This window comes from Podarcis melisellensis, assembly GCF_964234715.1.
Source record: "Podarcis melisellensis genome assembly, chromosome: 12".
Lineage (NCBI taxonomy): Eukaryota > Metazoa > Chordata > Lepidosauria > Squamata > Lacertidae > Podarcis > Podarcis melisellensis.
In genome coordinates, this window is record NC_138544.1 from 25,339,581 (window position 1) to 25,411,669 (window position 72,089).

Sequence of the window (72,089 nt, forward strand, 5' to 3'; positions counted from 1 at the left end):
AAGCAAATGGGCTTAATCAAATTTAAATTATGGGTATGGCATGTTACTGTAGACTGTCCTCGTGAAGAGGACTGGAAAACGTATCAGGAGTTGTGCTCCTAGGACTCTTCCCTTCCCAATCATGCTTTGATGGGAAAAGAAATATCATCTTTTTATACAATTTGGCTTCCAAGAAATGCATGCAAATCAGGGGCAAGCTGTGAGATTTCTGAATAAAATATACTGGATAGGGAGAGGGCTTTACTAGAGAAATGTAAGGGGTGGGGGGAGATTGGAACCCAGGGCTGAGGAGAATGGCAACGAATCACTCAGCTGAAATCTGTGAGTGTTTTTGTTTTTCAAGATTGATTGCTGAAATATTGCTGCAATTAAGTATACTTAAGGTCCCTCCTTCCTGAGAAATGTATTGTACCCATCTGTTGAATATTACTGCGAGTCTACAATCTGGGGATATTTATTGTTTAGAAACCTTCCCCCCTGCCATGAGGTGGAAATAAGATTTTTTTTGGGGGGGAAGGGGGTGGAGGGGTACCCATCTAGTCCTTTGTACATTGTCTACTATTGTGGATTTTTTTCTCCCCCTTTGGCATAGCGATGGCTGATTATGGGCATCCATGGAGTGAGTTGCTAAATTGGTTTGTCAGCCAATGCAATATGGTTTGGTGGCATAAATGTGTGTGTCCGTGCACTTGCGTGTACCCATAAATGCACACCACAGCAGCATGCAATATTGCTACTTTAAAATAAACATTACATTTGACTATGTTCACACAGTGAGGAGGAATTAAAGAACCTTTTAATGAGGGTGAAAGAGGAGAGCGCAAAATATGGTCTGAAGCTCAACATCAAAAAAACGAAGATCATGGCCACTGGTCCCATCACCTCCTGGCAAATAGAAGGGGAAGAAATGGAGGCAGTGAGAGATTTTACTTTCTTGGGCTCCATGGTCACTGCAGATGGTGACAGCAGTCACGAAATTAAAAGACGCCTGCTCCTCAGGAGAAAGGCAATGGCAAACCTAGACAGCATCTTGAAAAGCAGAGACATCACCATGCCAACAAAGGTCCGTATAGTTAAAGCCATGGTTTTCCCAGTAGTGATGTATGGAAGTGAGAGCTGGACCATAAAGAAGGCTGATCACCAAAGAATTGATGCTTTTGAATTATGGTGCTGGAGGAGACTCTTGAGAGTCCCATGGACTGCAAGAAGATCAAACCGATCCATTCTTAAGGAAATCAGCCCTGAGTGCTCACAGGAAGGACAGATCGTGAAGCTGAGGCTCCAGTATTTTGGCCACTTCATGAGAAGAGAAGACTCCCTGGAAAAGACCCTGATGTTGGGAAAGATGGAGGGCACAAGGAGAAGGGGACAACAGAGGATGAGATGGTTGGACAGTGTTCTCGAAGCTACCAGCATGAGTTTGACCAAACTGCGGGAGGCAGTGAAAGACAGGAGTGCCTGGCGTGCTCTGGTCCATGGGGTCATGAAGAGTCGGAAACGACTAAATGACTAAACAAAAACAACATGTTCACACATACAACATAACCTCTTAAAGCCACCCAAAATGGGATTTGATGCTCAGTGACCCCTAGTTCTTGTGGAAAACCAAATCTACCATTTCCCTTTGCCCAGTAAACATGTCTACAAATTTCACAGAAAAGAGCATAACCGTTCTGTAAAATTCACATCTGCTGATTTTTTTTCACTGGCTCAAATCCAAATAGGGTTTCTCAGATTTTTCAAGGAAAATTTGCAAGAGACCAGATGAATGGAAGATCCAAACAACGAAGCTGAAAATAAAGAAGAATATATTCTGATACCCCAGTTCTGATATGTCTACTCAGTTGAGTAGGACTAACACCCTGGCAAGAGTCTATAGAATTATAGCCTCAGACAGATTATGATTCAATGGAATTGGACTGAAAATATCAGGGACCTGTGTGCAAGTGCCAACTGTACTATAAATGATCTAATACATCAGTTGGGAAAAATATTTCCTCCTCTAACATTGGGGAGTTTCAATGAATTTTTTAAAAAAACAAACGAACACCCCCACCCACCAAAATCTACCCCAAATTTATTGATATCAAATAACAATTTACCTAGATTTGAGGGCCCGTGTGTGTGTGTCAGTGTGTGTGAGCGAGAGAGAGAGAGAGAGAAAGAGAGAGAAGGAAATGGACTATCCAAAATTTAAAATCAACTGACCTAAGGTCACCTAGTGATCTTCATGGCTCAGTGGGGACTTCTCTGGCTTCATCCCAAGTTTTAGTACAGTGCTCTAACCACTACACCACACTAGCTCCCATCTATCAATGGGATGGAGACTTGTTGTCCTCCAGGTTCCATCAGTTCCTGTCAGTTCCAGCCAGCATGGTAGAAGCTGGAGTCCAATCACAAATGGAGGGCCACAGTTTTCTGTCCATATTATATATATTATATAATATTATATATATATATGTGTGTGTGTGTGTGTGTGTGTGTGTGTTACATAAAGTCATGCCACGATTGATCATTTTGAGAGAATGTGTTTCAGGGTGCCCTGGGGAAGGTCAAAAGCAGGTGAGTCCTGTCAAGATTCCATTAGGTTTTTTCTTCCCCTGAAGGGCCATTTCCAGTGTGATCGTTTCTTTCCTTGCAGGAGTATAGCCCCCAATTTTCTTGCCATATAACGATCGTAACACCTACAGCAGTGACAACTATGGGTGTAAATATAACCAAAGATGAGCACAGTGTGGAAGTCTTTGCCCACAATTCCCCTTTCAAGTACCACCTGAATTCGTCTTTATAAATGCTTAACCTCTCTTTCTTTCTTTCTTTCTTTCTTTCTTTCTTTCTTTCTTTCTTTCTTTCTTTCTTTCTTTCTTTCTTCCCACCCACACCCATACTCGAAAGGGACAGAATTCTTTCCTTAATTATACACTGTTACATTTAAAAACAAAAACAAACCATGGTTCCTTATTTAATTAAGTAGAAAGTATATGAACTATCTGCCAGTGTCAGTATTCAGAGCTCAACGCATGAAATTACACCAGGAACAGAAGACTCTTGTCTGGGAGGAAAAAAATCCATTTTCTTGTCATTTTTATGGCTATGAGAGATAATAAAATCAGGAGAGATATGACTGGAATAACAACAATATCTCTTCCCAGAAAGAGAAGGAGAGGAGAGAGGAGTGAGGAGATTGATGCATGAAAGCTCTTGTCTAAGTAAACAATCTGCATACATTTGCATTTGTATGGGGGCCATTGTGATAAAGTTGTCTTCATTAACATTAGAAGCTGAAGACATATGTTATTTCCCAATCTCTGGTTCAAAACAGCAGATACTGAGGATGAGAAGGTTCTGCTCCTGTAGCTGTGTGATTAGATCAGGAGATGGAGAACAATTAATAGAGAGGTGACAGTGAGCCTGACATTCATGAGAGCCAAACACTCACATCAAGGGCACGGGGAGCGGATTCCAAAATTATATTGCCTTGAAAGAAAGGAGAAGAGATCAGAGGAAGGAGCTATAATCACGACAATAACAGCAATCTGTCAGGCTTAACATTGTGCACTTGCCTGAAGGGCGTTTTGTACCAAGGGACGGAGACTAAAGCGCCTCTCCATGGGCAAAACCATGGAGAAGAGGGTCATGTGGGAAGGCCGGCCCTAATGTTAGGCAGCGTGAGGTTGTTGCCTCAGGCAGCAGGTGCCGCGGGGTCATAAGAGGAGCACCACCTTGGCCTTTCACCTCAGACAAGCTTCTCTCAGTTCAGCTATGAATTCCCAGCGATAGGAAGGGAGCAGATTTTCAGGGAGCAGATCACAATGGTTGACCTTTCTCGACTTCCCTTACCTGCTATTTATTTATTATTTTAATTATTTACATATACACACAGCAAGAGCAAAAGAGTGACCATTTGAAACTATTTTAAAAAAAAACAAAATAAGAAGAGCAGCAGATAAAAACAGATAAGCTTGACAGGCTAAAGGCCAGTAGAAAATGAAAAGGTCTTGACCTGTCAGTGTCCATTCACTTGTCCACTGATAGGGGAAGAACCTGGGTGCAGCCACCAAAAAAAGGCCATCTCCCAAGTCCACTTCAGATGTTAATGGACATAAGCCCTCTTTAGGTGGTCAAGCCTCACAGAATGAGAGGGACTGTAGGGATCAACTTACTGGTCTCACCCCTTTGTTACACATCTCAGTGGCAGGCTCTAAAATTTCAGCAGTGCCCAGTAGGGTGCTCATATTTGGTGCCACCTCACCTCTTGCACTCTGTTTTACAGCACTGTTGTGACGCTCCCTGCAGCACATCTCCTGGTCAGCCTACCCTTAAACTGCCCCTGCAGTTTGCTTGCATGCTATTTCCTTCCTTCCTTCCTTCCTTCCTTCCTTCCTTCCTTCCTTCCTTCCTTCCTTCCTTCCTTCCTTCCTTCCTATATTTATATCTCACCTTGCCTTCAAGGAGCTCAAGGAGGCATATGTGGTTCTTCCTCTCCCCATTTTACACATGGGGCTGAAGAACAACTGAGGAGGGCTGTCCTAAAGATCTTAAAACCAGACAACAAGGTATTCCGGTAACATGTGAGCATATTTACAAATATACGCTCTAACATTATAGGACTGTGTAAGTCAGCAGCTTATTGCTTCCACAAAGCAAGCTCACTGCTTCCACAGGCGATCTCTAGAGATGAGATCAGCCCTCCTCTGTTCCCTGTTGCTGTTTTCCTACAGCTCCCAGATCTCCTTCAGGGCCAAATTAAACATTTGCTGATTTGTAGCTTTCAGCTACATGTCTAGCTACTTTCAGGTGTGGTGCAGAGTGCTTCTGACTGGGAAGGCAATGTGCAGGAAAGGGAGGGCTCCCCCACCATGATCAGAATGAAGATTGCCTCTCCCCACCTTTGGCTAAGAGCCCAGTTGCCCCCCCTTCTAGCCATGCAGGGTGTATGTCCCATCTGCACTATGCATTGAAACAACCATGGCTCTCACCAAAGAACTGGAGCTTGTTAAGGGTGCTGAGAGTTTGTTGTTGTTGTTTAGTCATTTAGTCGTGTCCGACTCTTCGTGACCCCATGGACCAGAGCACGCCAGGAACTCCTGTCGTCCACTGCCTCCCGCAGTTTCGTCAGACTCATGTTAGTAGCTTTGAGAACACTGTCCAACTATCTCATCCTCTCTCGTCCCCTTCTCCTTGTGCCCTCCATCTTTCCCAGCATCAGGGTCTTTTCCAGGGAGTCTTCTCTTCTCATGAGGTGGCCAAAGTATTGGAGCCTCAGTTTCAGAATCTGTCCTTCCAGTGAGCACTCAGGGCTGATTTCCTTCAGAATGGATTGGTTTGATCTTCTTGCAGTCCATGGGACTCTCAAGAGTCTCCTGCAGCACCATAATTCAAAAGCATCAATTCTTTGGCGATCAGCCTTCTTTATGGTCCAGCTCTCACTTCCATACATCACTTCCATTTCTACTTCTCACTGAGAGTTTACAAGACCCCTATTCCCCTCCCAGGGCTACAGTCCTCAGCATGGTTTAACAACCAATCCTTCTTCCCCGGGAGCAATAGGGTACAAACTACAGTATCCAGGATTCTTGGAGGGAAGCCGTGGCTATTTAAAGTGGTATGATACTGCTTTAAATGTATAGTGCAGATGGGACTTAAGAAAAAGAAGAAGAAATTAGATAGACTGCTGAACGCTACTTATCTAGTGAATGTCTAGATTGGACATGTCTTCAGTCATTTTCTTCTGCCTCATTCCAAACTACAGCTTCTAATGTTCCTCTGATCTTGCTGACATCACCTTGAGCTTGGAAGGGGGAAAGTATGACATCTATCCCCCAGCCACCCCCCAGCTCTATGGGGTTTCAAATTCTTGGGAAGCTTCTGCTATTTCCTGGCCACTGATTACCATTAAGAGACATTTCCCCGGGCACTAAGTCTTGAGCCAGTTTTCCTAAAAAAAAATGAAGCTCAGATTGTGCTTGATGCCTATTCTTAGATTCCAGACCCATTAGTTTCCCCAATGAAAACAGGCAACTGAAAGAGTCAACATGCTTTATTGTGCCGAATAAAGAGAAACCCTTCCATTGGAAGGCTCAAAACTTTCACACACACAAGTGTGTGTGTGTTTATGAATAACTGGCATAGCCCATCCAGAATATTTGGCAGGAAACTGTACTATTCCACATTCAAACAGTGCCTTTGTATCAAAAAGTCAAACAATCTGGTGATTGCAACAAGCCAAATATTCTGTGCAGTGTTTTTCCAAAGCAACGTTTTCTCTCTCTCTCTCTATGAAGAAGAAAAATAATAATTGAATGCAAAACAAAATTGAATGCAAGGTGCTAAACAGCCAAACAACATTGCAAAATGAGTGTAGTAATGAGGCATCTGGGAGAGCCGATCTGGGACTGATGACTTTCAGGGAAGGCCTTGATGCCATTCAGATTTCCAAAGAAAAATAAACGGATGACAAAAGAATAGCAGCTGTGGATGCATGAAGGAAATTAGTTGGAGCAGACTTATAATTAAGCATTGGAAAAGGATCAAAAAGAGAGTTCCTTTCATATATAACTTAGATCCTGTCTATCACAAAAGCAATTAAACAAAGCATAAACTCCACACACTCTGCTTCACATACAAATTCATCCCAATCAATGCTTTCGGAAATGCAAAAAAGAAAGAAAGAAAGAAAGAAAGAAAGAAAGAAAGAAAGAAAGAAAGAAAGAGAAAGAAAGAGAAAGAAAGAAAGAAAGAAAGAAAGAAAGAAAGAAAGAAAGAAGGAAAGAAAGAAAGAAAGAAAGAAAGAAAGAAAGAAAGAAAGAAAGAAAGAAAGAAAGAAAGAAAGAAAGAAAGAGGATGTTTGGCAAAGGAGGACCCTTGAGGGAATTGCATACTTTTTAATAGTGATGAGTGCAATGTTGCTTTCTAGTGGAGTGTGAAAACAAATTTTTGGTCACCCAAGGGCCTAACCACATGTGACGTTCAATGCTTTGCTTGGAGCAAAATCAGGGGAGAGTTAGGTCCCTCTTCTTCGGAGGCTGTGGTCCTGGTCTAGATTGGACTCCTGTCCTTGCTTTTCATTTTTAAAAATGCTGATGTTACTTCAAGTTCAAGAAATGCATTTAGCGTTGTCTGTAGTTAGGCCCCAAGGAGTGCTCTGAAAGCAGAGGGAATGTTAGATGAAAGCATACATGGTCCTAAGGTAACACAGCACAAAGATGCACAGCTAAGCAAGGGAGCACCCAAACTCAGAACCCTGGAAAGTAATTTCGTTGTCCCTGAGAGGGGGCAATGACAATAAAGATATTATTATTATTATTATTATTATTATTATTATTATTATTATTATTATTATTATTAAAAGCAGGCTAGGCATTGGCAGTGTAACTTAGAACCAAGAGTGGGGAACATTTTTCACCCTGGGGGCCATATTCCCTATTTTTTTATTAAAAAAATCAACCTTCCAGGGGTCACATGCCAGTGGTGGTGGGCGGGGTCAGCGGTGAAGTGGGTGGAAGAATGAATGCAAAATTTACCTTTAGGTTTATTTCCATGCACATGCACACCCTTCTGTGGACAAGCTAATGCCATTATCAGAGTTGAAACGCACATTCCAGCCAGGCAAATGAACTCAAGGAGGGGGTGTGGCTGGGGAGGTCTGGGAAGAGTCCCAAGGGCAAGATGGAGAGGCCTGGAGGGACACATTGGATTCCTGGGCCTGAGATTGCCCATCTCTGGCACACAGACCTGATATCTACGTCACACACACACACACACACACAGAAGCAACAGGGGAAAGCACAAGCCAAGCAACTGTAGTCCATCTCCTGCAATATGTATTTATAAAACGTAGAATAAGTCAATAAGTTATCCCCAAGCCACCACCAGGTCACAAGCAGTGTCTCATCAAAGGTCAAGCATGGAAAGCAAGAGGAGACCTGCATCATGTGTGTCAGTATAACAGGAAACCAAAGAAGAAGGAGGAGGAGGAGTTTGGATTTGATATCCCGCTTTATCACTACCCTAAGGAGTCTCAAAGCAGCTAACACTCTGCTTTCCCTTCCTCCCCCACAACAAACACTCTGTGAGGTGAGTGAGGCTGAGAGACTTCAGAGAAGTGTGACTAGCCCAAGGTCACCCAGCAGCTGCATGTGGAGGAGCGGGGAAGCGAACCCGGTTCACCAGATTACGAGTCTACCGCTCTTAACCACACTGGCTTTTCCCCCTGGCAGTATGCTCTGGTACCATATACAGTGGTACCTCGCAAGACGAAATTAATTCGTTCTGCGAGTTTTTTCGTCTTGTGAATTTTTCATCTTGCGAAGCACAGATCCTGTGCTGAATTTCTTCCTCAGTCGCTCAGGCTCCCCCCCCCCACTTTCAACTGGCCAACATGACCGTCAAGTTGCGCTCAGGCTTCTACGTGGGCAAAAAGTCCGCCGCGCTGCTGGCGCTGCTCTTGGCCGCGCTGCTCTTGGCACTGCTGGTGCTGGCTATCCTGTACGGGCGCTGTGTGCAGGATTTGGCGCCCACAGACGAGGCTCCCGCCAGCGCTGACCTATCCGCGCAGCCGCCCGGTGCCTGGGACGTAAGAAAAAGAAAACAAACTTGCAAGACGTTTTCGTCTTGCGAAGCAAGCCCATAGGGAAATTCATCTTGCGAAGCAACTCAAAAAACGAAAAACTCTTTCATCTTGTGAGTTTTTCGTCTTACGAGGCATTCGTCTTGCAAGGTACCACTGTAGTGGGATTGTAATCCTACAGGGTATAAAAATCTATGTTTTCTGAGCCAGAACAGCTTTCTGGTAACATAAAATGTGAACAGCCTCTCCCCCTCCACCCCCACCCTCAATCTTCAAATGTACTAGACACTTGCTGACCAGTGGAAAAACTGCAGGACATTTGTCAATTGTCTAGAACTTTGGAAAAAGTTCGTAAGGAGAGATGACATCCATCTGGCACAATTATGCATGTATTTTAGGTCCTATTTTTCTCTCCCGCCCCATTTTAGATCTTTCATTAGCTTATTTCCTTTTTAAAAAACCAACTGTTCTTCACTTTGACTAATGGCAAGGCCTGCAAACACAGTATAGGAACATAGAAACCTGGTTCTACTGCAGGGCTGTGGAGCCTATGAGCCTCCACATATACACTGTGATCAAAAAGAACACAGTATCAAAACCGCTTTCTCAAATGATTAGGAAAAGAGCATCTTCCTGTATTGTTTTACTTCAGGATTTTCAGTGTGTGGCTGGGTAGCCAATGATCAAATGCTACCCCAAGTCAAAATCTTCCTATATGTGGGTATGTAGCACCTCAGGGGGGAAAGCTAAACAGAAATGCGCCTACACATTTGTAAGTCCACTTCCACACTTGTTGCTTGCAAAACAAAGAACAGGTGCAGCTAGCATTAGGAAGGGGTGGATTAACCTATGGTTCTTCCAGTAGCCCTCACCTGACCTCCAGAGAGGGAAATTGCTGCTGCTTATAACAGCGGAGAAGGGAAGGGGTGAGGCAGTGGAGAGGTTGGTGCAGTGAAAATGCACCAGCAGAGTAATGGGTTGGCTTTGCTGGTGTGTTTGCACCATACTGATGTTACTGCCCTGTCCCCTGTCTTTCCTGGTAAGCAGCAGTGACCCAGTTGTCTGGAGGCCAGGAGCCGCTGCCCCACCAAACCTTTCACTACTGGGTCCTAACACACACACACACACACACACAAGGGAGGGAGAGAGAGATGGATCCCCTTCTCTTTTTGTTTGAACACTGATCAAGGCACCTATCTATTGGGTGCTATTTCTTACCACAGTAAAGGTAAGAAAAAGGTTGCTCCCATTTCTCTGCAGAATCGAGAGGCTGTCCACAATGACGAAATAATGCCAGATGAGTGGGTTAAGGGACACGGATTATGCTTGTTTTTCATATTTCATATTTTTCATATTCGGTGGACGACTGCAGAACACTCAGTTGCCAACTTCCTCCTCTCTGTGTACCCAAAAAGAGTGAGGTTTACCTATTATTTCCGGAAGCGAAATATATTTGAGCAGTGATGTCACTTTGAAACAACAATGGGCGAGGCACCGCAATTTGCAGGAGGCATGTAATATTTTCCCCATCTGCTTTGCACATTAACGTAGCTGAGTAGAAGATAGAAAAAAAGGTTAAACTTCGGTGCAGCTATCAGGATGAGGGATTCCAGGCTGCAGAAAGACTTCGCCAAAGGAAGCTGCAAAGTTTCAGAGGTGATAGAAATCAGCTGCGCATCAGGCGTAGGAGATGTGTAGACACACATGTTTAGGAGTTGTGTTTAATATTTCCACAGGGTCATCCCAAGCATAAGAGTCAGTTGGACTGGCAGGTGAATTTAACACCACCCATAGCAATGGGACACTGCATCTGAGGGCCGCAAGGGAAACTGAGCCTGGCACCCACAGCTCTGCCATGTAACACCTTATCATCACCCTCTGTTCCCCAGTATCTGACATCTGAGCTGACTGCCTGAGTCTGCCTAATGGTAGGACTGGTCCTGCATTTCCAAGTAATGCAAAAATGCAAAAATAAGTACAGTGGTACCTCGGGTTAAGTACTTAATTCGTTCCGGAGGTCCGTTCTTAACCTGAAACTGTTCTTAACCTGAAGCACCACTTTAGCTAATGGGGCCTCCTGCTGCTGCCGCACCCCCGGAGCACGATTTCTGTTCCCATCCTGAAGCAAAGTTCTTCACCTGTAGCACTATTTCTGGGTTAGCGGAGTGTGTAACCTGAAGCGTATGTAACCTGAGGTACCACTGTACACACACATACGTTGTGGTGAGACTGGAGCTACAGAACTTTTGGATCTACATGACACAAAGTCCTGTGAATCCTCTGAACCAGCTTGGTGCACAGAAAAAGTAGAAGGAAACTGCCCACCATCTTGTACCCTGTCTGGCATGAGTGTCAAGGCTTGAGATGTGGTTCTGGATCTGCTGCTCTGCCCTTTTTTCCTTGGGATTTTAGAATTTCTCTTCTCATCTAACTGGATAGCCATAGCTTGAACGGTAAGTCCCACGGAGTTTCGCATTCATCCAGTTTCTCTCATCAGAGAGAAAACCTCGGGAACAACAAGTTCGCTTTGTTTCCAGCAGAAATCACCTCTGCAGAATGCTGATTGGCTGGCGCCTGTAAGAGAACCCAAAGCCAGTTGTGCAGAGCGTTGACTTGCTAGCCACAGTGTTGATTGGCATGTGTCTTTGACCATGTTCAGACATCTCCCACTCCTCCCCACAGCAGTGCTTTGTGTAAAATAAATAAATAAAATGAATTTGGGCTTTGTTTCAGGGAATAAGCATTTAACTGGAGGATGACATGTCCAAATCATAAAAGAGGGAAGCTTGGAGCGAAGACAAAAAGGACACCAGCTCTGCATTTGAAGACAGGTATATGTGGTTTTCCCAGTAGTGATGTATGGAAGTGAGAGCTGGACCATAAAGAAGGCTGATCGCCGAAGATTTTATGCTTTTGAATTATGGTGCTGGAGGAGACTCTTGAGAATCCCAAGGATACAAGAAGATCAAACCTACCTATTCTTAAGGAAAACAGCCCTGAGTGCTCACTGGAAGGACAGATCCTGAAGCTGGTGTACTCCAGTACACCTCATGAGAAGAGAAGACTCCTTGGAACAGACTCTGGTGTTGGGAAAGTTTGAGGGCAAAAGGAGAAGGGGACGACAGAGGACCAGATGGTTCAACAACGTTCTCAAAGCTACTAACATGAGTTGGACCAAACTGTGGGAGGCAGTGGAAGACAGGAGTGCCTGGCGTGCTCTGGTCCATGGGGTCACGAAGAGTCGGACACAACTAAACGACTAAACAACAACAACATTAGAGGGAAGAAGGTGAGAAGCAGAGCTTACACCACAGGAGTCAGGGTAACTACCCAACAGTCTCTTTATTCAAGCTCCGATAACCTGTAGTTACCTCTTCTAATATGGGTCTGTGAACAACCCCTGTTGGTGCTGCCTAGCTCGGGAAACTATGTAGCTTTAATTCACAATGCTCCAAGAATAATATCTACTTAATGACGCTCGCTACCTCCGGGAGTATCCGCGAAAATATGTTTCCATTTATATAATGGTCCATCTGCCTATGAAAAATACTGCATTGAAACATGGAGTTCAGGGACAGACATCTTATAAAAGCACAGCATATGGCAATGCAGCCATTAGATGCACGATGGGCTCCTGAGAGTCCTTTGGAGCTGACAAAGGGGTTAAAGTGAATGTTGGTTCAATGCTAAATGCAAGGCTGAAAAATGAATGAGTGCTATAGATTTGCAAATACCTCTATGACTGTTTTAAAATAACACTTTTAAACAGCCCCAGGGACTCCAGGCAGTAGGGGGAAGGGGTGATGGAGAAGCCTTGAATAATGCATGCAGGATAATTTCCCAACTTTTACCTTCCTTAACTAGTACCACATTCTCCTGACTGTGTCCGCACAGGCATGCTTCGCCATTTGTTAATCCCAGTGCATAAGGAATGAAGATAGCCCCTGCGGATAAGACCTAATGGACACCATCATGGAATAATATACAGAGTTCAGTCTGCAAAACATGTGTCTTCAATTTAAAATAATTCAGCAATCATGTTCAACCCAAACCTGATTACACAAAATGGGACTTTTTAACTCCCATGCTTGGATCAAATTTTAAAGGGCACAATGAAGAAAGAGAGAGAGAGAGAGAGAGAGAGAGAGAGAGAGAGAGAGAGAAGGAAGGGGGAAGTGCCATGTTTATACATTCCAGATCCTTTGGATGAATTATCAAATTTAACTGTTCCTTTAAGACTTTTTATCAACTCTGCTGAGCAAACTACAAAGGTTAGGTTAAAAAACAACAACCAGTTGCAGCTATTTTGTACTATACTGAAATCATCATGATAAAATGAAGTTTCTGGATATGGAAAAGAATTAAAAATGAAGGATGGGGTTGGTGGAAAGTCTAGTTGTAAAAACCATAACTGTAATACATTTTACATATACACTCGTGGGGTCTGAGAGGGCAGTGACAGGACAGGGATGAGATTTTGGGGTCATAGTGGATTGCTGGATGAAGATTTCAAACCTCCTGTATGGAGGTTTTGTGGAAAAGGCACCTTGAGGGAACCTTTCATCACATGTGGTGGAATTGTAAAATGATAAAGGAATTCTGGGAAATGATATATAATGAATTAAAGAAAATGTTTAAAATGACTTTTGTTTAAAAAAATCAGAAGCCTATTTGTTAGGAATTGTAGGTGTAGAGATACCAAAGGAATTGAAAAGACTTTCTCTAGTCCAGTGTTTCCCAAACTTGAGTCTTCACCTGTTTTTGGATGACAATTCCCACAATCCCTGACCACTGGTCCTAGGGATGATGGGAGTTGTAGTCCAAAAACAGCTGGAGACCCTAGTTTGGGAAACACTGACTGGTCCAGCCCATATGCAGCTGTCCCATACAGGGATTGAACCTGCACCCTTGACATTATCAGCACCATACGCTAACCAGTTGAGCTATCCAGTCTATGCCCTGCCTCCATGGTGAGAGACAGGAATGCTTCGGAATATGAGTTGCTGCTGGAAACCACAAGAGGGGAGAGTGATCCTGTCCTTTTTGAAGAGGAGGAAGAACTACCACACACCAAAACATCCCTAATCCTTCAGCCCTTGGCTGTTTCTAAGCTGCCATCTGTCACCTATTCTGGCAGCATTTCATTTGCCTAATGAAAAGGGATTTTTCAGGCATCCATTAGATCCCCTGTTTTGTCTAGGCAGGTAGATAATTAGTGCAGAAAAGAGAAGACATTCTAAGGCAGCATTTTTGGCTCACACGTCTTAAAGAATGTTGTCAAGTACAACATAGAATTGATAAGCGGTAGCAGAAGAAAAAGTAGGGAGATTATCTGTAAAAACAAAGCAAAAACCAGTGGAAGAACATCATTGGTATCCCAGAGGGAATTTCTGGTATATTATAGAAAGGGAACATATTTTAAAGGCAAAACAGCCATGCAGTTGGGTCTCCTGATATCGTTTCCTAGATTATGGGGAAATGAGTCTGATTTTTATTTGTGGGATGTTTCTGGGGATGCAGGGGAGATGATTTTTTTAAAAGTTTCTTTGCCCACACTTTCCCTGCTCAAAATCACTTTCCGAGAGCCACTAATAGCTCCACTGGAGGAGAAGTAATAATACTAATAATACAGGAATGATACTAGTACGTTTTCCCCACGGGGCTAATAACAGCTGGTGAAGAAGTGGAGTGAGGAATTTAATAGGAAATGGTTTAGGCAAAATATGTAAATAACTCCTTCCTGGGATATTGCCCAATCTAATCCCCCTCGCTACTGATTTTAAGTTAAAAAACAAAACAGAAGCAGAGTTGGCCCTACCATTAGGCGGGGTGTTGCATGTGCCTCAGATAGTAGACAGGCAGAATGGGGGGGGGAGAGCCATGGGGAGGTGTTCCTCCAAAGCTGCCCTACTGCCCTCAAAGGTGGTGGACAGTCTTCTCCCATCCTCAACATTGAAATCAGATTCAGTGACCAGTATATCAATTTCTGAGCAGAGAATGGGAGGGGAGCCATCTTATTCTTTGCCTCAGGTAACAAAGTGCCTTGGGCAAGCCCTGATGTGAAGAGCATCTCCCAGATCTCCCTTGTCACATCTGTTTTGGCCCCAAACTCCCAAAAAACAAAAATAAAATCCTGGCAAATGATGGGCTCTTCTTCCTCCAACACTGTCTCTCTGTTCCTCCAACGCTGAGCATTTGAGACAGCAAAATACTGATGAAGAGCTGAGGTCACCTCTGAAGTTCTGACCTCATTCACTTTGAAATTACTTAAGATGAAATGAGTCAGCTGAACGCAACATCGAGTGGCGAGAACAAAGTGAACATCTCAACCCTTCTGCCTTTCAGACAGGGAACACGCTGTGCTGGGCACTGGGCAGGCTCCAAAGCAATTCATTTTGTGAAATTTATTTAATATGCAAAGAAATGAAACCTTTCCCAAATGGCTATAAAGCCAGGAGGGAGTTGATACCTGCTTGGGCTGTTACCAGAGCACTGAAACAATTTTTTTCTTTCCATTTGACCTCCCCACTGAAGTGCGTTTTGCCCAAACTTTGTCTTCCTTTAGACAGGGTGGGGGATCCTCAGGCCTGGTTGCTGGGACTCCTCTGTCTGGCCATTTTGGACTCAGGTCATGCACTCCCAGGCCATGCCCCTTACCAGTCCAGCCCTGAGGTGATTGTATCTGACTGAAATGTGTCCTTCAGCTATAATGGTACTGTCTACCAGCTGTCTACCAGCTCCATCTGGTACACAGGCTGAGACCCTACCTGCCCGTGGACTGTCTTGCCAGAGTGGTGCATGCTCTAGTTATCTCCCGCTTGGACTACTGCAATGCGCTCTACGTGTGGCTACCTTTGAAGGTGACAACTAATCCAGAATGTGGCAGCTAGACTGGTGACTGGGGGCGGCCGCCGAGACCACATAACACCGGTCTTGAAAGGCCTACATTGGCTCCCAGTATGTTTCCAAGCACAATTCAAAGTGTTGGTGTTGACCTTTAAAGCCCTAAACAGCATCAGCCCATCTCCCCCCCCCCCATAGTTCTGCCCGGACGCTGAGGACCTTCTGGCGGTTCCCTCACTGCGAGAAGCAGGGAACCAGGCAGAGGGACTTCTTGGTAGTGGTGCCCACCCTGTGGAACGCCCTCCCATCAGATGTCAAAGAGATAAACAACTACTTGACATTTAGAAGACATCTGAAGGCAGCCCTGTTCAGGGTAATTTTTAATGTGTGACATTTTGATGTATTTTTAATCTTTGTTGGAAGCCACCCAGAGTGGCTGGGAAAACCCAGCCAGATGGGCGGGGTACAAATAATTTTATTATTATTATTATTATTATTATTATTATTATTATTATTATTATTACTACTACTACTACTACTATTTTGTTTGCCTGGATGGAGAATAGTGTGTGTCTGGCCACACACACCCTTGGGTAAGTGGTCCCTGGAAGTCTCCTGCAAGGGAATGTGGCCACCAACTGAAAAATGGTCCTGACCTCTGGTTTAGGTGTTTGGTAAGTCTCACCTTTCTCATCAATAATGACGAGAGGTCAATATTCTCAACAGACTGGCTTGGTGGGTACAGGGTAGGGAAGTTTGGAGGCTTGAGGGAATGACAGGGGACCTACTGCCACTCTTCTCAGCATCTACCACCTGACAGAAGCATCTCACTCTGCCTAATGGTAGGAACAGCCCTCCCTGGGCTGCACAGCAGGACAAGAACTTTGAGGTCACATTCAAAACAAGAACCTAAGAAGTGCCCTGCTTGATCAGTTCAATGGTCTATCTGGTCCAGCATCTTCTTCTTGGAGGCCAGCCAGATGTCTGAGGAAGCCCACAAGCCAGACCTTAGCCCAACATCATTCTTCACCTCTTGCAATTCCCAGAAAATGGCATTCAGAGTCATACTACCTCCGACAGTAGATCTGTCGGAGGTAGTATGACTCTGAAGGAGGACAGATAGCCTCTGAAATGGAAACTAAATTCATTTCAAGCTTTGTGGCTCCACACCACTGCCTAAGGAAGCCCAGGGAAGTTACCAGAAGTTTCTCAGCTGACTTCAAAGGCTTTGGCTTAGGCCTTCTTTTCATCATCACAAGCAGTTTGTGTACATATACGGATGTAGCAAGCAGCAGAGTAGCTATGCTTCTTTCTCTGATGTGCCTCTCCTGCTATCTTTCAGCTGCAAGCCAAACGCAGAATACGTCCTCTCAAATCTTGCCAGAAAACCCTCGGCGCCGGTATGTTAATAATCTGGAAAACCTGATTAGCATTAACAGAAAGTGTTCTTTATTCATTGGGAACAAAGACAAGAGAAGGGATCCAAAACATATGTAACGATTCTTAGCCTTATTTGGAAATCGGTCCTCCTCTCCATCTGTGATCTTCTAAAAGTCACAACAAAAACTATCCATAACATCCTGCAGACACACTCATGGCTTACACAAAACCTTGTCACATCTTAAAACAAAACAAAACAAAACCTTTGCAGAATTCTGCTTTTTTTAAAAAAAAGACACATTGAAGAAAGTGCAGTTTTAGTTCATAGTTGGCAAACTCCTTGCACTGTAGAGACGCCATTGATCTTTAAAAGCCCATTACATTATCGAAGTAGTTTTTCATTATTACTGGAACCATTTGACCACAAGGAACTATTGCCAATTCCTGATTAAAAGAGACTCATTAGGGCTGAATTAGTAGAAATTAGAACGCTGTGACATCTTGATGAATGAAACAAGGGGAGGGGTAATCTGTGCCATTGCAAAGGACCGGGGTTTCCAAATATCAAGAGGTGATATGAGCATCTTACTAGCTGAGAAAACAGCTTTCCCGGGTAATATTAATGCTTTCTAATTTACACGTAATAGGACTTCAAGCAAGAACATTTCTGGTAATGAGGAAATCTCAATTGTAATTTTCAGGCAGACTTTTATAGGGAAACGGCCAGCTTCTTCTAAAAGATAATACTGCAAATGAATGAATGAATGACACAAATGAGATGGGATGCTAAAACACATCATTAGAAAACATGTCAGCCTTTTTTAAAAAAAACATGTCTAGCCACTCCTCTGTCTTTCCATAGTCCATAGCGCATGGAGAGGGGAAGTTGAATCATTCCCTGTCATGAACTTGGCAAAAATTGCCCTCCCCTTTATCACTTGACATGCTTTCTAATGATGTGTTTAGCATCACATTTCTGCAAGGATAGATGGAGCAGTGACAATGAACTAGAAATAATGAGATGGTGTCAGGGTCTGAAGTGACAGAGGTACCTGTTCTGGTTGTTTCCCACTTGGATTACTGCAATGCGCTCTACATGAGGCTACCTTTGAAGGTGACTCGGAAACTGCAACTAATCCAGAAGGCAGCAGCTAGACTGGTGACTGGGAGTGGCTGCCAAGACCACATAACACCGGTCCTGAAAGACCTACATTGGCTTCTAGTATGTATCCAAGCACAATTCAAAGTGTTAGTGCAGACTTTTAAAGCCCTAAATGGCTTTGACCCTGTATACCTGCACCCCCATCGTTCAGCCCAGACACTGAGGTACACCTTCTGGCAGTTCCCTCACTGTGAGAAGTGAAGTTACAGGGAACCAGGCTGAGGGCATTCTCGGTAGTCACTCCTGCCCTATGGAATGTCCTCCAGTCAGATATCAAGGAAATAAACAACTATCTAACTTTTAGAAGACATCTGAAGGCAGCCCTGTTTAGGGAAGTTTTTAATGTGTGATGTTTTGATGGGTGGCATATTGACATCATCATCAACAACAACAACAACAACAACTTCTCTTTCTTTTCTTTTTTCTCTTTTAGTTGGACATGTCAGGTATTGAACTTGGGACCTTCTGTATGCAAGCATGTGATCTGCTACTGAACTATGCCTGACCTAGCTACAAATTCTTCCAGGTTAGACATGGATCTTCGCCTGGGAAGCAGCCAAAGCCTGGCCTTGCCTGTGACGCTCTCCAGATGCTCTTGCAAACCCCCACACCTCCCAGCCTTCCTGTCTGTTTTTTCATCCCACTGTATGCCTTCCTTCGCATCTTGTTGTTAAGCTGCCTGTTAACCTACTGTGCTAAGATACATTTTGGTTCACGATCTTGTGAGTTTTGGGGAGTCGATCTGGAGGATGCACTGATTCCCTTCCAATTCTTGGGGTCCTGTACCCAGTGAGGGTTGGAATCTGACAGAAGATTCTGTTGCTGAACTAGCCAGACAATTTTTTTTGTAAGACAAAGACCATAGCTGGCCACTTACGTATCCTCATCAGCATCTCAAAAGAATGAGCTAGGTTGCCAGAGCTACAACCAAGTGATGGTCCTCTCCTGGCAAATGGGCGGACCTCTCATCCCCTCCCCACAACTAGCTGTTAGGTAGAAGAACAATCGGGTAGTGTGTGGCAGCTGAGCTGGGAAACAGACTGGAAGCTGGGGACAGAGGCATGTTTGCTCTGTGCTGTTGGGTGCAAATGCTGTTGGCTCCTCTATTTTATGCTCAGGCTGGATGGATGTGTAACTAAAACCCTATATCTCTCATCTCCTCCTCTCTTGAATATCCTAAGGACACCATAGTCTCCACTGACCTTCATTCCAAGGAACCCAATACAGTGGTACCTCAGGTTAAGTACTTAATTCGTTCCAGAGGTCCGTTCTTAACCTGAAACTGTTCTTAACCTGAAGCACCACTTTAGCTAATGGGGCCTCCTGCTGTTGCTGCGCCGCCAGAGCACGATTTCTGTTCTCATCCTGAAGCAAAGTTCTTAACCTGAAGCACTATTTCTGGGTTAGTGGAGTCTGTAACCTGAAGTGTATGTAACCTGAAGAGTATGTAACCTGAGGTACCACTGTATGGATAAGCACCTGGAACCCCTAGATTCTTTCACCACTTGGGGTGGTGTGTAACACTATATTGTTAGGTAAATTGGCATTGAAATGGGAGTGGAAACCAAATTTCTCCCTCACCCTTACCCTTCGGAGGGCTGAAACCCATCATGCACAAGGCAGCCTTGTGGGCTAACGTTTTGAGAAAAGCTTAGCAGCCTCATGGCAGCCATCATGGCTTCCTCATCTCTGGAAATGTCTGACTATACGCTGTTTGCAAGATCCCCCCATTTAAAAGGATGCAAGAAGAATGATGATGAGTGAGCAGGTGTTTTCCGTTTCCATTTGTTTGTTTATTTATGAACAAGATGCAAGTTCAGAAAAGGCTTTTGAAATGACTCAGGCCTGCGTGCCGGCTGTGCGTGTGTCGAAGATTTGGCAGACAGCACTGAGCGGACAAGGAAAACACAGATCGTGATGCTTTGCTGGTTCAGGCCCCCTTCCAGCTGCAGAGGTCACAGAACCTTGAGCCTTTTGGAAGACGGCGGATTATTTTGAAAGAAGCACCGGGCCTCTCTTTGCACGACGCTGTCCCCAAGTCCCGGTTATCTCAATTGGTGGTCTTCCTGGCACCCTGCCTTGCTCTGGAAGTGCTGACACTTAGGCTCTTGTTCTGACAAGCGATAGCATCTGCTCTGCATGTTTGGCTCGGCTGTAGCAACAGCAGCACAGACCCTTCCAATAAAGTTTCTTCAAATGGAACAGCAAACACATCGGGACAGTAAAGTGGTGCAACGCGATCCAAGGAGACAAGGAGAAAATTGAGCCACAGGGACAAGAGGAAATGTTGGTTTCAGCCGCCACGTAAGCGAACAGCAGCAGGAACGTAAAGGATCATTCACAGCTAGGCCTCAGCTGGGGCTCATAGAATCATAGAACTGTACAGTTGGAAGGGACCATGAGGGTTATCTAGTTGAACCCCCTGCAATGCAGGATATATGCAGCTGCCCCGTGCAGGGTTCAAACCTGCAATCTTGGTGTCATCAGCAACACACTCTAACCAGCTGAGCTATCCTGCCTTCCCCCAAAGAATCCTGTGAATTGTAGGTCATTAAGGGTGCTGCAAATTGTAGCTCCATGAGGGAAAAACTGCAATTCCCAGGAGTTCCGTGGGAAGAGGGACTGATTGCTAAACCACTGTGGGAATTGCAGCTCTGCAATTGGAACAGGAGTGTCCTCACACTTAAAAAATGACAGCTCCCAGAATTCTTTGGGGGAAGCTATGACTGTTCAAAGTGGCATTATATTCCTTTAAATGGGGCCGGATTTAGGTTTGATGAGGCCCTAAGCTACTGAAGGTAACGGGGCCCTTTATATATCCAGGTGTCCTTTGTCAACAACAAATTGTCACTGTTTTTTGTGTTGAATATATGCTATATGGTAATTTATGGACCTAATAGGTATCTAAAGCCATAATGGGATCAAAATAAATAAATTATGTATTACATGAAATCAATCAGTAGCCATAAGACTCATACCCTTAGTCTATACTGCCTGATCATCAGTCTACAAGCACTCTTTAATACTAGAAAACAGGTACAACAGCTTGACCTACATTCAACTGTGCTGCACTGCAGTCTGCAGCTGCATGCTACATGTTGCCATGCAACCGGTCCATGCAGAATGTAGGCACCCTATATATAGAAATGAGCAAGCCAGTGATATTTTAGGAAGCAGGCTAGCAGGCGGGGCCCATTACTTACATCACAGGAGCCTACACAACACAAAACACTGCTGCTGCATGTAGGTTTTATTTTATTTGTTTTTTATCTTATATTTTTGAAATGTACATCCAGTTTTTTTCCTTTAAATTTTTTGGGGGCCCGCAAGAGAGTGGGGCCCTAAGCTACAGCTTGTTTAGCTTATACGTAAATCTGGCACTGGCTTTAAATGTACGGTGTGAATGTGGACTATAAGACAGCACACTTTGTTCCTATGTGTTTTGTTTGGGCAAACACTGAGAAAATATGCATTTGCTAGCAACTCACCATCTTTGGTACTTTCTTCTTCCAGACCGTTCAACAAAGACTGGCTGTGGCTACCATCCAGAAATATATTTCTAGGAAGCATTTTACAGCTGGAGCCGACAAGAGTAATTTTGTTTAAGCATTGCTCCTTTTATTTATGAATTGCTTTAAAATGTCGCCATCCGCCCAGTGCCTTTGAGGATAGCGCAGGTCAAAACTCCAAGCATCCCTGAGAATCGTTCCTGAGCTTCAGAATGTTACATCGGAACTCCCCAGAATGTGTTCCTGATTCCCGGAGACTGTAAACAGCTAATCTAGCAAAGTCTGGCAGCCCTGGGAACGCCGCACGAGAGATTAACAACTCCTGGTCCTAAGCCAGCTTCTCCATCTCAAAAAACGATGGAGCTAATAATTCTTGCTTACCTTTGTAAAAGCTCTTCAAAACCCTCTGATGGGAAAGAGAGAAGGGAGAGGAGAGGGGTGTAATAGTTTGTTATTAATTCACTAATTTGTTAATGCTCCTCAAAAGAGCACGAAGGGGGCTTGCTCCTTGTGGGACCAAAGAGTTATTTATCTGAACAGTTCCTACACGTGCACACCCAACACCCACAGCAGGTTTAAATAGATCACCCTCCCTGGTGCTATATATCTTAACACTGCAGCAAGCAATTAACTGCATCAAGTACATTGTAGAAGCAAGAAGGGGTTATAGCTGCCAGTCAGCAATTCCGCCGAAGCTCTTTCCTCCTCGATGAGCTAACCAACCTTTTTGGCAAGACCCCGCGCTGTTAATTGAATTAATGGGATCACATTCCGCCAGCTCATCAGTGCCATTACATCTCCCGTCAAGGCACAACAGAGGCATGAACTGAGAACCCCCTTGCAAGTGCTGCAAGGTGGCATTGCTAACCCACAAGACCATGCATGACGCCACCTCTCTCCTCTTTTGGATCATGGCCGTGAGAGGCAAAATGCTCAAGAGTGACTTTCCTATGAAGAAAGGTTGCAGGGACTTTTTACTTGGACTACTGCAGTGCGCTCTACGTGGGGCTACCTTTGAAGGTGACCCGGAAACTACAACTAATCCACAATGCGGCAGCCAGACTGGGGACTGGGAGTGGCCGCCAAGACCACATAACACCGGTCCTGAAAGACCTACATTGGCTCCCAGTACGTTTCCGAGCACAATTCAAAGTGTTGGTGCTGAACTTTAAAGCCCTAAACGGCCTCAGCCCAGTATACCTGAATTAGCGTCTCCACCCCCATCATTCTGCCTGGACACTGAGGTCCAGCTCTGAGGTCTTCTGGCAGTTTCCTCACTGCGAGAAGTGATGTTACAGGGAACCAGGCAGAGGGCCTTCTCGGTAGTGGTGCCCGCCCTGTGGAACGCCCTCCCATCAGATGTCAAGGCAATAAACAACTATCTGACTTTTAGAAGACATCTGAAGGCAGCCCTATTTAGGAAAGTTTTTAATGTTTGAAGTTTTATTCTGTTTTTAGTGTTCTATTGGGAGCCGCCCGGAGTGACTGGGGAAACCCAGCCAGATGGGCGGGGTATAAATATTACTACTACTGCTACTACTACTTTAGAGAAGAGTAAGAGGCAATGTGATAGAAATTGATACAATCATGCATGAGAGAGGATAGAGAGAGGTTTCTCTCTCTTTCCCCTAACACATCATGGACATCCCATCAAGCTGAATGTTGTAAGATTCAGGACAGTACTTCTTCATGCAGCTCAACAACTTTCGGAGTGTCCTGGTTTTTACTTTTTGAAACATGGCAACCCTGCTGCTTCCACAGTTGTTTCTGAATACCAGTTGCTGGAAAAGACAGGAAGGGCTGAACATTTTTAGTACTTCAAGATCAGCCTGTGCCATTGCTTTCTGGTGCAAGTTCAGTGTTGGCTCGCTATGTTGTGACATTGTGGTGGTCCCTGAAAGCAACGTTTTGTTTGACAGCGACGGAAACCTGCCTTCATAAATCCACAGACGATGAGCAACAGAGAGTCTCTATAGAGGAAGGCAATACAGTATTCCATTATAAATCAATCCACTAGAGGGCATCTAATGTACATTTTGATGGCAGGCTTTGCAAGGAAAATCCACCAGGTGGCATAACCTGTTTAGAATCAGGATTTTTATGTCCATTTCCCACCCACCAACCCCATTGTTTAATGGCTGGGTTAATGTCCAGGGCTCTCTCTCCGAGACCAAACAGTCCCACTGTTTTTATTTTCGCTCTGAACTGACCGTAGCATATTCGTACGTCTCATTTAAAAGCCGCAGTAAAAATGTCACTGACTGGCCATTCCATTTTATATAGCCACTTAAACTGTAAGAATTTATTAGTTATATTAGTCTCTGAAGTATATTTGTGGGCTACAGCAATATTTTTCTTATTAATTAGTCTGCATTTATCTTTTCTTTTCTTTTTTTTAAGAGCTGCCATTTACTCCGGATTCTTTTTAAACATCTTAGCTAAGGGTGTGGTTGCTGGAGGAAGATTTACAGCTGGAGGTGGCCTTGCTTTGGGCCCTGCAATAAACTATTCCTTGGTGGGTTTTAAAAGTAGGGAGCCTTGCAGTAAAAAACAAACAATGGATCTGTGGCACTAACCATGTCAGGTCCTTAGGATGTTCCTATTTTCATTGGAGAAATGTTGGTGGGTATGGATGTGGGTGGCGCTGTGGTCTAAACTACAGAGCTTAGGGCTTGCTGATCAGAAGGTCGGTGGTTTGAATCCCTGTGACGGGGTGAGCTCCCCTTGCTTGGTCCCTGCTCCTGCCAACCTAGCAGTTTGAAAGCACATCAAAGTGCAAGTAGATAAATAGGTACCGCTCTGGCGGGAAGGTAAACGGTGTTTCCGTGCACTGCTCTGGTTCACCAGAAGTGGCTTAGTCATGCTGACCACATGACCCGGAAGCTGCACGCCGGCTCCCTCGGCCAATAAAGCGAGATGAGCGCCGCAAGCCCAGAGTCATCCATGACTGGACCTGATGGTCAGGGGTCCCTTTACCTTTACCTATGGAGTTGTCCCACCCTCAAGCCGTCAGAAGACAATCCTGTATAGGGAAGCTTTTGAAAAATGTTTAATGTTTTATTATGTTTTTATATATGTCAGAAGCTGCCCAGAGGGGCTGGTGAAACCCAATAACACATATGGGGTATAAATAGTAAAATTATCATTATGGAATTGGACGTCCCTATTTTCATTGGAGAAATGTTGGAGGGTGTGTTATTTACACCTTCAGTCTACATGGAGGGAGTCCAGATCTTACAGCATGATCATTTCAAGAGGAGCTTTCCCCCCCAGAGTGGTGAAGTCCAAGGCATCTCTCCCAGCCAGCTTGCCCAAGATGGATCCTAGTTTTCCCCCTCCTTCTTAATAATAATAATAATAATAATAATAATAATAATAATAATAATTTATACCCTGCCCATCTGGCTGGGTTTCCTTAGCCAGTCTGGGCAGCTCCCAAGAGACAATTAAAAATGCAATAAAACATCAAACATTAAAAACTTCCCTAAACAGGCCTGCCTTCAGATGTCTTCTAAAAGTCAGATAGTTGTTTATTTCATTGACATCTGATGGGGGAGCATTCCACAGGGCGGGTGCCACTGGTTCCCTGCAAACTGGTTTGCCTGGTTCCCTGCAAACTCACATCTCAAAGGGAGGGAACCGCCAGAAGGCCCTCGGAGCTTGACCTCAGTGAATGATGGGGGTGGAGACACTCCTTCAGGTACACCTTGCTCTAAATATTCTCTTTTCCTGTCACTTTGAACCCGCACTCCATCACCATGGCAACCTCTGTCTGCCTACGCCCAGGCTCTCAGACTGGCCATCAGCATCATTTGTCATGTTAATGACACTATCCCAGGTGAGGCCCTGGCTTAGGAAGAAATCTTAGCCTGTACTTTTCCACTGACCTCCAGTCTTCCCCTTGATAGTCCAAATAATCAAAATCCTACTGTTTATTAATTTCTAGGGTTCAGGGGGACCCCCCCAAATCTATAACACTATTATAGTTATTCTTTCTAATGTGGCATTCATACATAGAATTTAGCATATGCACATGTTAGCATTGTGGAGGAGAGGGTCTCAATGTTTACTAAGCATCATGGCTACACTCTGTCTCCAAGGTTTGGAGGCAGCAATGCTTCTGAATGTCAGTTGCTGGGAGCCAAAGCAGGGGAGAGTAATCTTGTGCTTGGGTCCTGTTGAGGGTTTCCTACAGGGACCTGGTTGGCCAATGTGCAAACAAGATGCTGGACTAGATGGGCCATTGGCCTGGTGCAGTAGGCTCTTACATTCTTATGCAAATCGGTGCCCTCATTTTTAGGGTATGCAAAAGTGGCCACCCTAGTTTTGACATCCCGTAGCAGAGACATCACCTTGCCAACAAAGGTCCATATAGTTAAAGCTATGGTTTTCCCAGTAGTGATGTATGGAAGTGAGAGCTGGACCATAAAGAAGGCTGATCGCTGAAGAATTGATGCTTTTGAATTATGGTGCTGGAGGAGACTCTTGAGAGTCCCATGGACTGCAAGAAGATCAAACCGATCCATTCTGAAGGAAATCAGCCCTGAGTGCTCACTGGAAGGACAGATCCTGAAGCTGAGGCTCCAATACTTTGGCCACCTCATGAGAAGAGAAGACTCCCTGGAAAAGACCCTGATGCTGGGAAAGATTGAGGGCACAAGGAGAAGGGGACGACAGAGGACAAGATGGTTGGACAGTGTTCTCGAAGCTACCAGCATGAGTTTGACCAAACTGTGGGAGGCAGTGGAAGACAGAAGTGCCTGGCGTGCTCTGGTCCATGGGGTCACGAAGAGTCGGACACAACTAAACAACAACAACAAAAGCCAAGTCAAGGTTTTCTTTTCCTAGAGACCAGGACAGATGCCAGGGAAGGGTTGGGATGGTGGCTGGGCGGAATGACGGCAGAAGAAACTCACCCCCCCCTTGCATCCAGCAGTGATTGACTCCCCTGGCAGAGACGTACCACATTCAGGTCACAATCCTACATCTTCCTATGTGGCAGCAAACCACATGGACTTATTTCACAGTAGACAGGTATAGGATAGTACTGCCAAGTACTTAGCTGCAATGTGATTCTGAGGGGATCAACTATGATTTTATGAGATGCTGACCCCCCTTTTCCTTTAATCTAGGCTAGAAGACACCAAGGTGAGCCAAAAACAATACTTCGTTTTCTTCATTCATATGCCAGTTTCTTCATTCATATCCCCAACTCAGCATCTACTATTGCAGCAATGAGTGAAGTGTTGGGTAGAAATATTTAAGCATTTTGTGTTTTCATATGTCTCTCTCTAGTTCACCACCAAAGTCCATGTCATCCTCTGCTAAAATATTTAAGGTTTTAAAGGTGATGGCACATGAGGAATGCAAGTTATATGTACTGCAAGCCTATATATTATTCAAAGAGGCTTACTCCTTGCAAAGTGTGCACAGGATTCCAGCGTTATGGACCCAGGTCCTGGGATGAATACACAGATATAGACTATGGTTATTGATCCATGAGTGGATCTTGAGGAGACAGAGACACTTTTGAAGGCCCCAGAACTGGAGATCAGGGATATACTTGGAGGGTCAGGCAAATCTACTGGCTCACAGATTTTATCTCCAGCCCATCAAGTACATCTACGCTCCTGCCATAAGGAGAATTATACTCAAACTAAAATTTTCAGTTTTCAAAGTCAAAGACAGCATGAATTGATATTACCCGCTAAAACACAATGTGATTAAATCAATAACATCTGCAATAAGGCATAATGAAGATAAAATTATATCTCTGCTTGCCCGAACAGCTGTGAATCTATTTTTAATTATCTTGGTTTTTGGCAGTCAGCTTAACAACTTTTAGAATGTCCTCGTATTTGGATTGTTAAGTAGATCAGCAGTGCAGACCACTGAAAACACATTAACAGCAGGCTTTGACTCTGTGCGGAATGATACATTGGCAATAGAATTGTACCAGCCACGGAATGCTCAGCAATACACCACCCATGTTTATGGTTTCCTATAATAGGATGTTAAGCAGGTGCATTTAAACAATTTTGCTGTGCATAGAACTGGAGCAAAATTTCTGCCTGCTCACACTATCAGGTGCTCATATCACTGTTCTGTAAAATTGTTGTACATTTAGCTAAGTCTGTTGAGGAGATATACATTAAGAATGCCATAGGGAAGTTTTTAAGGTTTGATGTTTTATTGTGTTTATAATGTTCTGTTGGGAGCTGCTCAGAGTAGCTGTGGCAACCCAGTCAGATGGGCGGCATACAAATAAAATTGTAATTGTTGTTGTTGTTGTTATAATTATTACATTTGCATTAATCTTGAATCCTGAGGTGAAGTCAGGTGCCTTGGAGAGATTATGGTCATATCAGACACAAAGTGGGGAAACAACAACAACTTACTTTTATGCTGCCCAGCCACTCTGGGCAGTTTCCAACAAATTAAAACAAGGTAAGACATCCTGGATTTCCAGGAGGTAGCACAAGCTGAAGAGGAGACCCATGAAGCTGTTTGTGGTGCCTCAGCAAACCAGAATATTAAAAAATGCTCCAGACAAGCATCCACTGAAAGCAAAGGCGATGCCTCTAAGTTTACCAGAATGCCAAAGAAGGCTGCATGGGGAAGAGGGCGCAAGCCCGAGACTCGGGATAAGGGAGAGGGAGAGTTCTGCTGTGATTGGTGGATCAAGCTGGTCATCGGGGGAATGATTTTACCCAGAAAGTGAATCAGCTCGTTCAACCCCCAAATCAAAAGGTCCATAGCACAGATGCCCCGGAATCTATTTATATCCAGTATGGCAGGTTTCTTATCCAGAGAAAATTCTCCCAGGCCTGAGATTTTCAGACCACATTTTCACAAAACAACACAAGGGGTGCTTATATGATTCCTTTTGTATGCATCCTAAAACTTTAATGGTTGACCTTGCAGGAAAAGTACTGCAGTTATCCTTCTGATATTTGGCTGGATACATGCCCTAAGAAGGGGCAACACTGACTGCAAAATTATATTGCTTTTTTTAAAAAAAAGAAAAAAGTTATAGATGTCTCCTTGAAAATAAATAAAAACAATTAATGGTGCCTAGCATGAAAAAAACCTTGGACCTATATGCCTGTAATTTGACAGACTTTATCTTCTTCAGTGGAGGTAAAGCAAATATTATCTGCTTCGGTCCAAAGCCATTAAAAAAAAAAATCAAAAGCTGAGGTTGTGGGCAATGAGTGGACTCCAAAAGAGTAATTTTATTTCCCTTGAAGGAATTTATCTATGTAATACTGTTTCTGTATCCCCTTTCATGTAAACATTACAAGATGATGGGCAGAATTCCATTTAATTTACATTAGTTTGCATTTGTGCTGCAATTCTATACACGTCTACTCAGAAATAAGCCTTATGAGTTTAGTGGAATTTACTCCCAGGTAAATGTGTACGCTATAGCAATTAGCAGGCCATTCTTAAAACCCCTTTGGCTTTTGACATGTCCATGATCACAATTCACAATCACACCTAACATCGTTGAAAAATTTTCCTTGGTAACGTACGCATTTTTGAAATTCATTTTCAAATTAGAACTTAACCCGATTTCTCCTCAGGCTATTCCCTTTTTTTTTTTTTTTTTTTGGAAAATGATATTTATTGAAGTTTTACAGACAGAAAAAAGTTACAGAATAAAAAAAGAAAAAAGAAAAAGAAAAAAGGTACAAAATACAAAGGAAAAATACAAAATACATGAAAATAAAAAACAATTAAAAACAGATCAATCTTTTCATGTCTTATATTTCATTTACTTGTTTCCTGACCTCCTCACACCTCCCTTTTTTGTATTCCAGTTCACATGGTTAATTCAGCAAATCCTTTCCCTCTTTACTTTTATCTTAATTCTATATCTTAACATAACTTCGTATTTTCATCTGATTATCAATCCATTTTTACATATTCTTTTTAAGCTTGTTGCTAAAGCCATTTCATTTCAATCCAACATCATTTTAACATTCATTAATTTTACAATGTTTCTGCAAATAGTCTTTAAATTTCTTCCAATCTTCTTCCACCAACTCTTCTCCCTGGTCTCGGATTCTGCCAGTCATTTCCGCCAGTTCCTCAGTTCCTTCTGATATTCTGAAATACCGGGTGCTGAATCTCCAGAAAAACCCAAATTATGCCAAGCAATTTGGGCTGTGGCTCAGATGCTCATGATCTACAAAACTGGCTCGTGTGCATTGCAACTGCTGGGTTGGAAGTGCAGCCACAGCCAGTGGCAGGCAAAACCAATGGAGTCTAGTTCCCCTCTCCATCCATCTGCCTGTAGAGTTCTAAAAGGGCAGCATGAGACTAAAGAGGAGGAAGCTGACAGGCAGACTCACCCTCTGGATTGGTTGCAAGTAGGAAAGCAGGTAGGTGGGTGTTGACTGGAGGCAGACTGAGATTGGTGGTTCATTGCCCCATTTGTCCTAAATGGACGCAGGTGGCGCTGTGGTCTAAACTACTGAGCCTCTTGGGCTTGCTGATCAGAAAGTTGGCAATTCAAATCCCCATGATGGGTGAGCTCCCTTTGCTCTGTCCCAGCTCCTGCCAACCTAGCAGTTCGAAAACATACCAGTGCAAGTAGATAAATAGGTACTGCTGTGGCGGGAAGGCAAATGGCGTTTCTGGGTGCTCTGGTTTCTGTCTTGGTGTTCTGTTGTGCCAGAAGAAGTTTAGTCATGCTGGGCATATGACCCGGAAAGCTGTTTGTGGACAAACGCCGACGCTCCTGGGCCTGAAAGCGAGATGAGCGCCACAACCCCATTGTCACTTTTGACTGGACTTAACCGTCCAGGGAAGTCTTTTATCTTTAGCTACCTTACCTAATGGACCAGCCTCCACTAACCACATGGACCTTTCCATGTTGCTACTGGTGCATGGAGCTCCTGCTGATTTCACATGGCTGATCTTGTCATGTAGAGGATGTAATAATAATAATAATAATAATAATAATAATAATAATAATAATAATAATTTATTTATACCCCGCCCATCTGGCTGGGTTTCCCCAGCCGCTCTGGGCAGCTTCCAACAAAACACTAAAATACAATAACCTATTGGAGCTCCAGCCCCAAGGGCATCTCCATTCACCTCAGGAGAGGGCTATCCCTCTCCATTGAACTGAATGGGGCCTGGGTGTCTAACTGAGCATACAATAACAGTCAAGTAAAACAACACGCACACACATCAGTAACTGTTGCCAAATTATATTCTGGGAGTTTAATATTTCAGATTGCAGGTTATACAAACATTTGCAATTTTACTTTTGAAAGAAAAAATAGAGAATGGGGTGGCTCCCTCCTCTTGAGGACTCAACACTTCAGTTTATCATCTCTAAGGGGAAACCGTGGAAACGGCCGCTGACCTGATGAAAGCCTCTTGTGTCTCATGCTAACAGAAGGTCGATAGACACACGGTGGCCAAAATGGTGGGCTCTGTACAAAAACCAGCCATCAGCTATCTGTCTTCATCGTTTTTACAGTAACCCCATGGTTTTAAGTAATGCGGCAAATTATTTTGAGAGAATTATGGCTATTTTAGACTGCAATCAGCAGAGAATACGAATAATTATGCAAAGGAAGAGAGAGGGGGAAAGCTGAAACACGGTTGAGCAATATTCTGATTGATGGCAAAGTCATTTCCTGGTTGTTAATGGCTGGTTTTTCAACAGTCAGCACAAGATCTAGCTGGGGAGGCTAGGGGTCAGAGGAAGGGATTAGGGTTTCCACTGTTGATTTGAAACTACTCTGGCCACATTCAAACCATAGATTTGAAGCGCTGTGATGCTCCTTTAAATTGCCATAGCTTTCCACAAAGAATTCTGGGAGCTGCAGTTTGCTAAGGGTGCTAAGAGGACTCCTCTGTTCCTCTCCCAGAGCTACAATTCCCACAATGGTTTAACAACCAATCTCTCTTCACAGGGAACTCTGAGAAGCCAGCATTTGAGAAATGGTCACTCGTTCCCTCCAATTGGTACATTAGCCACACCAAAGGCACAAAGGATGTGATAACCTCCTATACCACAGTATTCTAGAGCATCCATGGGACCCAATCCATAATGCCATTCATGTGCAAAAATCTGGATACTACAGGTACCGCCCTTGGCTGATGGGGCTGTTATCACAAAAATAGCAAACAGGTCATTCATTCCAAAAATGCCCTTCTGCAGCAGAAACAGCACCAGTGTTATACAGTGGTACCTCAGGTTAAGTACTTAATTCATTTGGGAGGTCCGTTCTTAACCTGAAACTGTTCTTAACCTGAAGCACCACTTTAGCTAATGGGGCCTCCCACTGCTGCCACGCTGTCGGAGCACGATTTTTGTTCTCATCCTGAAGCAAAGTTCTTAACCTGAGGTAATATTTCTGAGTTAGCGGAGTCTGTAACCTGAAGCGTATGTAACCTGAAGCGTATGTAACCCGAGGTACCACTGCATATGAAGTAGGTTAATATGACTTAATTATTAGGACCTATAACTCTGTTAGTTTACTTTCTCCCCATGGTAGATCTTTTTCTGTATTAACTATTAAACTGGGCACCAAAAAAAATTCTTAGAATATTTCATTGTATCAGATGCAGGCTCCAGAAACTGTATGACTATACATCCACAGCCCGGCCATTTCATCATAAATTGAGAGCAGATTTTTGTATTTATTGAAAAGCAAGTTTCCCCAAGAAAGCTGGATTTGTAGATATATTGCCTTTTCTTCATTTACCAGCCTCCCACCTGCTAAACTCCTTCATAAAATTAAAGGTCACTTTCATTCTGTTTCTGGCACTAGCATTTAATTTTCCCATTGTTAAAAAATAATACAAATTCATTACTGGGTTTCAAACAGTGGTTTTATTAAGCATATGGGGATCATCTATCTTTGTTGAAAAATGGCTGTTAGGAACAAGTGTTTGTATTATGCACTCCACACAGATTATTAAAAGTGTTCTATGTGGGGCAGCTATTAGAAACAGCTCAGAAACTTTAGCTGGTACAGAATACAATTGCTCGGATGCTCCCAGAGGTCAGGTAGTGGAATATATGTAAAATAAAAATAAAAATGAGGAGCCAGTACTCCTAAACTGATAAAAGTGTCATGGGTGTCAGCACAAAATGGGTGTTATGGATAGCAAATGGTAGAAGGTAAAGGACCCCTGGACGGTTAAGTCCAGTCGAAGGTGACTATGGGGTTGTGGCGCTCATTTCGCTTTCAGGCAGAGGGAGCCGGCATTTGTCTGTAGACAGCTTTCTGGGTCTTATGCCCAGCATGACTAAACCGCTTCTGGCACAACAGAACACCAAGATGGAAACCAGAGTGCACTGAAACACCGTTTACCTTCCCGCCACAGTGGTACCTATTTATCTACTTGCACTGGTGTGCTTTCGAACTGCTAGGTTGGCAGGAGCTGGGACAGAGCAATAGGAGCTCACCCCGTTGCGGGGATTCGAACCACCGACCTTCTGATTGGCAAGCCCAAGGGGCTCTGTGGTTTAGACCAAAGCACCACCCGTGTCCTACCAGTAGCAAAAGAATAGGTGCTCACACTCTGTATCAGTGAATACTGTCACAACACATATGCACAAACACACAGACATGTGTGTGTGCATATCACACAACTGTCCCATTTTGGCTCCCGTGCTCTAGCTGTCAGTTGGCTCACACCAGAGTGCGTGGGGTGGGGGTGGGGGAAGGGAAGCAATTTCTGCCTTGTCCTGAGGCTTCAACACTCTTCTTCTGCCTTCCTTTCACGATGCTTCTGGAAGCTGGCTGGCTTCCGGAAGTTCACCTGCAGCACCGAAAGAGGAGGCTGTGCAGGCCAGTATGGCTTCTCCCGAGGCCACAGAGGAGGAGGAGGAGGAGGCTGTGGACAAAGATACGAGGCAGGGAGCGATGGAGGGGGCGAGGAAGCTAGTGAGCAGGCAGCGATGAGCAAGCAAGAAAGTAGACGAGAGAGGAGCTGGTGAGGGGGCAAGTGATGGAGTAGCAGGATGGGGGCGGTGCCCCAATTTGTCCTCCCCAAACTGGTGTGTTTGTGTGTGTGTGTCAATGCAACACCTATACCAGAGGGTCCTCCAAACTCCAAGTCCCATCAGCTCCATTCAGCAGGGTCAATGGCCAAGGGTGATGGGAAACACACTCTGAAGACCATCTTATTTAAAGGTGCTTTTAATTGGAATGTGTGGCGATCTGTGCTCTTTTAATGCTTTACTGTATGGATGTATTTCAGCCTGGGTAGTGGTTTTTCAGTAGGCGTGTGACGAGCTTCGTAGCATTGCCTTATGTTTTATTTTGCCATGATTTTATTTTGATGCTCACTGCCTTGGGAGTGCTTGCCCTGAAAGGTGTCATCCAAATCCTGAAATAAAGAGATAATATATGAGATATTGGGCTCTGGGCTACTGTCTTTGAGGACTACACTTTTTTAAAAAATACCCCTCCTTCTGCAACTATTTATCATGCAGTAAGCACATTATCAAAATTCAGTCTTTCCATTTTTCTGAGGTAGAACAAACATATATACTCATTACTAGGGAAGGGGGCTTACAAACACATTCCTTCATATTAATGATTATCCTCACAATGAGCCATATGGAGATGTGCAAAGGCTGTTAATATGTTCTCAAAAGGATGCAGACAAAAACAGATGCTTAGCAGCAATATTTTTTTTGGGGGGGGGTACATTTTCTTCATTCTGTGTGTGTGCTCCCCCCTCCCCCCAAATTCTTTTTGCTCAACATTAAGAGTTTCCTCGGCTCTGTTATTTATTGCACTCTCTGTTGCTAGGTTCCTGGGAGGGCAAAATCGAAAGCGATGTGGCACGCCATTCTCTTGAAGAGGGCTTTTCAAAACCAGAAAATATGTGATTTTTCATTTCATTTCATTTTTTTAGAAAGTTATGAGTCTGCTTTGGACAGGCTAAACATTTGTGGTAAAGGCAAAGGTAAAGGGACCCCTGACCATTAGGTCCAGTCATGGCTGACTCTGGGGTTGCGGCGCTCATCTCGCTTTATTGGCCAAGGGAGCCGGCGTAGAGTTTACCAAATGGGGCAGCTTGTTATGGGAAATGGTAGAGAAGAACGACATTATATTCTTGATTTTTTTTCCAGCTGGTGTCAGACATAAACCTGTTGAGTTACCTTCTCAGCATGAAGGCAAAATGTGAATGACCATTATGGATCAAAAACCCTGCAGTTTTCATATCCGCTTAAGATCACCTCAGCCGCTTTACTTTTCACTGAAAGCCATTCAAGCGCTCATCCAAGTGTCACTGAGCAATATGTCATCAAGTAATGTATTGTACATGCATGTCACGCATGAACCGTCATTGAAGATCCTGTGGGATGTGACATAAGCAGTTAAGTACAACACTTCCTGTTTGCCTAGAGTGGACATGCGGGGGGGGGGGGTATTACCCCAGCCTGGAGGACTTCCTGTCACACCTGGTCTGGAGCTTCCTTCCCCTGCGTATGACTAGTTATGTGGGAGTGACCCTGGAAGACCCCATAAAAGGGCTGGTCACACAGCCATCTTCCCTTCTTGCTATTCTTCTGCTGATACTGTTATATTTTGCTGTCTGCTTTCTTAAGGTCACTGTCCAACAACATCTGCAAGGCCCCACCATTCCCCATCCAAATTAGCCACTTCAAACTCTAGTAGAGAGTTTGACATGTGGCTAAATTGGATGGGGAACAGTGGGGCTTGCAGATGTTGTTGGACAGCGACCTGGCCATTGGCTGTGCTGGCTGGGGCTGATGGGATTTAGAGTCCAAAAATACCTGGAAGGCCACCGGTCCCTCATCCCTGATGTTAACAATTTCACTGTTAATTTAGCAGACTTGACATGCAATCGTTTCCACAGGCATGTGGTCTGGATGTGGACCACACTGTGCTCATCATTACATTATTAGACAAGTATTTTTCTTAGGCTATTCCAAACCCCACTGCACTGCATCCAAGTAAATATGCACCAAGATCAGACGACGTGACTAAAATTGGTCTAATTTTGCATCCTGCCGACATTGAGGGTTGCTAAGCAGGACATTGTAATTGGGATGGTGGTTAAGGGAAATGTCATTTTGCATTTGTGATATTTGGTGGGGGGTTTCTTAGTTTTGGGGGGGGGGAAAGGCAAGGAAGGGAAGGCATGATACAGGGGAATATAAAATTATGCCTAGTGCAGCACCGAAGGAGCAGCACCAAACAAGAACACCACCCTAGGATCTTTTGATACAGGGCGCATGTAAAGTAAAAAGGTAAAAGGTAAAGGACCTCTGGACAGTTAAGTCCAGTCAAAGGTGACTATGGGGTTGCAGCGCTCACCTCGCTTTCAGGCCGAGGGAGCCGGTGTTTGTCCACAGACAGCTTTCTGGGTCATGTGCCCAGCATGACTAAACCGCTTCTGGTGCAATGGAACACTGTGAGGGAAACCAGAGCACACGGGAATGCCATTTACCTTCCCGCTGCAGCGGTACCTATTTATCTACTTGCACTGGTATGCTTTCAAACTGCTAGGTTTTCAGGAGCTGGGACACAGCAATGCGAGCTCACCTTGTTGCGGGAATTCAGGCTGACTGACTGTACTATTAAACCTAGGGATTGCTTTTAAAAAAAAACAAAAAACGTTTGCCTAACCCACCAGATTTCTTCAGGAACTGATCCAGGGTGGGGGGTAGGTTGTCCCCAGGGGCACTGCTGGGTGATTGGCCTGATCCAGGGACCACAGACCAGCCTCCACATTCTCCACTCTACTCTCTTTCTATTGAAATTATAGCCTGCAATTTTACAATTCTATGATCCTAGAGTGATCATTTCTAACTATCATCTTTACATGTGTGTGTGTGTTCACGTGCAGCTATATGTTTGAATGATTCCTTTCGGCAGTGTATACATATTTTAGCATATGCATCCTTTATGCAAATCAGCATCCCTTTTTTGTCCTCTCTTCTGGTGATGCTTGAGTGGCCATCCAACTAGGTGGAACCCTTAGAGAAGTCCCAGTCTCAAAACTTTGCATAAAAGCAAATGAGAATGAATTGGGAAAGTTTCTATATTCTCGAAATGCCTTAAGCTGTGATGCGACAATGTGCTCAGCTGCTTTCTCCATATAGGATAGGGAAGTTCAGGTGATCCTTATCTATTCCATATGCCACAAATATAGCTCATTTATATTAAGCTTCCTGGGGAATACCGCGTAATAATTGTTCTTGCAAAGCTGAGGAAGAAAAAACATAAGCACGACTTCCAATCGCCCTGAACCGTCTGTGATCCACCCCATTGCTAACTGTCACACAAAATATACCATTTACTCACTTCTTTCTCTCTCTTTATGGAAATGTTGAAAGGAATCATTCAAACAGCAAGGTCCCAGGTGTACAACCCTCTACTCTCTGAGGCGGCTGAGTCTCGCAAAATCTTCCAAGCCCACAGGTCAAATCAAGGGCTTCCGATTTCTTATTCACAGTCCTTGAGTTGCTGGTGCTTACGTCAGCTGACCTAGAAAAAGAAAAAAACAGACACTGCATTGTCTTCATTGGTGCTTTTTTCTGGGGGGGACGCAGAGGTACACATACCCCTAAACATTTTGTGAATCTAAGTTTGGCCTCATTGAGGGGCAGTATTTCAATACAGTATGAGTAGGAAAATGAGAGTACTCCTAAACATTTTTTTAAAGAAAAAAAAGCACTGGTCTTCATTGTGAGCAAATATATAGCTAGTTATTATTATTATTATTATTATTATTATTATTATTATTAACCAATGACCAGCTGGTCCCAGGGCAGGTTAAAACAATTTAAAATTTGGAATTAAAACATTAGTAAAACATTAGTAAAACCACAGCAGCAAGAATCCTTTTGGCAAAGTATTGGAAGACGCAAGAACTACCTACTCTGGAAGAATGGCAGACAAAGGTGATCGACTTTATGGGACTGGCAGAGATGACCGGCAGAATCCGTGACCAGGGGAAAGAGACAGTGGAAGAGGAATGGAAGAAATTTAAAATATATCTTAAAAACTGTTGTAAAGTTGAGGAGTGTTAAGATGTCAAGGAATAAGAAATAGAGAATTACAGCTGTAACTAATAAGTTAAAGAAAATTTAATGAAAGGGAATTGAATAGTTAATTGACTGGAGGAGTTGCTAAAGAAATGTAAAATAAGGATGCAGCGAAAGGGAGGTATGGGGAAGTCAGGGGAAAGAAGGTGCATGAAAATAAGATTATGAATCTATACATGTTTAAGTGTTTGTATGTTTTTGTTTTGTGTTTTGTCTGTTTTTTTATTACATGTTTGGAAAATGAATAAAAATTTATAAAAAAAAACATTAGTTTTAATTAAAAGGAAATAAAACACTGAAAACACTAGAGAACAAGCCAAACACACCATTGGGGGGGGGGGGAATTCAACCATTTCAGAGCTGCCACAGAGAATGCCTTCTCCATCCCAGGCTGCCACCCCAAAACTTCTGAGGGAAGTGGAACTACCAAGAGGGTCCCCCCAAGAGGTGTGCACTTGGACCCTTATAACTGGTATTAAAATAGGCTGTTAAGATTAAGATTTGGTTAAGTCCTCCTCCCCTTTGTTTTATATGTCTACTGAATTTTGTGACCATTACTGAATGTATATTGTCGATTGTTCCCCTCTGAGTTGTGAACCACTGTGGCGGCCTTTCAACCAATGTGTGAGATAAACACATTATAAATGAAACAAAAATGTTTCTATACAGAAAAATTCAAAAAATTATGTGGGTGGGGAAAACAGACCGCTGTAATGGAAGCATGTAATGGAGGGAATCGGGAAATCCTCATTGCACAAGTGGCTTTTGTCTTGGGTAACTTTCCAAATAGTAAAGGTAAAGGTACCCCTGCCCGTATGGGCCAGTCTTGCCAGACTCTAGGGTTGTGCGCTCATCTCACTCTATAGGCCGGGAGCCAGCGCTGTCCGCAGACACTTCCGGGTCACGTGGCCAGCATGACAAGCTGCATCTGGCGAGCCAGCGCAGCACACGGAACGCCGTTTACCTTCCCGCTGGTAAGCAGTCCCTATTTATCTACTTGCACCCGGGGGTGCTTTCGAACTGCTAGGTTGGCAGGTGCTGGGACCGAACGACGGGAGTGCACCTCGCCGCGGGGATTCGAACCGCCGACCATGCGATTGGCAAGTCCTAGGCGCTGAGGTTTAACCCACAGCGTCTAATACAAATAAAGAACAAAGATAAGGAAAGGCTATTTTTATATACCACAGCCAGATTATTCCTTGCTAAAAGCTGGAAATGGGACATCATCCCCACTAAAGAATGTTGGTTAGGTAAACTATGTGAATTTATAGAATTGGCTAAATTAACGGCAGCCATAAGGCACCCGTCAAACCAGAAATTAAGGAAGGAATGGCAATGTTTTGAGGATTATATGAAAAAACACTGTTCCAAAGAAAATCTGTTGATATGTATAGATTAAGTACCGGTATGTAAAGCTGAACTGGATCACGGCATAATTAATAATAGGTGAATGTCAAATAATATAAAAAACACAATGTAAATAAGAGTATAGAATATCAAAAGATGTCAAGTTGAGGTGGAGGGAAGTCACAGCGGTGGAATTCTTATTTTATGTTTTTGTAAAGGATGCTATATTGAATGTGCATATACTTTCTAGAATAAACTTTATTTACAAAAAAATAAAGACCAAGGAGAGAAAATGTGCAGCTTCTTATATTTGATCATTTAAGGTGTCAGGCTCCATTTTTACAATGACTATTCCTGATCCCAGGAGAGATACAATTGTCACAGACCTGTCAACCATTCTCTTTGATGGCAGCATCCTGCCAGGTTGGGAAGGCAGGGATAAGATGTCAACTTTCCCCAAGAAAATTCCTGAAAAGTTGGACTGATGAGTTATTCTATGTAAGCCAGCGTACAAATCAAACATCAGAAATCACACGAAAGAAATGAGAAGGGGGTGGAATAGCCTCCCTCTCCGTAGCCCCTTTAAATGACAAAAACTGGAACACCTTTTGTCTCGTTTTGTGGAATGTCTTTGGCAATTTGTGCTGCATGGCTGCCTTGCTGTTGAAGGCTCATTGTCCTGTACATCACATGGTGACCCTGGTCCTTGCATTATAATCCTACAATCGCTTAGCCTGCATGGTTGTACAGACATCTACAACCCTCATGTTGCACACTCCATTACAAAGGCGCTCATGTCTCTGCGTTCTCCTCCTATGGGTAGCACCTTTGTTATGGGCATGATTGAAAATTACCAAGTCACTGGAAGAGTCCATTAGGATAATAGGAAGAGGAGCGCTCTAGGATTGGAACTCATCAGCTTAATTTCCAATTTAGTGTTTTATGCTTTTTATGACTTGTCTCATTTGCTTCCAGTTTGGGTAGCTTCCTCTCTCCCCCCCCCCCGCCCCCGATCGCAAAACCTGTGGGGAGAAATAAGGGCCTGGCTTTGCCCATCATTCATTTTAGGTTACAAAATGGAGCTGGGGTGGGGGGGAAATCGGTCCCTTTCCAAAGGCTATTAGATTACTAATGATAGCCTACCTCACTTGACAATTCTCAGACTGATAAGATACTCCGGCACATCCACATCGCCGGCAAAGGGAGCCCTTCCAGGCCTCTGTTCTCTGCAGCTTCCCTGTGTTTTCAAGCATAATTTTGTGCCTGCTTTCTGACAGCTCATTAAACAAAGGCCTCTTGGTGCATATATTGCCCATCTTCCAGCTGAGATTGTAACATATTTATGGCGCTTGCAGATTGCTGGCTGTTTGCTTTTCTCGTTTGCGGTGTCCTGCCTGCCAAATGCTTATCAGTCTTACGGAGAGGTGACAGTTTCTGTTTGTGTCTCTCCCCTCCGCCCCCTCCCCTCCCTTGCACCGGCCCACCTCCCCGATGCATTTGTCTCGGCAGCAATGGACTTGTATTTGACCCTCAAAGGCAAGAAGCGGTATGATTAGAAGCAGTTCCTGCAAGCCACAGATAAATGCAATCACACAGAGAAAGACAGCGAGGGAGCGCCCTGGGGAGGAGGCGGATGTCGGAGAGGATGATAGCTCCCATTCAGGAAAAGCGCTGGCAGTTAGTTAGCGAGACAGCTGGTCCCATCCAGACCTTGTGGGATTTTGGCTTTCGGCAAAGCAAACAAGGCTTCAGGACAGGAGAGCCGAGCGGCTCTCTGGCACAGCGTTCAAGGGTGATCAGAACGACTCACTTCTAATTACCCGCCTCTCTTCTGCCATTAAACCGTCATAATTACACATTTGAACCAATAAAAGTTGAGTGAATTTAGGAGCCAAGATTGCCTTCGAAGGCCAATGCCAAACTCTTGTTTCTCTCCCCCCACAGAAGAGGACAAACACCTTCCCCGCAACCTACTTCCATTTAGCTGCCATTTCACCAGCCACTGCAGAAGGGAACCAGTGACCACTGGCTACTGGGAGATTGGGACATGGGATTAGATGGGCCTTTGGCCTGATCCAGGGAGTTGATGGATAGCTCAGTTGGTACAGCACAAGTCTCAGTCTCACGGTTGTAGGTTTGAGCCCCACGTTGGGTGAAAGATTCCTGCATTGCAGGGGTCTGGACTAGATGTCCCCAAGTCGGTGATTCTGTGACTTTGCTCCAGTTATTTTACCCTGGGCCTGTACAACTTTGGGCTCCAGCCATCCAAAGGTTTTATTGATTTATTTTATATCTTCGAAATAGCTCAAGGTAGTGCACATAGCTCTTTCGCTTTTCATTTCATCATCACAACAACCCGGCCTAAAAGAAAGTGATGGCCAAGATCAACCAGTGAGCAGACTGGGATTTGAACCCTGGTCTCCCATGTCCTAGTTGAACACTCTAACCACTACACCACACTGGACCGCTAAGCCCTGCAAAGTACTTGATGACATTCCTCCTCCCTCTGTCCTTTCTATCCTGGAGAGAGAGCAGAAGACATTCGCCTGAGTTCCTTCTGGGCTCCCATACATGCCTGATGGGCAGCACTCAGTGTGGGAAGCCACAAGTTCTGCAGGCTCGGCTTATTCTAGGCCTATTCTGTCGACGGTGGAAGAATAGCTCTGCCAAATTCAAAGGAGCCATTATTTTCCTTTCCCATCTTGCCAAGCCGATCTCCTTACTTTGTGTTGAAGAAAACCTGCTGACAGATTTGTTCAGATGCCAGCTTCCAGCCCATGCCAAAGAGCCGTCAGGCAACTGTCCAAGACATTTTGACCCTCGCAGTGAGCATTCCAGGAAAGGAAGGGTCCCAGAACTAACCGCCGTGGGTGAGGCAAATATTTCACTGGCATTAAGAACAAGCCTTCTCCCTTTAACATCAGAGCTGGTTGGCTGGCTGCAAATTCCAAAAATTCTGGTTCAGCAGTCTTGCATGCAGAGACCTAGAGGGGCCTTTTCAGACAACCTGCCAATCGAGCATTCACCTTGAGTTGTTTTTGCAAAGTTTGTGTGGAGCTTCTATGATGTCCAATGTTTACTGAGCACTCATTCGGGGTTGCCTGCAAAGTTCAAGGGCATCATGTCAAGCGGCTGTCATGTTCTTTACCACAAAAATTCGAGGTTTGTTGTGCAAGGAAAACTAAGCCCACTTTAATTGCAGAACCTTAAATTTGCCTGTATGTGATTGAAACCCACAAAATACCGTAGTGGCAGTTTGGAAGCAGGCACAGTGACTTGCTGAGTCCAGAGAGACTCGAGTCCATGCTTCCCACATTTATATCTTCCTTCTCTTCCTTCTGGACTGCAGAGTGAAAGAAGTCGGTTGGACAGAGGGATTCCAATTACAAATGGAAATCTGTCTGTCTGTCTGTCTGTCTGTCTGTCTAGGATTCCTGCATTGCAGGGATTTGGAAGTGATGACCCTTGGGGTCCCTTCCAACTGTATAATTCTATGATTCTATATCATCTATCATCTACTGTATCCATCATTTATCTATATCTATATCTATCTATCTATCTATCTATCTATCTATCTATCTATCTATCATCTATCTATCATCTATCTATCATCTATCTATCATCTATCATCTATATCTATCATCTATCTATCTCTATCTATCTATCTATCTATCTATCTATCATCTATCTATCTATCTATATCTATCTATCTATATCTATCTATCTATCTATCATCTATCTATCTATCTATCTCTATCATCTATCTATCATCTATCTATCTATCATCTATCTATCATCTGTCTATCATCTATCTATCTATCTATCATCTATCATCTCTCTCTCTCTGTCTCTCTCTCTATCATCATCATCATCATCATCTCTCTCTCATCTATCATATCTATATCTATCTATCTATCTATCTATCTATCATCTATCTATATCTATCTATCTATCATCATCTATCTATCATCTATCATCTATCTATCTATCTATCATCTATCTATCATCTATCTATCTATCTATCTATCTATCTATCTATCTATCTATCTATCTATCTATCATCTATCTATCTATCTATCTATCTATCTATCTATCTATCTATCTATCTATCTATCTATCTATCTATCATCTATCTATCGATCTATCATCTATCTATCTATCTATATCTATCTATCTATCTATCTATCTATCATCTATCTATTTATCTATCTATCTATCTATCTATCTATCTATCATCTATCTATCTAGCTCTTCCCACTTCAATCCTCTCTTGGTTCTGGGAGAAGTGGAGCAGAAGAGATAGGAGGTGGAGGTGTGGAAGCCAGCCCTTGAATCCACATCAGCCAGACCTATCCTTCTCCCTGCATCTGTTATTTACCTCTCCAATCCTGCAGCTTCTCCTTCCTCTGCCTCTGGTCTCCTGGCTGTTACAAGTTCCCCCAGTTCACTGATCCCTTATTCCAAGTCAAGTCTCCAAACCCCTTCTCCCACTGCCCACTCAGTAGCTAGCCAGTCCACCATAAATCTTCAGCGGCCTCCTTCCAAACGAAGCCAAACACAGGTAAGTGCTGTACCCCTGGAATTTATCACAACTTGGAGAAGGGATGGGCAACAGTAACTACACAAAAGGGGGAACTCCTGTGTGAGTCCTGTGTACATGATCCTTCAAAGGCCTAACTAGCCTGCAGTCATGTAGCTCTGCCTGGTTGGGAGCTCATGCAGAGGGATTAATTCACAGGGTGAAGACGTATTAGTCACTGTGACTTAATGTGGGAGACATACGCTTCAGGTTACAGACTCCGCTAACCCAGAAATAGTACCTCGGGTTAAGAATTTGCTTCAGGGTGAGAACAGAAATCATGCTCTGGTGGCGCGGCTGCAGCAGGAGGCCCCATTAACTAAAGTGGTGCTTCAGGTTAAGAACAGTTTCAGGTTAAGAACGGACCTCTGGAACGAATTAAGTACTTAACCCGAGGTACCACTGTACATCCAATACTTCCATACAATGTCTTGTCTTGTAGGGACACGGGTGGCACTGTGGTCTAAACCAGGCAAAGGCAAACTCAGCCCTCCAGATGTTTTGAGACTACAACTCCCATCATCCTTAGCTAACAGGACCAGTGGTCAGGGACGATGGGAGTTGTAGTCCCAAAACACCTGGAGGGCCGAATTTGCCTATGCCTGGTCTACACCACTGAGCTTCTTGGGCTTGATGATCAGAAGGTCAGCGGTTCGAATCCCTGTAATGGAGTGAGCTCCCATTGCTCTGTCCCAGCTTCTGCCAACCTAGCAGTTCAAAAGCACACCTGTGCAAGTAAGATAAATAGGTACCTCTGTGGTGGGAAGGTAAACAGCATTTCTGAGCGCTCTGTTTGTGTTGCTCCAGAAGCGGTTTAGTCATGCTGGGCACATGACGTGGAAAGCTGTCTGTGGACAAACGCCGACTCCCTTGGCCTGAAGCGAGATGAGTGTCACAACCCCATAGTCGCCTTTGACTGGACTTAACCATCCAGGGGTCCTTTACCTTTACCTTACAATGTTTTGTGCTGTCCAGCACAGCCTCAGCATCTTAGAAATAAGATAACTCCAAAAACCCAAACGGTGTTTCTCTCCCAGATCCACCTGCCTCTGGTCCTAGACTTCCTCTGAGTTGCCTTTAAGAGGGAGTGAGGGAGCGATGGCTTTCTGAGAAAGTCTTATGAACTGCACGAGGGTCTTGCTCTCTCGACTTTGCTTTATTCCCTAACACTGCTAATGAAGCTGAGCACCTTCTTGGATTACGGATACAAACAACAACTGATTTGCCACTATGAATGTGACAGGGTTGATGGATCTCACTACAACCTGAATAGGTTGTCTACGTAGCTATTTGTCAGCACAGCCTGTGCAGGGCTCCATGATAACATACTGTTCTAAATTCACCGTTATGTCTACAAAGGAATAAAAAATGGCTCATTTGAGTCAATAGAGGTCTCAGAGTAAACAACAGCAAAAAATGAAAAAAAATTAAAAAATGGATGCAGTCATATTATAGCCTGACCAAAAATAAAACAAAATTGCACTGCTGAACTATTTGCTGGCAATTCATACCTAGAAGCCTGAAAATATGCTGCTAGCATTAGATTCTTTGTTATATCTCATATTTCTATATGTTCATTATCACTCTTCATAGATACGATTTCCCTCCGATATAGCATAGGAAGGAAAGAAAGAAATCATTGTGGCTTATTAAATATGATTAGTTTCTCAAGACCTGTGTTACAAAATCAATGCTAATATTTGCATTGTTCTGAAATTTGCCAAAGCAATGCTGAATTCTGAATCAGAGAACTGTGGAAATAGGGTAAGGCTAGACTCACAGAAAGGCACTGCCTAGTTATAAGATTACTCACAGATTACAATCCCAGGGAGCAAGTCCCACTGGACACAACTAACTTCTGAGTTATCATGCATACGGTTGTGGTTTTGGGGTGGGCTTTTCATTAGTGTGGAGTTTTGGGTTCCTTGATAGAGCAGATCTTGTTTTCACATGCAGGCCACATGTCTTAGAATGGATTGGAGGTTGTTTTTGCCCAAATGTAAATGAGAGGCTAAAGGTCTTGCTGTAACTGAACCATAGAATTTCAGTTACCAAGCAATGTCTTGTACAATTTGGTGCATGGAATTTCTGTACTCACTGTACATTGAGAAGACCTCACCCTGCAGTTGTTCCTACTGAAGTACAGAACACAATTTTTAAAAATCACAGTGATAAATCACCATGTTATTTTTTTATGAGGTTGGATCCAGAGTTGCCTGGAGCAGAATTCAGCAAACTGTATGCTCCTAGTGAGCAGATTTAGGGAGGGGGTAATTTTCACTGATTCTCCTTTCTCCTGCAGTGCCCTATGCCTCCTGAAAATCTGCTTCAGGAGATTTGGAGACCTGCTGAAACACCATGGGGAGTGGTGCTGTAAGCTGTCTGGGAAGATGAAATTGTTAAGAATGGCCTTTCCCTACTGCGACCCGTGTTTTGTTAGCCCAAAAATGGAAAAGGAGCGAGGTTCCTGCTAAAGAAGAATGGCAACTTAAACTGATGGAATATGCGCAGTTTGCAGACCTAACATACAGAATACAGAATAAGAGAACAAGAAGAACATACATTTAAAGAAGATTGGAAAATGTTTATTGAATATATGGGGGGAAATTGTGTACACTTGAAAACCTTGGCAGTATTAAGATAAATTCAACAGTGTAAATGAGTTTTGATCGATGTAATAATGGAATACTGAATGGTTTAGTTTATATAAAATATGCAAGGATTTATGTTATGCAAAATAAACCATGGAAAGAGAAGGGAAGTCATTGATGTTTTAAGGTTGTTTAAATGAATATTCTAATAGAGTTCTGCCAAGAGAACAAGCTGGTCATCACAAACACTCTTTTCCAACAACACAAGAGACGACTCTACACATGGACATCACCAGATGGGCAGCATCGAAATCAGATTGATTATATTCTCTGCAGCCAAAGATGGAGAAGCTCTATACAGTCAGCAAAAACAAGACCTGGAGCTGACTGTGGCTCAGATCATCAGCTTCTTATAGCAAAATTCAAGCTTAAACTGAAGAAAATAGGAAAAACCACTGGGCCGGTAAGATACAATCTAAGTCAAATTCCTTATGAATACACAGTGGAAGTGAGGAACAGGTTTAAGGATTTAGATTTGGTGGACAGAATGCCTGAAGAACTATGGATGGAGGCTTGTAACATTATACAGGAGGCAGCAACTAAAACCATCCCAACGAAAAGGAAATGCAAGAAAGCAAAGTGGCTGTCCAACGAGGCCTTACAAATAGCAGGTGAGAGTAGGCAAGCAAAATGCGAGGGAGATAGTGAAAGATACAGGAAATTGAATGCAGATTTCCAAAAAAAAGCAAGGAGAGACAATAAGGCCTTCTTAAACGAGCAATGCAAAGAAATAAAGGAAAACAATAGAATGGGGAAAACCAGAGATCTGTTCAAGAAAATTGGAGATATGAAAGGAACATTTCGTACAAAGATTACCATAATAAAAGACAAAGGTGGAAAGGACCTAACAGAAGCAGAAGGCATCAAGAAGAGGTGGCAAGAATACACAGAGGAACTATACCAGAAAGAAATGGATGTCTCGTATACCCCAGATAGTGTGGTTGCTGACCTTGAGCCAGACATCCTGGAGAGTGAAGTCAAATGGGCCTTAGAAAGCACTACTAATAACAAGGCCAGTGGAAGTGAAGATATTCCAGCTGAACTATTTTAAATTTTAAAAGATGATGCTGTTAAGGTGCTACACTCAATATGCCAGCAAATTTGGAAAACTCAGCAGTGGCCAGAGGATTGGAGAAGATCAGTCTACATCCCAATCCCCAAGAAGGGCAGTACCAAAGAATGCTGCAACTACCGCACAATTGCACTCATTTCACACGCTAGCAAGGTTATGCTTAAAATTCTACAAGGCAGGCTTAAGCAGTATGTGGACCGAGAATTCCCAGAAGTGCAAGCTGGATTTCGAAGGGGCAGAGGAACCAGAGACCAAATTGCAAACATGCGGTGGATTATGGAGAAAGCTAGAGAGTTCCAGAAAGACATCTACTTCTGCTTCATTGACTATGCAAAAGCCTTTGACTGTGTCGACCACAGCAAACTATGGCAAGTTCTTAAAGAAATGGGAGTGCCAGATCACCTCATCTGTCTCCTGAGAAATCTCTATGTGGGACAAGAAGCTACAGTTAGAACTGGATATGGAACAACTGATTGGTTCAATATTGGGAAAGGAGTACGGCAAGCCTGTATATTGTCTCCCTGCTTATTTAACTTATATGCAGAATTCATCATGCGAAAGGCTGGGCTGGATAAATCCCTAGCTGGAATTGAGAGAGAGCTGGACCATAAAGAAGGCTGATCGCCGAAGAATTGATGCTTTTGAATTATGGTGCTGCAGGAGACTCTTGAGAGTCCCATGGACTGCAAGAAGATCAAACGCATCCATTCTTAAGGAAATCAGCCCTGAGTGCTCACTGGAAGGACAGATCCTGAAGCTGAGGCTCCAGTACTTTGGCCACCTCATGAGAAGAGAAGACTCCCTGGAAAAGACCCTGATGTTGGGAAAGACAGAGGACGAGTGTTCTCGAAGCCACAAACATGAGTCTGACCAAACTGCGGGAGGCGGTGGAAGACAGGAGTGCCTGGCGTGCTCTGGTCCATGGGGTCACGAAGAGTGGGACACGACTAAACAACAACAAAATGAATATTCTAAATTGTGAAACAGAAAATTTAATTAAAATTATGTAAAAAGAAAAGAAAAGAAAAAAGAATGGCCTTCCCCTCATTCTCCAGCAGGGAGGCCAAGCCACTTCCATGAACAGAAGCATTCCTTCCATTTATGGAACAGCTGGTCCAGATCCAATCCCTTCTATACGAAAACCTAACTGACCGTGTATTACGTGCAAAATATTCTAAACCAAATGCAAAAGCTGTAGTCTACTTGTTTGGGCTCTTTGCCAGGGAACTCTCTCCCAGCTAACTTTTTTGTGACTCTGTACCTTGAGAGGTTTCTTTGAAACTCTAGGAGGCTGCACTCACAAGGAGAGTAAGGACTGGAAAGGGCCCTGAATGGCCCAGATCCAGAGATCATGAGTTCTGTGGGCAAGAATCCTTATGCTGAACAGATGGCTGGCCCTCTCAGGTTCGACAGCTCTAATCACACATTAAAGGAGGGGTGGAAATGCTTGGATCCGAGCCCTTTCCACACATGTCCAGCAAGTATTTGGTGTGGTCAGAGCCAACAGCTTTGACCATCTGTTCAGTGGTACATATACAGTCCCAATCCAGCCAGGAAGGGGAAGGGCCATAACACGGGCAGAACATCTGCTTTGCATGCAGAAGCTTCCAGGTTCTATTGCTGGTGTCTCCAGGTAAGGTTGGGAGGGACGTTTGCCAGAAACCCGGGAAAGCCACTGCCGGTCAGAGTAAGGAATGCTGGCTCACTGTAAGACAGCTTCCTATGCTCCTTTAGATTTGGCTTGTCTCATGGGATGGAGCCTCACTGGTAGCTTCCCAGCTAGTGTCACTGTCGCTTACCAGGAGAAAGAGGCAAGGTGGCAGAGGGAAAGCAGCACAGTGTCAATGCACTGACAGGAGTGTCAAATTGGCTCACCAGTGTTGCATTGAGCTGACCTCTGCACCGTCTTACCCCTCTCCTTCCCTGTAAAAAACAGTGACTCACCTGTCAGGAAGGTAATGTAGTGGCTCTGCCGCACCCAGAAAGCCACTTCTGCATTGCCCAAATGTAAACTATCACTTTGAGCCGCCCTCCCCAAATGTGAGGGTACTACAGCTCTGAGCTAAAGTGTGCCTACTTCTGATGACGAGTACTATCAGTAGACATTTAAGGGGTCAGGAGGGGAGGAATTCCCCTTTGTGCCTCTTCTTCAATACCCCTCTGTCTCCTTACAAATCTTTCTTCTTCTTCTTCCCACCTTTCTGCTTTTCTTCTGTCTTACCCCTCCAAGCTTGAAAATAAGCACCAATCTTTGCCTATATATATTAAAGTTAAAACTTTAATATGTATAGTTAAAACTTAGGCAGATAATGAGAAAGACTGGAAAACAAATTTAACATTTTATATATTTGAATTATCGCTGGCAGTCGCAGAATTTGGGTTTTGAGATTTTATTTCATGTAAAATTGCATGAATCCTATCAGTCTCGCTGTAATGGGTTTCATGTTGTTGCCTTCAAGTCCTCCCCACTTCAACTCAGTTGATTCGCTTGCAGGCCCTTTCATCCTGTGTCTTTTATATTCCTGCTTTGTGCCAACCATTCAGCTGTTTTCATGCATCAGAGACATGTGTGTCCCTAGCAACCCCTGACCGCTTAAGAACCAGATAAAAGCAGGTGGGGAGGACCGAAATGACCCACGGAAATGTGACAGTTTCTGTTGAAGTGTGAAAGTTGCTATGAAGACTGCCTGGGGGGGCGGATCCTGAATGGCTGACCTTTTGCCACCCTGCTCTCCCCTTTGATGCTATCAAGATCTTCTGACACATTGAAAGGATAAGTTTGAACAGCTTGCTTGTTGGCTACCCTGTTGCTATCTTCGCAGCTCATTGTGACACGAATTTCCTGGCACTCTCCTGGAGTGGGTCCGAGGGTCGAATTTCCACCTCCATTTTCGTGTCAAAGCTGTAAGCGTGTAGCAGAAGCAATCAGGTTTCATCGTCCTGAAAGTCAGAAGGCTTCCAAGGTTTTAGGAAACTAGTAAAAAAAAATGGAGTCCAAGTCAGGCCTCATTGTAAAGTGGAAGTTCTGGAGGAACACACAAAATCAAGGATCCATTCCTTTTTGGCCAACCTACCAGGGGCTGCCTGCTAATGGTGCCTACAGCCAAAGGGGAAAATTGGCTAGGGCAATGGATGTGACTCTTACCTTTGCAATGTAAAAGCCCTTGCAATTGCATCATCCCAGCATGATATAATGGGAAGGATTGCTGCGATCTCTAGGCCTGTGGTGTTTTGGTTTCTTTGAATAAAGAGTTAACTTCAGTGATACCAGTGTGGATGTTTTATTTTTTTTATTGCTGACCTGCTCTGACTCCAGGGACACGGGTGGTGCTGTGGGTTAAACCACAGAGCCTAGGACTTGCCGATCAGAAGGTTGGCGGTTCGAATCCCTGCGACGGGGTGAGCTCCCGTTGCTCGGTCCCTGCTCCTACCAGCCTCGCAGTTCGAAAGCACGTCAAAGTGCAAGTAGATAAATAGGTACCACTCTGGTGGGAAGGTAAATGGCATTTCGGTGCACTGCTCTGGTTTGCCAGAAGCGGCTCAGTCATGCTGGCCACATGACCCGGAAGCTGTACGCTGGCTCCCTCAGCCAATAAAGCGAGATGAGCGCCGCAACCCCAGAGTTGGCCATGACTGGACCTAATGGTCAGGGGTCCCTTTACCCTTTACCTTTACTCTGACTCCAGCTCCTGACCCCATCTTTTCTGCAACTGACATCATGTAATGTCAGGTGATGTACATGGGAGTGGCCACCAAGCCCATATAACACCGGTTCTGAAAAACCTACATTGGCTTGCAGTACGTTTCCAAGCACAATTCAAAGTGTTGGTGCTGACCTTTAAAGCCCTGAACAGCCTCAGCCCAGTATACCCGAAGGAGCGTCTCCACCCCCATCGTTCAGCCTGGACACTGAGGTACAGCTCTGAGGGTCTTCTGGTGGTTCCTTCATTGCGAGAAGTGAGGTTACAGGGAACCAGGCAGAGGGCCTTCTCGGTAGTGGCGCCCGCCCTGTGGACCACCCTCCCATCAGATGTCAAGGAAATAAACAACTACCTTTTAGAAGACATCTGAAGGCAGTCCTGTTTAGGGAAGTTTTTAATGTTTGATGTTTTATTGTGTTTTTAATATTCTGTTGGGAGCACCCAGAGTGGCTGGGGATGCCCGGCCAGATGGGTGGGGTACAAGTAATAAATTATTATTATTATTATTATTATTATTATTATTATTATTATTATTAATTACAGGGCATGGCTTGCCTGAAATGGCCTCATGGGTAAAACTGGGAATCTGGGGGGCTTAATTAGGCCCATGGCTCTGAAGTTCCCCACTAATGGGTCGCCCAGAGTTAGCCAATGAACTTCACCACAAAGCAGGTGTTTGAATCAAGCACTTTCTGGTCTGACTGCTGTGCTCTAGAACAGGTTCCCCCAGCCTGGTTGCATTGAGGTTGCTTTGGATATACCTCCCCTCACCCCCTATTGGCCAAGTTGCCTGGGCTGACAGGAGCTGTCATCCAAAACATTTGTAGAGCATCCCTTGAGGGAAGGCTGCTCTGGTCATTGCAAGAAGATACTGTCAAGAAGAGTACAACATACAAATGGCAAACGACTAGGAGTCAACAGAAGTTCTGTGCCTTTAACAAGACTGGGGATTTGTCTTCTATCTCCTGATATATTCACTAGCTAAAATGCTTGAGAACATAGTGTTCAGTGGGACCAGAAATTCTCCCTGCTCAACAGTACATTAAATAGGTAGGAATGGAAATTATCCTTAGTCAACAGTACATTAAATACTGAGACCATGACTCACCAAGCAACAGCTGACTCTCAAATCTCCATAGCAAAAACCACCCAGCATCTTCACTATGAAGTAATTAATATAACAAAAGCATTGACAAATGCGTCACATGCAATTACTTCCAAATCAGCACTTTACTGACACGGCAGGGAGACTGTGGAGCACAGAGTAACCTGCAGCTGGAACATTTTTGGAGAGTGTGATGCTATGTTTTAATTTCCTTTTGCCTTTGCCCTTGAACAGAGGAACCTAAGAAGAGCCTGTTGCTAATGACCCATCTAGTCCAGCATGCTGTTATCTCAGGAGCTGGGTGACGACACGGGTGGCGCTGTGGTCTAAACCACTGAGCCTCCTGAGCTTGCCAGTCAGTAAGTCAGCAGTTTGAATCCCCGCAATGGCGTGAGCTCCTGTTGCTCTGTTCCAGCTCCTGCCAACCTAGCAGTTCAAAAGCACACCAGTTCAAGTAGATAAATAGGTGGCAGGAAAGTAAATGGCATTTCTGTGCACTCTGGTTTCCGTCACGGTGTCCCGTTGCGCCAGAAGCGGTTTCGTCATGCTGGCCACATGACCCAGAAAGCTGTCTGTGGACAAATGCAGGTTCTCTCAGCCTGAAGGCAATATGAGCGCCGCAACCTCACAGTCACCTTTGATTGGACTTAACCGTCCTTTACCTTTTTACCTATCATTCATTCATTCATTCATTCATTCATTCATTCATTCATTCATTCTATCACAGGGGCTGGCCAGATGTCTGTGGGATGCCTGCAAACTGGACTCGAGCGCAACAGCACTCTACCCACCTGAAATAATAATAATAATTTATTATTTATACCCTGCCCATCTGGCTGAGTTTCCCCAGCCACTCTGGGCGGCTCCCAATTGAGTGTTAAAAACAATACAGCATTAAATATTTAAAATTTCCCTAAACAGGGCTGCCTTCAGCGGTCTTTAAAAAATAAGATAGCTGCTTATTTCCTTGACATCTGATGGGAGGATGTTCCACAAGGCGGGCGCCACTATCAGGAAGGCCCTCTGTCTGGTTCCCTGTAACCTCACTTCTTGCAATGAGGGAACCGCCACAAGGCTCTCAGAGCTGAACCTCAGTGTCCCAGCTGAATGATGGGTGTGGAGACATTCCTTCAAGTATACCGGGCTGAGGCTGTTTAGGGCTTTAAAGGTCAGCACCAACACTCTGAAATCCTCAGGTTTCCTTCCAACCCTACAATTCTATGATTCTGTCTTGTATCTGTGGATTTTTGTAAAGATTTTCCACTTTGAGATGTAATTTGTCTCCGGAGCTGCTCTGTACAAACAATGTTTTGTACAGCGAATTTTATCTGCTTCTATCAAGAAGTGGCAAGTTTTAGCCATTGTTTGATTCTCAAGAGAGAATGGGGCTGAACCAAATCCTTGGGGTTTTTTTCAGGAGCAGACATGGGACTCAGCTGCAAATAAAATGTTTTGAATGTGTTGTAAAGTGTGATATACAATTGTGGCACCAAATGGCGACTGTGAGCTATAGCAAATTCAATGCTTTTTTCAAAACGACAAAACAACAAAGTGTTTTCACAGTGTTTTAAACATGTGTGTAGATTCCACCTGGGGCTCAGATGTCAAGTCATATCGGGCAGCCTTTGAACTGTCAGACTGTTCCCTGAAGTGCCAAATCAGGATCCAAACTCTATCCTGTGGTTTGTGTTGTGTTCTGCCCTCCCAAGTATGCATCCCTTTGGAGTAAAAGCCCTGTTTTTCAGACTTCTAACCCCCCCCCCACATATGGATCTGTAAACATGTCTCCATCATTATGCCCATGACAGCCAATTTCTTTCACTGAACTATTATACGCTTTTATATCACTCTTTTGCATTGCTTGTTCCTGTATTAACCTCGTTTCTTGTTAGGGAAAATGGAAAATGGATAAATGGGGAGTTCTCAAATGCTCTTCTTATGCGTCTAAGATCCCCCCCAAAGTTCAGATTAATTGTTCCCCCAATGAAAGTGGCATAGTCTTAAGGCTTTTAGGCTTAGATAAACATCTTTAATCACTTTCACGTTGAAATAAAAGGAGCTTGGGAATGCGAAACTCGAGTGCACTTTGATTCCTGCAAAAGGAGAACTTGGGGACATGTTGCAGATATGCGAATAAATCACCTTGCTCACATTAAGGCGGTTGGGATTCCTGCATGGCTTTCAGGATGCTTTAAAGTAAATGATTCCTACAACTTCAGCTTAATGTCTTTCGCATATGTGGGCCGTTCTTTGGGGGCTGGGGATGGAACAGTGGGCAACTTTGCTTCCCACCCAATGTCAAAAGCTAGCCATTTCAGAAACATATATCCAACAGAAGACGGGTATCAAGGGTCGGGGTAAGCAAAAACATGCCAAATGGTGGACTCACAAGGAGACTTTCACTCTTTACCTCTGAGCATCCAGGAGTCTCGCTGAGCGGAGGCTACAGACACTTAACAGTTGATCACGTGAAATACGTACTGGGTTAATGGCGCCTCTTGGTGCCAAAGGAGGCCTTCGCCACCAGGTGTGGAGGATAATATATTATCTGAAATAAACTCTCTCAGAAACAACACATCTTTATGATAATCATTCCATCCACCCCTGCAGCTAATTAGTAGTCAAAGCAAGATAAGTATTGTGGCTCTATGGCTCGTTTCCCTTCCCCGCCTGCGAATGATGCTATTAATATTGCAAGCAAGTGTTCCATTCTGCCTCCCAGGCCTGCTTGCCCAACAAACGGCAGCCCATTTTGGCTGCTCCCTTCCTTTCCTCTCTCCCAGCATCAGGATTACATTTAGATTTATGTGTACGGCGCACACTATAAATTTCACTTTGGCATTTATTATACAGCACTCTTCCTTGTTAAACTTTATCGTGCTTTGTAAAAATAAGAAATATTTTTGAAAAATATGCATTCTGAAACTTTGTAGGAAAACCACTGTCTCCGTGCTGCCCAAACCTAAAAGGAAACTGTGGGGTTACACTGAAAGGGACTGAATTTCACAGGTGAAGGTTCTGTTACTTGGAGCAAATCTCTCCTTGAAAACAACAAGCTGTTTAGGTGTCTGGAGTGCCATGCCTTTGAATGTTGTCGGTACAATTGGATTTGACAGGTAATAACAGGACTGGTGCCAGTCCCTGATATCCCTTATCAGCTGCCAGGGACCCAGCACCCTGGCATGACCCACCATCAAGGGGATTCATTTTATTTTTATTTCTTCTGTACTGGTCCTTTGAGCTGTTGGATGTAGCCGCCATTTTAATTTCCTACAGTGTCCTCAATGTAGCATCACTTTGGAAAGGCATTTTGGGAAATTAAAATGGTGGCTCCCTATTTGGAGTGGTGGTGCTGATGTCACTTTTGGAATCCAGGTTTTGGGGATGAACCTTTAAAAACTGCCCTGATTTTAAACAAATTGGCAGGAAACTAATAGGCTGTGAACCAGATTCAGCCAATGCCTGAATCATAAACCAAATTGGGCCAATTTGGTCAGATCTAGGCTTCAACTGATTTGGATCAATACAGCCCCAAATAACCTTTGGTTGAGCCATCAGCTCCTACACTGGGAACTTTGTTGGATATTCAGATGCCTGATTATCGTCTTCCAAAGCCACTTCTCTATTCTGAACTAAAAAATGGAAAACGTAATGCTGGTGGTCAACAAAAGAGGTTTAAAGACTGTCTCAAGGCAAATCTAAAAAAATGTAGTATCAACACCGGCAACTGGGAAACACTGACCTGCAAGCGCTCCAATTGGAGAACAGCCTTTACCAAAGGTGTCATGGGCTTTGAAGACACTCAAACTCAGGATGAAAGGGAGAAACGTGCTAAGGGGAAGGCACATTTGGCAAACCCTCACCATGATCAATTCCTGCCCGGAAACCTATGTCCCCACTGTGGAAGGATGTGTGGATCTAGAATTGGCTTCTACAGTCACTTGTGGACTCACTGTTAAGACTGTGTTCATGGAAGACAATCTTACTCAGCCATGAGTGATTGCCAAAGAAGAAGAAGACATTGGGGGTATCCTACCTGGGATTGTATCATGAAAGGTTGGTTACAAGGGTGGGTTACAAACCAACCAATCAATATTAATCCCTGATTTGCCAAGGTCTACTCCTGTCCAATGGGTCGTTATTTTGGGAATCAAATGTTAGAAATGCTACTTGTGCATAAGCTTTGTGCGCACATTCTGTTGTCTCTTACAGTAGCCCCCCCCCTCCTCCTGTAATGCTGAAAGTGAAAGTCTAACCAACCCAGGGATTTGAACTCTCAGAACTGGAATTTTTTTTGTTGGTTTTTTTTCATTTAGCCCTTCTAAAATCACTTATAATCCTTTTTTAAATGGAGGCTCCTTATCACATTCTGCTGGTAATGCTACCATTCCTTCTCTTTTAGTGGGCAATAATCCAGCTCCCTCATTGATATAAAATACCCACTCTTCAACCTCATAGTTTATCCACTTTAGAACCAGGTTATTGTCTCATAAAATTGTTGCGATGGCACCGTTAATGCTGGCTATTATTTTAGAGGCCAAAATCATAATCTTCATCATAAAGATTTATGTCTTTTTTTACTTGCTTAAAGTTTTCAAACTGTGGGCCATATCCTGCCATTGATTTCCCCCCCTTTGCAGAAGATCCATTAAAAAAAAAAAATTATTATCGCAATTGGTTTCTTTCTCCCTTGCGATTTAATGCTGTGGCATCGAATGATGCAGTCGTATTCCTAACACAAATTTATTAACGCTGTACTGTAGAATTGAGGCCATAAAACACGATCATTCTCAGTCCAAAGGGTAAGTGTGGTTTGGATCTGACAGAATTGTGCATCATTTTGGGGAGACCACCATTTTTCTTAATATCAGCCTAAGAAAACAAAGTTATCTGTGAGTGATGTTGCTATTACTGTACTGATGGCAAATCCAAACAATGTACTGCTCCCAACCTGAAATAGCTGGAGACAACAGTGAGGTCCGCATTCAGGCACTGCAAATCACAAAACACTGTCCGAAACTTCAAAGAGAAATCAACATGTCCAGATAAAAGACAAGATAAAAGCCCAGATGGGAAGTCAAGGAAAGAACAGAAAGCACAATCACATAGTTTAGATCAGCAGATAAGTATGCAAGCAGCCAGGTGGAGTTTGAATCGCTTGATAACTATCTTTCCAGGTGGTTTATTGGATATTTCTTCATGCGCTCAATGTTGTTTCTAAAGGCTGAGATGTTCTGCAGAGGCACAATGTTACAGCTCTGATCTGAAACCCCTTACTCTTTGTGTGGCTTGTGAATTTCTTCACTGCACAGTATAAGAGAGATGGGAGAGCCTGTTGGAGTACAACTCCCATCATTCTTGACTACTAACCATGCAGGCTGGAGCTGATGGAATTGGAGTCCAACAACATCTACAGGGCCACAGGTGTCCCCATCTATCTAAACAACAATGGTACACATATCAACATGTGTTTCCACCCCTTTTTCCTATACCTTCCCACTGGGACAGCTGCAACGAAAGGAGTGGGATAAAGCACATCATAGCTATTAGTCTATGACAGCATATTGCAGACAGTCATATTATCTTGCCAGAACATAGGCTGCATGGGGACTATCAACTAGGCAGACATGGATACAGTAGTAACACTTCTCATAATCTCTGCGGCTGGAGAATGCACAACTGTAATTGTGGAAATTGCTGCCAACAAAGTATGTGCACAGCCTGTTTTCCCTGTGCAGTTGTGGGCACAAACGAGGCTGTGATCACGCAAATGGAGGAGAAACTGACAGTATCTAACAACTGGCTTTGCTTTCATCTTGGTATGGGAGATGCTGTATATATTCAGAGTCTGGGCAACAATGGAATTTTATGATATTGTGAACATATTGGTCATATGAACCTGCTGATATATACATCTGTAAAAATATAGCACTGCCACATTTGGTCAAAAACCAAGGTCCATTTGGCCCACCACTCTGTGTCTGCAAGTGACCAACAAAACGTCTCAAGGAGTGTGCCTGCAGGACCTGGTGGTAGCAAAAAACAGGTAAAAGGTAAAGGACCCCTGGACGGTTAAGTCCAGTCAAAGACAATTATGGGGTGCAACGTTCATCTCACTTTGAGGCTGAGGGAGATGGCGTTTGTCCACAGACAGCTTTCCGGGTCATGTGGCCAGCATGACTAAACCACTGCTGGTGCAATGGCACACCGTGACAGAAACCAGAGAGCACGGAAACACCATTTACCTTCCTGCCATGGCGGTACCTATTTATCTACTTGCACTGGTGTGCTTTCGGACTGCTAGGTTGGCAGGAGCTGGAACAGAGCAATGGGAGCTCACCCTGTCATAGGAATTTGAACCGCCAACCTTCTGGTCGGCAAGCCCAAGAGGCTCAGTGGTTTAGACCACAGCACTGCACAGCACTCCTGCTGTGACCCACCAGTTGAAGACCAGTGTTCTAGTCCAAGGATATAGACAAAATGCTGTCCGCCAGATGTTGTGGATTGTAACTCTCATCACCCACAATCAAAACGGTCAAGAATCAAGTGTGATGGGAGTTATAGTGCACAACACTGATGACTCCTGATCTAGACCAGTGTTTCCCAAACTTTGGTCTTCAGCTGTTTCCATACTAGAATTCCAACAATCCCTGATTGTGGTCTTGTCAGCTAGGGATGATGGGAGTTGTAGTCCATAAACAGCTGGAAACCCAAGTTTGGGAAACACTGGTCTAGACTGTGACTATTTACAAACCCTTTGAATGTCAATGGATCCCAAATAAGGTTTTCTTCCTCCTTGTCCATCCTGTGTTCTTCACTTTTTCCACCACCACTCCCTACCCTTGAGGGTCCCTGAAGCAGATGCAGAGACAAATAAGTTTTGATATTAAGTCCTCTGTAGCTTGCAATACTTGCTTTCAATGCAATCCTGCTAAATTCAGTTCAAAGAAGATATTGCAGAGCAAAAAACGTGCATAAAATGACACTCCCTCCCACTCCCCTGTGAGGAAAAAAATTTTTGGGCTTTTTTAGTTTAGAAATGAAAAAGAAGAAGCAACTTAGGAGGGAAATGATAGAGGTGCATAAAAGTATGTATTGCATGGAGAAAGTGGACAAAGACCTGTTTTTTCTTCCTCTCTCATACTTCCAGGACCTGAGGTAAAGGGAACAGAGTGTTGGAAGATTCCCCAGTATATGGTAATGACCAGTGGCCACCAACTTGAATTGCTTTTAAAAGGAATTGGAGAAATTAATGGTACACAATGGCTGTTGGTGTGGCTCACAAGTGCACAGCCCATTGTTGCATTCAAATCATGGTTACAGGCTTCCCATAGGCATGTTTTTGGCCACTATAGAAACAGCTGGCTAAACTAGAAGGGACTTGATCTGATCTAGGGCTGCCATATGTCCAGGTTTCCCCAGACATTTTAACCTATTTTTCAAAAAATCTGCCTGGATGCTATTTTCAACAGATGAACCTCAGCTATGTCTGGGAAATTCCAGGTGTATGGCAGCCCTATTTGATCCAGCAAGACTCCTCTTATAATCTGGACAGAAGGACCACTTATCATCAGCTGGAAGGGAGCAGTGGTTGTGGTCCAGCACAGCCACAGTGGCTTGGGGAAGCCTCCTGGCTTCAGTGTGGCTGGGGGAGAATGTAATTTCCTCCACCACCTGCTGCGCTGACTGCTGGGCTCACCTGTGGTTAAAGCCAATCACAGGTGAGCTAGAGGGCATGGTTTGGGGAGAGGACTAGAGTGGAAACGTCTTCTCTCTGGTCTGCTCTCTGGCTCTGAAAGTCGGCCATATGCAGGCCTCAGGATCTCCTAAGCAAGAGTGCCTAGATTATAGCATTAGCACTCAATGAGCTTCATTGGCCAGTTTGCTGGATTTAGTTGTAAGAAACCAAAATATGTTTACCATTGAGCGTAACCATCACTGTTTTCTTTTGGTAATGAATCACAGGATTAAAAGCGCCATTTCCACACTTTAGAAGCAGCCGGGACTATGTCAATTAACAGTGAACAATTGCATACATTTTTGTCTCCAATGTTTTTCCACCTCTTTCAATAATGGCTTCCTAATGTATTTTAGTGAATGATGGCTATCAGAGGCTCCTACTTAAACACGGCATTCCTTAGATCCTTTATCTCAAGAGCTCAGCCTTCCACAACTGGCAGTCACCCATGGATAGAAGCACATCTCTTGACTCTTACTAGATTGCCTTGACTAAATGGGCTCCTGACAATGTCTTTCGCATTATAGCCTCGTATGGCACAGTCATTTGCCCCTTGTCAGCTTTCTGCACAATTGCAGCTCACCTCCAGTTGGTTTTCCAATATCAAACAACTGCTCTACTGTAAAAATAAATATGTGCCAGACTACAGAAATGGTTATGTGCACGATTTCTCTGCACATTTGGAAAAGTCAGCCGGACGCCAAGGGCTTGAAGACAAGCCATTGATTTGTACAATCAATGCTGGATAGTAGCTGCTTTCCTTAATTTTTAATAGCCCTTGTGCTTTTTCAACAACAACAACAACAAAATCTTTTCTATATGCAGTCTACTATGATTCCCCTCACCGCACAAATCCTTTGGATCCTATGTCTGTGTTCTAAAAAGTTTAGCTATCCTTAGAGTCCATAAAACAGATGTATTAGTGCGATTTCATTTCTGTGAATCCCATGAACTGAAATGCAAGCAGGGCGAGAGGGGGAGAGTATCACTTTAATAAAAGATATGCGTCTTCTGACCTGCAATGAAAGAGAGGAGAACATTATATTTCCCTGCAAAGGAAAAGGACTGTATTTATGCCATTGCTGCATGTCTAGGTTAAAGCAAAAATGGCGGGGGGGCTTTTTCCAGCCAGAGGGTCATATTCTCTCATAGGCAACTTTATTGGGGCAGCATGCTGGTGGTGGGTGGGGCCAGAGGCTAAAAGTGGGTGGAGCAATAGATGTGAGCCTTACCTGGAGTACACTATGTTCTAGCCATGCAAAAGACAGAGGGTTCCGTATCTATAATTGGCCGGCCACTTACATGAGGGTTCGGTTCCAGCGATGGAAAGTCAGGAATCCTCAGAAGCGCCCCCAACAAGGTGGGGTGTGTGTTTCTGGGTGGGGTACAGAAGGGTCCTGGAATGCCTTCCTTACCAACCTCTGGGATACTCCTAGAGCCTGCAAGCAAGGAAAACCCACTGGGTGCATGGAGGGCAGGAGAATAAATAAATGAAGAGCAGGGAATGGCGAGTTCCTCCAACTCTCCATTGGTTTGTTTGTTTACTCATTCCCCACACCCGCGTAAGGTTGTGATCATGTATGTAAAGTGAATGCAAGTTGAGGGCCCACTGCCTAAATGCGCACATCTCTCCATCCAAGGAAGGAAAAGGCACTTCATCAACACATGGCAGCCAGGTACGAGCATTTGGGTGGGGGAATCTTTCATTCGTTTTCCGGAAGTGGCGTTCCCATTGTGTGAAAGCTCAGATACAATGTGGAAATTAATAGTTGGGGAAGCAGAATAAACTGCGGTGTGGATGCAGTCCCAATATTAGTTGTCCATGTGTTAAAGGCAGGATAGGTGGTGTGACTATATTGTTTTTGGCATCCATCTGGCTTGGAAGACAAGGGTGGAGTGTGCCTTCAGGGGTGAAGTCAAATTGTTGGAGAGTTACAGCGCCTGCTGTGGCTGTAGAGGCCCATATGGGAGAGATATGCGTTGTTGCAGCCCAGTTTTGCAGCTACAGGTGCACCCTGTTTCTCTCTCTCTGATCTTCTCCTAGCGGCCATTTCTCCTCTGGTCACAGCTGTGGATGCACAACATGACCGTCTGTCTCCAGGCACTGTGATAGTAGTGTTCAAGGGATTCCCATATGGCGGGGTTAATTTTGTCAACCTTTATTTGTCCGCTCACAGCTCCAACACACTCTATTGCTGAAGTCACACACCACCACCAGAAGCAGCGGGTCTTCCAATTAGAGGTAGACGCCAAATAAAATAATTAAAGAAATAAATTAGGCTAAAAACATTTAATTTGGCAAAATGGAAGCTAAAAAGGAAGTCAGCTTCCGATTTCTGTGGATTGGCTCTGCAAGGGACGTTTTTGTGAATGGGAGGTAAAGAATTACCTACAGCCATTGAGACTTAGTAACAAATTGACTCTGACTTTGGGAACTGTTTCCTTCTTTTGGATATATGTTAGAAGCAATTGTGTCAAGCTGTCGTCTGGGGGGGGGGGGAGAAGATACATATTGACAGCTGGAGAGAATTTGACAATTGGATAATATTGGCAGATTACAAGGCAAGAAGGGGGGAAAAGAGGTTTTGGAAGTGAAATAGCACCTCAGACCCTGGAACATGGAGGCACAAAACTAGGGCTAAGCAGGAGAACTCTCAATTATTTTGAGGGGGAAATCCCTAAAGCAGAAGGAGAACCTGGAATAGCTTCAGAATCAATTTTGGTGCCCACAGAGATCAGAGGTCACATTTGCAGACATCTCTGTAACACAGAATGAATATAGAAAACCTGTTGAATATCAGTTGTCTGCAAGACAGATAAATGAGAATCGCAACATCATTTCTAATTGGTGTCGCACACACCCTCCACCATATTGGGTTCCGATAAAAAAGTCAAATAATCTTTCTGTGTTGTTTTCCAGAAAGATTAGCGTTTTGGAGACTCCCTAATCATTTAGTTCTTATAAATCAGGATCTAGATGTGTGTTAACATGACACTAAAGTGACTATTTAAAAGACACATCCAATTAGTAGGGGGAAATAAGACAACGAGAAATGGGACTCTTGATAGCCATCAAAAACTAAACTGAGCCCACAAGATCGACAAACCTTGAAAGATTTTCGAGCAGCGGGGGTTATTCGTAGGTTGGGATGGTTCCATAAAAATTTAAAGGCAATGGCTTTAAGTGTATGCTCTCTTACATAATCATTGCAATTGGTTCTCTTGGGTGGGGGGATCTCCAAGGTGTGGAAATACAGGCTCAATTTACCAAATTACAGACTGTTTTTGTACCTAGATACAAATCTTATTTGAATTGATTTTAATGGTATTGATTCTGAATTAACTGGTTTTAGCCCTGTGCTTTTGAACAGCGCTTGTAAATATCCACAATAGGGCTTGAATTGAACACCACAGAAATGTCAGCTATGAATATTGACAGCACATTGATAAGGAATGTCCTCATTTCTATGGATGGAAAATCTTCAGTGGCCAACGATCCCTGAAGTGCATGTTTACCTGGAAACAAACCCTTCCGGGTTCAATGTGCTGTACCTAGACGGGTGTGCATGTCATAAATGTAATCTCATATTGTTCCCAGGTATCGATTAGCTACCGCCAAGTTCTGTTTTAATACAGGTTTATAAGACAGCTTATCTTTTGTCCTATTGGAACTGCTTGCTTTGGAATGGTAATGGTACCTGCTGTTAGAAATTTAATAATAAATAAATGCTATACTGACTCAACATTTTGCAGTCGTGCATATAGCCGATCAGACTCTATTCTTTACCTGAATATAACATGTTTTGCAACTCTTTGTGCATATGTGATTCTTACCATGCTTTGGAATTGGTGGATGTGACCTGTGCTTTTTTCTGGGGGGACGTGTCCTAAACAGGGGTACGCCCTAAACATTTTGTGAACCTAAGTTTGGCCTCATTGAGGGGCAGTATTTCAATATGAGTAGGAAAATGAGAGTATCCCTGAACATTTTTAATTTTTTTTTAGAAAAAAAGCACTGGATGTGACTAACACAAAGCTGTATTTTGAATGGTCTCTAGAAATGGCCAGTAAGCTACAAGAAGATGCTAGGAGACCCTGTAATGGAATGTTGCCATTGTCCATTTAATCACCTTTCACACCCAACCCCTGATCCCAAAGTCACTCACAGCTCCTCGACTGCTTGAGCTGCATTGTTTCTGACGCCCACCGCTATTGGCCTTGTGGCCCACACACAAGGATCCCATAATCTATGGGATGGGTCCATATTGGTATTTGAGAACCAAGCTATAGAGGTTAAAGATGGAACTACAGTGCTAATGTCCTGGGGGAATAGAAGCATGCACTGCTATCACAAGGGCTGACAAGAGACGGTTTTCTCAGTGCACCATGGGTGTCTCCAGAAAGGAGTCGTGGGCGAGTCCTGCATTAACCCCATAATACAACCCAGTTCATCCAAGACACATAGGTTATAAATGGTTGCAGCTGTAGTATTCCACCTTTTCACAAATAGGACCTACCTTTAAACCATTTGGCTCCATTTAAGGACTACTGCTCTTTTTTAAACACCATGTGGTCTGTATGGCGCTGCTTTTGCAATCCATCTTCAATTAAGCCACATTCCAGTAGTGAGTTTGAGCCAGGATTTATTGGGGGGGGGGTGGAGGCTATATGTTAGCTCTGCAGAACTGAGCTGTTAGTTAAGGATTTTTATTTATTTAATTGATGGGGGGCAGCTGTCCATGTGTTTGAGCCCACCAGTTGAAAACCAATGGGTAAGAGGGACCAGGGAACTTAGAACCAGGGAGACCCTGTCTCAAATTTCCACTTACCCAGGAAGCTTTTACTGAGACACTCTCTCTCTCTCTCTCTCTCTCTCTCCCCACTCCCACCTCGCAGGGCTGTTGTGAGCACAAATAAAGTATAGAAAAGCAAATCCTGTACACCACCTTAAGGTCCTTAGAGGAAAGGTGGGCTTCATGTTAACAAATAATTAAACAAATGAAAGTTTAAACACTGGCAGTTTCGCCATTCTGTTATGTAGTTAGTTTTAGGTCAGATTCTAGCAGCTACTAGAAACCCATTGCATCTAATGGCACATTTACGGGTTTTACTCTAATTCCACAGCTCCTCAAATCACAGAGTGGAAAGTCACGCATATATCACATACATTCATGATTCCTGCATAGTAAAGGCATACAGTGCAAAGTGGTCCATAAATTCACCGCAAACAAGTATCAGAGTCTTCTAAGTACAGTGTGTACAAAGTACAGAGACCTCAAGATGTCATAGAACCAATGCATACCAATGTAGCTCTGTTCTCAAGGAAGAGAATTTTAGGAGAGGGTTGACTTGATACATACAATGCGGAGACCTGCCAGTTCTAGTGAAACTTCTCTAGCATTTTCGTGTGAATTTCTCCTAATGCACACATTTTTGTATGCAATTTTCCCTGATACAAACATGGTTTGCAGTGCAATTGCCCCTAATATAATTAAATTGTGTATATCATTTTCACTATTATATGCATTTTTATGCATATATGTCTATTTTTGGACCCATTTCTTGACTGCCAAACTGGATTGAAAAATTTAGAGAAGTATGGATTTTGAAGGATGGCTATGTTTCAGTTCCCATATTGTTTCAGGAAGTGTGGTTTAGGTTCAACTTCAAATGTGAACTCAATTGACTTTCTCCCTCATCCCGAGACAAGTATAGAATTGTGCTAAGTGTGGGATGATTTTGTTCCATACAGTTTCTATGTACTTTGAAGCCTAGTTTTCTGAAGTTGTTTTTTTTTTTAAAAAAAAAGACTAATGATGAATCTGTTAGTCTTTAAGGAGCCACAAAACGTCTACTCCTCTGGAAGCAGTTAAATAAATTATGGTTCAACTGCATATCAATGTTAGCCTTTTTTTGGAGGGAAAGGCATAGGTGAAGAAACAAGCTGAGTGTGCAATTGTCTCTGAGTATGCTGCAATGCTCTGCAAAATGAATAAATGCTTGCTTTTCCAGAGGTGCATCTGGGCATGAAGATTTGACATCAATGCTGCCCATGGTCCTATGCAATAAATGGGGGGGTGCATTCAAAAGAATTGTGGGTGGGTGTGAGATAACTTGGATTCAAGAGCATCAAAGAGCTTTGAATCTTGTAATTTCAAACGGCAACCCAATAAACCGAGACAAATGAAACAATTGGCAAAGGGTTGTTTTAATAACCCTTGTTAACAGAGGAAGCCACCCCAATAACAAACACATGCCAGTTCTAAAAGTCACATTCATTTCACAGTGTTGTTTAATAAGGCAACCTAACACACATCTGACTGAATTACCTCCAGATTTCATGTGGGCCAAAAGCACTGCAATTTTACTTCGAAAACAGCCCCGTTAAATCTCACCCACAGGGACAATTTAGAAGTGTTTAAGATAACCAGTATTTTTATTTTTATTTGCCTTCGTTATTAGAATAATTTCATCTTTCCCCAAGCTTAAATAAAAATAACAAATCATACGTATGCATTTATATTCTAGCACACTGATGTAAAAAAGAATGGTAACCCCCAGTTTTCCCTCTGATTTTTAATTTCTCTGTGAACTGTGCAACTTTGTCATTTATCTTCTCATTGGAAAGTTGAAAGCACTCTCATTTAAAAAAACAAAATATTTTTGAAACAGTTTAATGAGGATGTTATTACTTTTTCTTTCTTTTTTACTCAAAGTGAATTGGAAAAATGCATTTTAAACCGCTGTTGAGTTAAGCATCTTCTTTCCATGTAGCCAGGATTTTATTAAACCGTTCCTGTTGTTATGAAATGTTCCCCTGGCCTTTTTTTTTTGTGTCCTTCCAGTATCCTTTGGGCTGCTGCCTTTGCTTCTGACTGTTCAAAGGTCAGGTCAAAGGTACTGAATGGCAAACCAAGGGGATGTTGAGCGTAAATGAACCCAAGCATGGCCTCTCTGATTGATCATCTATTTAAACAGTGAGACTGTTATGCCTTTGGATAAAAATGTAACCCCGGGCAGTGGAGCCTCTGGCTGCTGATGAAATAGGCATAGAGAACTTTTCTTTGCTTGCGATGCTTGGTGTGGATCTCAAATTCAGGGAGGGCCTTCTAGGTCTTCTTCCCATAACCTCTGTGACTATCTTTCCCCACGCTGAAACATGTCTCTATGATCCAGTGCTTTTCATAGAGTATATTGGTGAAGTGCTGCTGTATGAAAACAGGGAGAAAAAAGTACAGAGTACATTTGCCAACACATAAAAAAGGAGGGTTGGTTGTTTTTTTTTATATATTAAATGTAGATTTAAAACTGGGTTATTAAACGATGACTTCACCTGAGGTTATTAAGGGAGATTAGATTTCAAAATCTATTATCTAATTCTTTGTAAATGTTTTATAATATGCATTATTTCAAGGCTGCTTTTGTCAAAAAATATATTATGCATTTTATGGCTGTACCGGTAACTGATTTAAATTTTTGGCTCTCTGGGTTTTCAGCCGCTTATTATACTAAATGCAGAACAAAGGGAAAATTGAGACTAAAGATCAGTGTTAATGTTCACTCCCACCTTATGCTGGGTCATTATTTTTGCAGCTAAGTAGCTATAAAATCACATCCGTGACATCAGCTTCTGTACTTGTCTATTGCAGTCTTGTCTGATGAGACCCACCATGATGCAGTAACTGCTGTTTCAAGTTGTCCTCCCTTTTTGCTTTTGAAGATGCAAGCAAATTTCAATGAGCAAACTGAATTGTCATTTTTTATTTTATCTTTTAAATTCAAACACTGATAAAAATCAAATGGGAGTTATTTGGTGAATCAAATGTATGTTGTCCTAATCTCTTGTTAGCTTTTTCAGTGTCTCAGCCTCAGGTTTGTCCCTACTGTTAGGCGGAATGAGGCAGCCACCTCAGACTGTGGTTTTGGAGTGTTATGATAACCACCCAGCCCTGAAGCTCAGTAAGTGACCTTGGGCCAGTCAGAGTCTCTCATCACGACCTACTTCACAAGCTTGTTGTGAGGAAGGAGGCATGCTTGCTGCCTAGAGCTTCTTGGAGTAAATGTGTGATATAAATGTTACTATTGTTTCAGAAGGTTTATTGCCACAACAAACAGGGATGCTGGAAGCCACCCATAGTGGCTGGGGCAGCCCAGTCAAATGGGCAGTACATTATTATTATTATTATTAGTAGTAGTAGTAGTAGTAGTAGTAGTAGTAGTATTATGCTTCCACAATTAACATATTTTTAATCCAGTATAACATACCCTCCAACATTTCTCCAGTGAAAATAAGGACGTCCTATCCCATAACAACAACAATAATAATTTTGTTGTTTATATCCTGCCTATCAGACTGGGTTGCCCCAGCTACTCTGGGCAGACTCCGCTAACACAGAAATAGTGCTTCAGGTTAAGAACTTTGCTTCAGGATGAGAACAGAAATTGTGCTCCGGCGGTGCGGCAGCAGCAGGAGGCCCCATTAGCTAAAGTGGTGCTTCAGGTTAAGAACAGTTTCAGGTTAAGTACGGACCTCCGGAAAAAATTAAGTACTCAACCCGAGGTACCACTGTACTAACTTTCCCCTCCTAACATTCCTAATTCATAAATTAGAACAATTCAAATAAGCTTTCCTTGCTGTTACAAAGAGATTTACAGCAATCTACAAAAGCCTGCTGTGGTCTGTACTCAAGATCAGAATGCAAATAAATAAATATTGTGGTGACTTTTTCATTGCATCTCAATCAGCCAAAGTGGAGGGAAAGCAGTTCGCACTACCAAACCCACTTGAGCCTCCAGGGATGGTAGCTGATCCAGAAGTTGCCCAAAGCTAGGCACCTGTTTCTTCTGAAGGTGTGTAACCCCATTTGGAGCAGGACAAGCCCCCACCCAGTCTAGGGAGGCACCCACCAACAGCGCTTCCGTCTTATCTGAACTGGCACATCCAGTGCAACTGCCAGGCATCAGAGGACACAACCATGACGGTAGGTTGCCAGAAATGAATAAGACAAGGGAAGTTCTTACCGATGCTGTTTATTCAATATTCACAGAGAGAGGCTTAGAAATGCAGCCTCTTGGAGTAATGGTGTTGCTCTGAGTAAATCTCCACTCCTCTTCTTTCCCGCTTCCTCATGCATCATCAGCATCACCTCCTCTACGGTTGCCGCTTACAGCTATCTATCTCCGAGTCCTTTGCTCTCCTACTTTCAATGCTCACCGGGTTCTGGGAGAGGTGGGGTCTGGAATGCTTTCTAGTGATAACGGGTCAGCCAGCTGCTCTGGCTCTGCCTCTTCCTCCTCCTCTCCCATGATTTCCCAACTTTCCCCCTCACCTGCCTCTGAGCTGTGACCTCCCACAAACCCCTGTTGTACATCTATACTGTCTTCCTCTTCTCTGGAAGGGTCAGGCTGGGGAGGCGGTCTCCACCATTCCTCCTCAGTCCAGTCCTTGACATCCCCACCTGCAGATGTAAAGGAGAAACAGAAATGTGTATCATCAGCATCTTGCTGACCGCACACCCTAAAACCCAATGGTTTCAGGTACATATTAAACAGCATGGGGGATAAAATTGTACATTTTGGACTTATGACTTTCCCCATAATTTCCGAGAATGTGACCCTCGAGGTGAAAAATGTTCTCCATCCCTGTGATAAACTTCTTCTTCTTCTAAAAGATTGGTAGATCTTTTCATTCTATTATCTCATTCTTTTCTTATATAAAAAAGCTGCCTCAGTTTTCACCCACCCTCTTTTATTTACCCTTTCTGTCCATTCCCCCCACCTACAGAGTTGTATAACAGAGATGGGCTGTGTCCTTTCCTCATTTTGAGGCACCTGTGATCAAAAAAATATGAGGATTTTATTCAGAGAGAGGGAGAAATGAAATGATAATTGAGGTATCGTCATTGAATGACCTTCCTAAGTGATGAAGAAATGATTGGCAAACCTTGTATGGAATATCTTACACCAGCTGATTAAAAAGAGGAGATGAAATCAAATGAACTATCATAATAATACAATTCACTGCTAGGAAGATGAAATGAAAAATAAGACAGAAAAAGATTTTTTAAAAATCCCAATACACAGCTTTTTATTGTGCTTTGATCCTGTTATCATTAACCATGGGAGACCGTGACTATTAGGGGTTTCCAAAGAAGGGCATTTTGCAAGCAACACATCAGTAATAATGGTTATAAAACCACATTTTTAATAGGCTTAGAATTGCTTTTCTTTTAACAATTTTTGTGCTCTTTTGATTTATTTTTTACAAAGTCTCCGACTAACTTTTCCCAATTTGTAATTTTACATCTCTATGCTCAGGCTGGTATTCTGTCAAGTCTCATCTGTTTCTCTGCCAATGGAGATACTATTTTAAAATAAATAAATCACAAAGTTTTGCTTTATCAAATTCTATATTGGATTCAGAACCCAGACTGAACTGGGAGTCTCCAAAATGCTTCAGCCTGAATCTGGCTGTCTCCTGATGCACCAAATCAGGATCTGAACTGGATCTTGTGGCCATTCCTAGAATTTATGCCTTTCCATGGTTTTTGTACTCATGCTATGTTGGAATACATTCAAACATGCACATGCTTCTTTCATGGTCATCAGTGGCAGCAAGAGCAGTAGGTGGTATTACAAGGTCTTTCCAGCCTTGTAATATCAGTCTCTGTGCCACCATAAGAGCTCTCAAAATCCACTTTTGTTGTCCATCTGTTAGTTATAGCACTAAAAGGTAAAGGTAAAGGGACCCCTGACTGTTAGGTCCAGTCCATAGCTGTCTACGTTTCCCTTTTTTTAAAGGGAAATTCCCTTATTCCGAATTGGATTCCTCACAAGAAAAGGGGAAGGTTGACAACTATGGTCCAGTCATGGACGACTCTGGGGTTGTGGCGCTCATCTCGCTTTATTGGCTGAGGGAGCCAGCATACAGCTTCCGGGTCATGTGGCCAGCATGACTAAGCTGCTTCTGGTGAACCAGAGCAGTGCACGGAAACACCATTTACCTTCCCCCTGGAGCGGTACCTATTTTTCTACTTGAACTTTGACGTGGTTTAGATCACAGCGCCACCTGCATCCCTTAAGCCAAATCTAGGCCAGAGTATTTAATAGGATCCTTCCTTCTGGAGTTCTGAGGCAGCCATTTCCAAAATGTCAGCAGTAGCAGGACAGGACAACAACCACAGCCACAAAAATTGAAACAAGTTCAAAAATCTGACCAAAAGTCATATTTGAATTCAGATGGTTACATTTTGAAAAGCTCCGGGCTTTGCTTTTGACATTTTACCAATTATGAATCATGATCGGCAAACCCTAGGCTCTGTGGTTTAGACCACAGCGCCACCCGCATCCTTTTACTAGAAACTTTCATTTATTCCAGTGCTGGAGGAGCTGATCCTGCCCCATGAACAAAGCAGCAACAATCTATGACCCCATGCAATCCATTTGCAACTACTGTCCTGGTCCACGTATGGAGAGCTTGTCTAATGCTGATGATTTCTGTTTCATTGCAAGCAAAAGGAGCTCAGTTGAACAAGAGAGGATTGGGAAGAAGAACCACTGCTGGCATTCCCAAGACTGATGTAGAGGCCTTGTGACACCCTCCAAGTGTCCCTATTTTCCAGGGACATTCCTGTTTTAGAGAAGCCATCACGGTTTCTGGTTTGATCTTGGAATGTCTCACTTTTCCTTAGGACATCCCTATTTTCATTGGAGAAATGTTGGAGTGTATGCAGCTTGTAATGTTTTGCTTTTAACACAGAAGGTGACGAGGTACCTGTTGCATGACACAGCCCTCTGCTTGTACTAAATGTCTTCTTAGCCTGAGCAAACTCCTTTTAGACCTCCAGCACCTATGAGCTGGAAAGTACATTCCAGGTGGCTGAGCATCCTAGAGGTTCAAATTATCTGCTGCATTGATTTCCCATTAATTGGTCCATTGTCTCTATCACCTCCCAGGCTATGACAGTCCTAGTCCTCTCTCCATTCTGCATAATAGGAAAGGCACAACACAGCACGTCTCACAGGGTTTTATGGCTATTTATTTAACCAAAAAGTGGTCAGGGGAAATGTTTCCGCGCCCTTCAGGACCAATCAATCTGCTTTGCATTGCAAAAACGATTCCTAAAAGTACAGTTTGGGCCAAAAGGTATCATGTTGTGCAAGTCATTCCAGCAGGGGGGTGTTAGGAAAATCGGAGGAGAGCTGTTTTGAAGGCTTGAGCTTGACCCCCTCAATGGATTTATGTGAGTGTGTGTAATTGGCTGGCTGCCTTTATTCCCTTGAGATCTTCTACTCAGTTAATTCATTGAACTGTTGATGGACAGAGCATTCACAAAAACACACAATTCTTTTTTCATTATCTTGCTTTTAC

General features: G+C 43.6%; 1 long non-coding RNA gene across 1 annotated transcript; it reads right to left on the reverse strand.

The window, feature by feature from the left end:
- Positions 1–33,623: 33,623 nt before the first annotated feature.
- Positions 33,624–40,262, reverse strand: LOC309353827. Its single transcript, XR_014162032.1, has 3 exons — positions 40,017–40,262; positions 36,773–36,966; positions 33,624–33,829 (listed from the first exon to the last, which is right to left on the reverse strand). It is a non-coding gene; the product is annotated as an uncharacterized lncRNA (long non-coding RNA).
- Between the last annotated feature and the right edge of the window lie 31,827 nt (positions 40,263–72,089).